A 72,089-nucleotide genomic window follows, 5' to 3' on the forward strand; every position below is an offset into this window, starting at 1 on the left:
GTGTACTCTTTCAGATGGCTATCTTTCTGGGCGGTATTATTCTCGATGCGTATAGGGTAATGCTGACATTATTACTCTGAGATCAGGTTTGGGACTAATGCTGACAGTGTTACTCTGAGATGGGGATGGGAGTTATACCGACAGTGTTACACTGAGATGGGAATGGGAGTAATACTGACATTGTTACTCTGAGATGGGGATGGGAGTAAGGCTAACATTGTGCTCTTTGTTAAGACGGTTAGCATGCTGGCAGTATTATTCTTTACATGTTTAATCCTGACATTCTTACTCTGAGATGGCGTTTGGGTGTAATGATGACATTGTTACTCTGAGGTGGGGATTGGGAGTAATGCTCCTAGTGTTACTCTGAGATGGGATAATGCTCTCAGTGTTACTCAGAAATGGGGATGGGGTCGTATGCTGTTCTTATCTACAAGTAATGTTACTTGTAGATAAGGAACAATGACTGTTACTCAGATGGAGTTTGGGGTTAATGCTGACAGTGTTATTCTGAAATGGGCTTTGCGGAGTAACGCTGACAATGTTACTCTGGGATTGGTTTGGGGAGTACTGCTGGCAATGTTACTCTGAAATGGGGATGGGAAGTCGTGCTGACAGTGTCACTCAGATGGGGTTTAGGGTAATGCTAACAGAGTTACTCTGAGATTGGTTTGGGTGATAACACTGACAGCACTACTCTGAGATGGGAGTTAAGGAATAATGCTGACAGCGTTACTCTGAGATGGGGGTTAAGGAATAATGCTGACAGCGTTACTCTGAGATGGGTTTTTGGGGGCAATGCTGACAGTATTAGTTTGAGATGGGAATGAGGAAGTAATGCTGACAGTGTTAGTCTGATATAGAAATGGGGAAATAATGGTGACAGTGTTACTCTGAGATGGATTTGGGGAGTAATGGTGACAGTGTTACTCTGAGATGGGGATGGAGGGGGCTAATGATGACAGTATTACTCTAAAATGTGATTAGAGGAGTGATGCTGACACTATTACTCTGAGATGGGAGTTTGGGGATAATACTGACAATATTACTCTGAGATGGATTTGGGGGATAATGCTGACAGTGTTTCGTTTAAGTTTATTTATTAGTGTTACAAGTAGGCTTACATTAACACTGCAATGAAGTTACTGTGAAAATTCCCCAGTCGCCACACTCCAGCACCTGTTCGGATACACTGAGAGAGAATTTAGCACGGCCTATGTATCTAAGCTGCACACCTTTTGGACTGTGGGAGGAAACTGGAGCACCCAGAGGAAACCCATGCAGAGATGGGTTTTGGGAGTGATGCTGACAGTGTTCCTCTCAGATGGGGAGTAATGCTGACAGTGTTACTCTGAGATGGGGAGTAATGCTGACAGTGTTGCTTTGAGGTGGGGTTGGGGGAGTAATGCTGACAGTGTCACTCTGAGATGGGGAGTAATACTGACAGTGTTACTTTGAGATGGGGAGTAATGCATACACTGTTACTGTGAGATGGGGAGTAATGCTTACACTGTTAATCTGAGATGGGGAGTAATGCTGACAGCGTTACTCTGAGATGGGGAGTAATGCCGACAGTGTTGCTCTGAGATGGGGGGTAATGCTGACAGTGTTACTCTGAGATTGGGAGTAATGCTGACAGTGTTACTCTGAGATGGGGAGTAATGCCGACAGTGTTGCTCTGAGATGGAGGGTAATGCTGACAGTGTTACTCTGAAATGGGGTGTAATGCTGACACTGTTACTCTGAGAAGGGGTGTAATGCCGACAGTGTTCCTCTGAGATGGGGAGTAACGGTGACACTGTTACTCTGAGAAGGGGTGTAATGCCGACAGTGTTACCCTGAGATGGGGAGTAACGGTGACAGTGTTGCTAGGAGATAGGGAGTAATGCTGACACTGTTACTCTGAGATGGGGTGTAATGCTGACACTGTTACTCTGGATCACTCTGAAGGGTTTCTGAGATGGCTTTGGGGAAGGGTGTACAGTCTCTGCGCTCTGTGGGCTGTGCCTGCGCCTTTAAAAGTTTTCCCGTTGCGTAGAGCTTCATGAATGAAGCCACATGACAAAACATCATCTGACGTCTGGCCTCGGCACAAGCGCAAACAACGAGTGGGGGGGGAAAATTCCTTCAATTGTCAAAAAGGGGGGAAAACGGGCCGTCTCGCTGCCTCGTACTGGCCCGGAGGAGCTGTTTTGGGGGGGTTGGGGTTGGGGGGGGGGTGGGTGGGGGGGGGGGGGGGGGGGGGGGGGGTGGGTGATGCTGGGTATGAGCTGTTTTGCTGAGTGTGCAAACGCAATGAGAGAGAGAGTGAGTGTGTGTGTATCTGTGAGAGGGAGGGAGGGAGAGAGAGCTGCTGACTCATCAGCAGGGTCACAGCAGCCTGAGTCAGGGAGCCTGGACACTGGGCTTCGCAATGGAGGGGCGATAGAGGGGAAGGAGACTGCTTCAGAATGAGAGCAATGCCCCAACTTCACACGAGCACCTTCTATATTTAAATCGCACTGTGTCTGGATGTTTTATTTATGTGTGTTAATAAGGGAGCTGCTGACTCAGGGTCTCTTCCCCCCCCCCCCCCCCAAACCCCAACACACTGTGCAATCATCACCACCCTTGAGCTTAAATGGAGAAAATTGGACAGATTCATAATAAGGCAGTGTATAAACATGATGGCTCTTGACTGGGAATATGCACATTTAATGTGTGTGTGTATATCAGAGCTGCTGACTCAGGGTACACCATCTGGTAGCAGCCTGGTGTCTTGTGTTGGATAAAAAGAGGACTGGTGTATTAAAGGACAGTAATGGGAATATGATTGCTCTGGAGACCTTGTGTGTCTGACTAGGCTTGTTATATCTGTATTGGGTGATTCCGGGATGAGGGACCGCTCAGAGTAAGTCAGCAATAATTGTTGTTTTTTTAAGAATGAACAGAGGCTTGTTTTCTGTTTTGAACAATACAAATGTCTATTTTAAGGAATCGTGACAGACTGACCAATGGGTGGGCTTTAACGGGACAAGGCTCGTCATCGTACAAATGTGTACAAATCAAACCCGCTGACTCGGCTCCTTTTTTAGTGAGTGTACAAAAGTGGTATTCCATCGTGGATACAGTAAAGCTGGTGATTCATAAGCACGTCATGGCTGCCATAAATAACGTGTGGATATTGGGAGTGGTGGGGTTGATAATTGATGATTCATTTCTGGGGTCTTGCGCTGATCATCAGGAATGGGAACAGAGAGAAGTGCAAGTATGCGAACCAATTGTTGAATTATCAGCCTGGCTCCAAAGTCTTGGCATGAGGGTGCACGGTGAGATAGGAATTCTCTTTTAAATGGCCTTGCCAAAAAGCCACGTATAAGAAATGCACTTGCAGATGTACAGAAGAGCGGCTTTTTATTTGGGGATTTGTTTCTAAAGGTGAGCAGTGATGTTCTGCAGTGTGAAAGAAGTGGGAGAATGGAGTAGCAAGGAAACTGTTAAGTGAACCCAAGAGGCTTAAATCACCATGGTGTTCCATTTTAGCAGAGAAGGTAGCTTATTATAATCCATGATAAAAGGTTATATTTGTACCTGTTTCATAATGGATTCATGCAGTGTTTTGATTTCTTTTAGTGATATTTTATTATATGATTTTATTTACAAGAGTTCTGAAGCGATTTCACAGAAGATTACCCTTCCTTTCTGATGTTGGTCAGTGTTATATTAGCTGCAGGAGAAAGTGCTCCGTAACAAGTTATTTAAACATATGTAGCACCTTTCGCTAATTAATTCTTTGAGTAATTTTGGCAATTAAGTTGCATTTACAAGCTAGAAGAGAGGTGCAATTTAACATATATATTTATATACTTAAACTACCTAACCCTGACAGAGGGAGTTAATAGCTGTAATTTGATCTCTGGATTTTGCTTGCAGTGGCAAATTAGGTGAGTGTCACTTCATCGGTTTGATATGATCTCGTTCACTGAGTGAATTACACCCTTGTTACATTTCCCAAATATCTGTTCTCTCTGCGCCAGTATTTTACAGTGCTGTGTATGTCCACCAGAAGGAATCCAACTGGTTCATCTGTATTCGGCACAAAGCTTTAACTTTAGCAAAGTGGGAAAAAAACCTTTTTTAAAGCATTGATCAACTATGGTAGCAACAGATCAAATTTCATCTTGTAATGTAATCTTCCATACAGCCATTTTAAAACTCTCCACGCAAAGTAAACTTTTATGCTGAGACTTGACCATCAATGCCCTATAATTCTTTTTGATTTCAAAGTGCAGAATTGCTGAATTGTACAAGTTGTTTCAGAAATCAATAGTGGCCATGCTGGCCTCATCTGAAGTTACTGGCATGAACTTGTACAGTGTGTTTTTATAGGCTTTGATTGCATTGCTAACCAGAACTTGTTCCATCTTTAATCATTCACTTAAGAGTTTTGGGGTGGGATAGACTGCTGGGAGATGGGCAGTGTGGTGAGGAAACTGCTGCATTTTGGCTCTTGATCCTCCGCTCCATATTCATGTCAAAAGCTCAATCCTTCCTTCAGTAACACACTGGCATTCTGATTGTGCTGTCGACATATGTATTACTGCAACAGGCATAGTTGCCAAATGCCTGGAACTAATTTCCATGAGGTTACGGGGCAAGGTGATTGAACTCCAGGTTTTAATCGCACCCTGACTACTTCACCACACAAAAATGTTCTGCCTATTACTCAAATTAGTATTTCCAACATTTTGTTGGAGGTTTTTTAAAATTTGGAAATTGCTGCATTTTATTTACTGTGTCTGCAGTGAACCAGACTGAAACACACAAGCGTCTTAAAATTCAGTAAAACATGATATGATGGTACAGTACAGGTCAGAACAACTGATTCGCAGTCTAACTTGAGTACAGGTTTTTATTGGAAGGTGGCGGGCAGAGGGGGGGTGAATGCTTGAGTGTGGAGAACATTGCACAGAATACCAACAAATATTAAATGGAGCAAACCAGGAAATGATGCCTGATTTAGTTTTTAAAAGCCTCAACTCCAGGTGCAAAGAAAGAGTTCAGAATTTTCACTATTTGAGGTCCTGTATGGGAAAGGATAGATTAGAGTAGAAACTGGTACAGTGAGCCTTGGTTTCAAATTCTAGGGAAGAGAAAAAAATGTAAGGACAAGGGAGACAGTTTCAGTGGAGGACTAATGGTAATTGCAGTGATGAAATCTGGTGACTGAGATGCTGGCGGTTGTAGTGAGGGAAGCTTTTTCTTGTGGTATGATATGGTAGGAGAGCCTTCATTCATACTGGAGTGTTTGTGACTTGAATGGATTTTGTTTTCTTTTAAATAGAGCTACAAGTTGCTGAGCAGAAAAGCAGAATCTCCAGGAGACAATTTAAGCAATGGGGAGATGTTAGAGTTCTGTTTAAAGTCTAAAAAAGAGTTGATGGTTTAGGGATTGTACTGTATGAGCTACACCATTTACCCTCTCGTCTTTACCATTTCAACGTAGCTGGTTAAAAGACTGGACAGTGGTTTTTAAATGTTGCATTTGAACACTGATCCTGGTGAGCCAGGTTTGTATTCGAGCGAAGCCTTTGCGAAATTGTTACAATGAAAGCTATTTTAATACCAGCTCTACTGAAAATGGGGAAACAGGGATACAACCATTGAGTAGGATTTTAAAAATACACTCTGCGCATCATGAATTGCATCTTTAAAGATTAACAGTCTTGGAGAAGTTGTTAGAAATAACTCTCCTTATTAACATCAGATGCTTTGATCTGAGAAGTAAATATTCAAAATTCCATGTGTTGCATGAATATATATGCTTTCACAAATCTACTGCCTCTGTCAAAAATATTGTTTTGGAGGTTACCTTGTAATGAAGTTGTGTTCTGTAATGCTGACCCTGAGTGTAGAAGAGGAGGGTAGGCAGTTTTTAAGAAGGTGAAATGATCAACAGGTCAGTCAGGACCTGTGACACAAACAGAGCGGATATTTCAGCTGTAGATGCTTTGCCAGAACTGGCGAGTCTAAACATGAAAGGTTAATGCCTCTATTCTCTCGAAAGATGCTGACTTGACCTGCGGAGAATTTCTAGCATTTTTATTTCTGATTTCTAACGCATGGGGCTGCTTTTAAAAAATTTTGTTGGTTACGTAGGGTTGTTTACAGAAGAGGATAAGCCCTTTGCTTGATTCCTTTTGTACAGTAGGTCTCCACATTAGAATAAGCATTTGTATATTTTTTAAAATCCACTTGTTGCTGCTGACATTCACGATGCAAGACTTTGACTTGTGTATGTAGCTGATAACTGCCTCTTTGCCATTCCTTCGTGGGCAGCAGCGGTAGATAGCAATTTCTGTTCTGAGGTTTTGCACACTTGTGCTACGGATACAACTACATGTGCTGTTGCTGGGGCTGCATATCTTCAGTTTTGCTGCTTGCTTTTTTTGTCAGGGGGTGGGGGGTGGTGGTGGGTGGTGGGGGGAGTTGAATTTCTACTTCCCCTTTCAGGGCGCTCATTTATTTTCTGGATTTCCCCAGCCTGCAAGTTCTCTCTTTCTGGTTCCTGTTACCCTCCAGCTTTTTAAAAAGCTGCCGTTACTATTTATTTTACCTGCATTTGAAATGCAGATGCTGTGTGTCTGGAATCCCAAAAATGTGCATTTCACTTTCTGGCTGCATTCTAATTATGCTGAGTCCTAATGCAACACTTTAGTATTCACTGTGTGTGTGAGTGGCTAATGACTGGGACATGCTTTATGGGAATCTTTCCTCTGAAACTTTTGATGCTCTCTCTCTCTGTTTTTATTTGCTTAAAAACTGCGTCTGAAAGGTCCACCGTGAACCTGGGAACTAACTTCACAAATTTAAAAACTGCAAATGGAGAGTTGTAGCTGCTGAATAATGTCTGCGTGGCTTTATTCCCTAATGTTCGCTGGCTCAGGCAAGTGCATTCGGCACCCATCTTCTCTTCCCACTCTGGAGCCCACTGGTGTCTTTCTGTCCAGGCGTCAGACAGACCTTTTCTCTTGAACCTTTGTAGCTGCCATCCTTTCTCACTGGGGACCTGGTGCTGAAGGTGCCAACTGCCCCACTTGGTTGCAGCTGTTGAACATTCTGTGCCACGGGTTCAGATGCAATGATTGGCACACATGTTGGGAAGCTGTGGTGCACTGGCAAAACCCAGGGTTGAAAAATGGGTACCAAAGTAAAATGGGAGTGTGTTGGAGCGTGTATTGTATTATTTTTCTATAGGTGGCGAATGTTGGTTGAGTAGATTTGAATTGAAGTATGCTTTCAAGTAATGTTTTCTAACGTTAACCCCTAAGGTTTTATGTATCAGTGTCTGAGTTGTATAATTTTGTCTCTACAACATAGCCCACACGATCTCAGCTGAAAATGGGGCATGCAGAGGGCAGAGAGGCAAATGTGTGCCTACAGCAGAAAGAGGAGGCATTATGGGCTGTATTTGCTTGCTTGTGGTTGGATGAAGAACCACAGAGGCCAGATTCCTTGCCTTCTCGGAAGCTTTGTGTGGGAGGAAGGAAGTGAAATATTTTTAAACCCTTGCTATGAGGGCACATTGTTTTTTTTTGCATTTGTGCTGGGACTATAACCTCAACCGTACTTTCAAGTCGCTGTTGCAAGGGAGGAAAATGGGTTCTGTTTGTGTGGCATTGGACCAATAAATGGCAAATATAATCATTTTCATGAGGCAAAGTTGCTGATTCACCAGGATTGCACAATTGAACAAATACCATCCCCACCCCCTCAATTGGCAGCATACTGTAATCTACACTAAAAGAATGAATGATGTTTGACATGCGATAGTGTTGGTGTATGTACAGTGCCTACCAAAATGCCTTGGCCCTCACCATGAATGTGCAGCTCTACCCTGTCCCACCTATCTCTTTGGCCCATGCACTATGGTACCTCCTGGATCATGCAGTTTTCCAGGGAACCGGCCTGTCTGGTGTAGGTACAGCCCACCTGCTGTTTGGTACTTTCACAAGAGGTCATTTGGTGTGGATTGAACCTGTCCTAAAGAAGCAAGGCAAGGAAAAGGGCAGCATCATTTTGAGGATGAATGCATGTAGTGCTCACAGGAGCAGTGGTTTAAGGCATGCAGGAAACTGGTTTCCTGTGATGCGTGTTGCTGGTATTCGGATCTAGATTACTGAGTACGACTGTTTATTTTTCATTGGCTGGTTAAAATTGAATTGTTGCAATTTTGTTGGTGATGCAGGACGTTTTTTCAATGTGACTTAATTATAGCTAATTTCTAAATTTTTTTGCATTACATGATGGGAAGTGATAAGGTCAATGATTTGCCATGATCTCATTGAATGGTGACACAGGGGCTCTATGGCCTACTCCTTCTCTTGTACTTGGTCCCCATGCAAATCCACGTCAACTTGTGTTTGCTTGCAAAGCTGAAGGAAGATGACCAAATCTTAAATGGCAGATGATTTTACGTTCCACACACAAAGGACTGTCAGGCTGAGAATCTAGACATTATTTGAAGCTGATCTGAAGTTTTACTTCTCATATTTGTGCCGGAACCTTAATAGGGCCACATCCTTTGCTTTGTAACAAGTATGGGGTGGCACAGTGGTTAACACTGCGGCCTCTCAGCGCCAGGGACCTGGGTTCATTTTGGCCTTGGATGACAGTTTGCACCTTTCCCCGTGTCGGCATGGGTTTCCTCCAGGTGTTCTGGTTTCCTCCCACAGAACAAAGATGTGCGGGTTAGGTTGATTGGCCATGCTAAATTGACCCTTAGTGTCAGGGGGACCAGCAGGATAAATATTTGATTCGAGGGAAAGGGCCTGTGTGGGACTGTTGTCAGTGCAGGTTCGATGGGCCGAATGGCCTCCTTTTGAATTATGGGCATCTATGATTCTATGAAATCTTTTTGACTTAAAAATGATGGTACAAAACCAGATCATTGCTGATCGTCCAACTTGGGCTATTGAGTTGGACGATCAGCCATGATTGTAATGAATGGTGGAGCAGGCTTGAAGGGCCAAATGGCCTCCTCATGCTGCTATCTCCTATGTTAGGTGCATTGGCCATGGTAAGCTGCCCCTTTGTGTTCCAGGATGTGTAGGTTAGAAGGATTAGCGAGTCAAATATGTGGGGTTACGGGGATAGGGTCTGGCTAAGATGCACTGTTGGAGTGTTGGTGCAGACTCGATGGACTGAGTCCTACACTTTAGGGATTCTGAGGTATGTTTTGTCATGCAGCAGCCTTAGAAATTTCTTTATATTGTAAGGTGTGCCATCTACTCTTAATTAAAAATTAATGATCCCAGTTTCAGGCAAAAGTACTTGTTCCCAAGCTGAGTCAGTGGATTATGGTTTCAAGTCTCAGTCCGTGGTTTGAGCATTAAAAACTAGGCTGACCTTTCTGTGCTGTGCTGAGACGGGGCTGCAGACGGCGGTGACGACTTTCAAAAGCATTCTGCCAGGGTTCTTACCTGCTCTCTCTGGTGGGTATAAAAGCTGCCATGGTACCATTCAAAGAAATGGGGAAGAACTTGGATTTATGTAGCGCCTTCTGCAACCCTGGGACGTGCAGGATCACTTCACAGCCAATGAAGTACTTTAAAATACATCTGTGGTGGGTAATTTGTTGGAAGGTATTTTTGAGAGACAGGATCTACAGGCATTTAGAAACACAAGGACTGATTGGGGACAGTCAGCATGGCTTTGTGAGTGGAAAATCATGTCTTACAAATTTAATTGAGTTTTTTGAAGGGGTAACCAAGAAGGTAGATGAGGGCAGTGCAGTTGATGTTGTCTACATGGACTTTAGCAAGGCCTTTGACAAGGTACCGCATGATAGGTTGTTGCATAAGGTTAAATCTCACGGGATCCAGGGTAAGGTATCTAAATGGATACAAAATTGGCTTCTTGACAGAATAAATGGCCGGCATCTCCACTTCTTGACAGAAGCCAGAGGGTGGTGTAGAGTAGTGGTTCCCAAAGGGTGCGGCGCGCCACACTGGTGCAGCGAGAGAGGGTGGCAGGAAGATTCAAGGACAATCAAAGAAACATTTAAACATGGATAGATGTTTTTATGGAGCTGCATTGTTTTATACTTTCTGGATGTCCCATGATATAAAGTAGTCGTGTTCTATGTTATGAATCAAGCACTGTTAGGAGTTGTTTTTTTTTGTTTTTGAATGTATTTCTTATCAATAAAAAATTCGGTGTGGCGCGAGCAAATTTTTATTACGAAAGTGCGGCCCAGTGAAAAACGTTTGGGAATCACGGTTGTAGAGGGTTGTTTTTCAAACTGGAGGCCGGTGACCAGCGGTGTGCCTCAGGGATCAGTGCTGGGCCCACTGTTATTTGTCATTTATATTAATGATTTGGATGAGAATATAGGAGGCATGGTTAGTAAGTTTGCAGATGACACTAAGATTGGTGGCATAGTGGACAGTGAAGAAAGTTATCTCCAATTGCAACGGGATCTTGATCAATTGGGCTGATGAATGGCAGATGGAGTTTAATTTAGACAAATGCGAGATGATGCATTTTGGTAGATTGAACCAGGACAGGACTTACTCAGTTAATGGTAGGGCGTTGGGGAGAGTTACAGAACAGAGATCTAGGGGTACATGTTCATATCTCCTTGAAAGTGGAGTCACAGGTGGACAGAGTGGTGAAGAAGGCATTCGGCATGCTTGGTTTCATCGGTCAGAACGTTGAATACAGGAGTTGGGATGTCTTGTTGAAGCTGTACAAGACATTGGTAAGGCCTCAATTGGAATACTGTTTGCAATTCTGGTCACCCTATTATAGAAAGGATATTATTAAACTAGAAAGAGTGCAGAAAAGATTTACTAGGATGCTGCCGGGACTTGATGGATTGAGTTATAAGGGGAGGCTGGATAGACTGGGACTTTTTTCTCTGCAGCGCAAGAGGCTGAGGGGTGATCTTATAGAGATCTATAAAATAATGAGGGGCACAGATCAGCTAGATAGTCAATATCTTTTCCCAAAGGTAGGGGAGTCTAAAACTAGAGGGCATAGGTTTAAGGGAAGAGATACAAAAGTGTCCAGAGGGGCAATTTTTTCACAGAGGGTGATGAGTGTCTGGAACAAGCTGCCAGAGGTAGTAGTAGAGGTGGGTACAATTTTGTCTTTTAAAAAGCATTTAGATAGTTACATGGGTATGATGGGTATAGAGGGACGTGGGCCAAGTGCAGGCAATTGCAATTTAGTTTGGGGGTTTAAAAAAAGGGCGGCATGGACAAGTTGGGCCAAAGGGCTTGTTTCCATGCTGTAAACCTCTATGACTCTAAGTGTGCTCACAATTGTAATGTAGAAGATGTGGCAATCCAATTTGTGCACAGCAAGCACCCACCAAGAGTGTTATGATTATGATCAAATCAGCTGTTGATGTAACATGGGTCGAGGGATAAATATCGGCCAGGAGACTAGGAAACCGAGTCGTGAGAAGGGAATTTCCAATATTTATCCCTCGGTCCATGTCACTAATGTTAAGCACCCATGATAGTCTCATTGTAACTTGATACAAAGCAAGGTCAATGCAATTACATGTCAATATTCTTATCACAAGCAACTTGATTCTGACAATTTTTTGGTTTGAACAGTTGAGATGCAGTGAAGATAGCGGTGCTCTTCGAAAGCACAAAAGGCTTGAATTTCTCTGTGAGCTACAATTGTAAACTGCAACAGGACCACACACACAAGTGTTTGGAGATCTTGCTATTTTGAAAATTCCATTTGGAGAAATGTTTTTCTTCTGAATGTGACTTGATAAAAATTGACACCAATCCATGGTATGTTACATTGCTTTCAGCCAGTTTCTTGATCTACATCTGTCGGTTTCATGGAGCCCTGTGCAGCTGCAAGTGTGTTTCAGACCCTCGTGTCTGAAGAAAGATTATTTCTTCTCGCCCCCACCTATATTAATGCCGAGGATGTCCCTTTCACGCACGTTTTTGGTGTGATCTACAGTGCCTTTTCAAGTGAGCTTGTGCAGTCTATCGTCAGTGTTGGCGTGTAGAAAATAAACCTACTCGTGTGATCAGTTATCTAATTCTCAATAAATGAAACCTAATGCGTTTCAGTTTTTGTTCACAATGTTACAATCCATTCATGAAAATTAGCACAATCTTTGCACTGGTGGTCAGGGTTTGTTACCATAGTGTTCTCGTGGTGTGATCGCTGCACTTGAGCTGGCAAACTATTTCACGTATTGATAGTTGCACGAGACGGTTAAAGGAGCATTAAGGAGTAAGGGCCTTATCCTCAGGTATTCATGTGAAAGAATATACCCCTCCCTGCGATTGAAAATGTTAACTTTGAAACTCTCAAAGGGAGCCACCATGTTTGCTCTACTTCAAAGGGGAGGTATGATCGAGCTGCATGTACCTATGTATCTATGGTTTCCAGCACAGTGGTTAGCACTGCTGCCTCACAGCGCCAGGGACCCGGGTTCAATTCCCGGCTTGGGTCACTGTCTGTGTGATGTCTGCACGCTCTCCGCGTGTTTGCATGGGTCTCCTCCGGGTGCTCCGGTTTCCTCCCACAGTCTGAAAGACGTGCTGGTGTTAGGTGCACTGGCCATGCTAAATTCTCCCTCGGTGTACCCAAACAGGTGCCGGAGTGTGGCGACAAGGGGATTTTCACAGTAACTTCATTGCAGTGTTAATATAAGCCTACTTGTGACACTAATAAACTTGGGGGGGGGGGACTTTTCAGTAACCTGTTTTGCACACCGGTGACTGAACCATGCAGCGAGTTCCTGGAATTCTCCAGCACTGAAAGGGGGGGCAGTTTGGTCCATCGTTCCTGTGTCACTCTTTCCAAGATGTATCTATTTAATCCAGCCCCCCCCCCCCCGGCCTCCCAATTACTGTACAAATGTTTTTCTCTTAGTATACGCCAATTCACTTTCGTAAGTTACTATTCAATCTGCTTCCACCATCTTTTCGGTCGATATATTCCAGATCACCATAATTCACATTGTGTATAAACAAAATGTTTCTCCTACCTGAGAACACAGGAACATGGGAAAAAGCCCCTTGAGCCTGCTTCCGCCATTTAACTGGATCACAGCTAAACTTCCACCTCAAAGCCATCTCCTCGACCCGCACTATCGCCACACCACCAGTGTCATTGATATCCAGAAATTATCAACCTTTGCTTTAAACACACTCAATGACTGAACCTCCACGGCCTCTGGGGTAGAGAATTCCAAACATTCACCAATCTCTGACTGAAAGTTTTTCTCCCCACCTTGTTCCTCTTATTCTGAGACTGTGTTCTCCTAGATGCACAACCCCCCCCCCCCCCCCCCCCCCGCGTCTCCCGCTCCTTACCTCAAGCGGGGGAACCATCCTTCCTGCATCCAAGCTCTTAAGAATTTGTTCACTTCAAATGAGATCATCTTTCACTCTTTTAAATTCTGGAGAAAACAAGCTGTCTCCTCAATCATGAGACAATCCCACCATCCCAGAAATTAGTCCAGTGAATCTTTGCTGCACTCTCTCTATGGCCAGTATGTCCTTCCTAGGGTAAGGTGACAAAAACTGAACACTATACACCAGGCATGGTCTCGCCAAGGTTTCATACAACTAGTTCTTTTTGCCAAAGTTTGAAAGAAAATGTCAAACTTTTCTTCAGTCTGTGCATGAGATGGTAATTATATGAAGTCATTAGGACCTTATCCTGGGTGTCTGCTTTAGTTTGATGTCATTCAAAATCTTGCTCAAATCATTAATTTTTTTCACCCAAGTTTCAAGTTGCTTGGGAAAATGCCTTTATGCAGTTTTGTTGATTACAAGCATGCAAAAGTAGACCATTCAGCCCCTCGAGCCTGTTCCACCATTCAATAAGATCATAGTTGATCTGTCTGCGTTTTGAATTCTGCATTTCCATCTACCCCAATAATCTTTGATTCCCTTGCCTACCAAGAATCTATCTATCTCCGCCTTTAAAAAAATATTCAGTGACCCCCCCCCACCTCAACCGCCTTCTGAGGGGCAGAGTTCCAAGGTCGCACAACCCTCTTGAGAAAATAATTCTCCTCTTTGTCTGAAAAGGGCAATCCCCAATTTTAAAACACTGTCCCCTAGTCCTGGAGTCACCCACAAGAGGAAACATCCTTTCTATGTCCACCTTATCATGAACATTCAGGATCTTATGTACTTCAATCAAGTCACACTTCAGTCTTCCAAACTCGAGTAGAAACAAGCCCGGCCTGCCTATTCATGCACTAGAACACCCAGATCCCTCTGCACTTCAGAATTCTGCAGTCGTTCTCCGTTCCAGGTAATTCTTCCAGCCAGAGTGAACAATTTCACATTTTCCCACGTTATACTCCATCTGGCAGATTTTTGTCCACTCAATCTGTCAAATTCTCCTATTTGTTGTTTTAATGGCTTATTGTTCGAATTTAATTAAGATCTTATTTAAACAAATGTGTTGGAAGTCTGAGCAAAAGTTAGTACTGCAGCCTGAGATATGAATATATTTTATTTCCTCTACATTCACCCAAACGTACCCCATTTGCTTTTTTTTCCAATTAGAAACGTATTTAGAAGCTGCCTGTGCTCTTTTGATATTCAAAAGTAGAACCACCTTGACCCACTTCTCAAACCTGCAATGTCCTATTTTTACAGATGTCTAGGCATCCTAGTCAGTATGTACTTGACTTTGCTGGTGTCCTGTTTCAGACATGGAAATCTTTAATTTTCACACAGTGAAGGCATCCTCTACCCTTGTACCAGATTCTGAACATGACTAGCTTTAAGTTTAAAGTTTATTTATTACCGTCACAATTATATTCTATATTGTGGGATTATATTAACACTGCAATGAAGTTACTGTGAAAATCCCCTAGTCGCCTCACTCCGGCGCCTGTTTGGGTACACTGAGGAAGAATTTAGCATGGCCAGTGCACCTAACCACGTCTTTCGGACTGTGGGAGGAAAACCCGGAGTGCTCGGAGGAAAGCCACTCAGACATGGGGAGAACATGCAGACTCCACACACAGTGACCTAAGCCGGGAGTCGAACCCATGCCCCTGGCGCTGTGAGGCAGCAATGCTAACCACTTTGCTGCTTTAGTCTGCTGACTTAATTTTGTGTCTGTTGATGTAGTGTGTTGCACTGACATACTCTGGAGTTGGTGCTAGGTTGCTTTTTGTGACTGCCATCTTTTTCTTATTGATACACCTATGGATCTTTGAGCTTGGCTCTGATTTGTGCTCGGTTTATGGCATGAGCACTGCCAACTCTCCCCACACATGAGCTACTATGCTAGTCGACAATCCCTCTGTTGATCTTTTTTGTCACGTAAGAGATTGTAGAATCTTGACGACGAAATATGGTTTGCAACACAAATACTTCAATTGTGTTTGGCTCAGTCTTTGTATGCAATATTTCGAAGTGGTAGATATCCAGAAAAATATAACAAATACTCAATTACCCCTCTGGATGAAAGATGTTGGCTCCCAGTCCTTTTGATCCTAACTCTACAAGTTAAGGAAAGTTCCAGATCCTTAGGCCTCTTGTCATGCATTTTGTCCTGGTTGGTTGGCATGACCATTGTTATTTTCATAGTATCACAGAATCCTACAGTGCAGAAGGAGGCCATTCGGCCCATCGAGTCTGCACCGACCACAATCCCACCCAGGCCCTATCCCCATAACCCCATGCATTTACCCTAGCTAATCCCCCTGACACTAAGGGGAAATTTAGCATGGCCAATCCACCTAACCCGCACATCTTTGGACTGTGGGAGGAAACTGGAGCACCCGGGAAAAACCCACAGAGACATGGGGAGAATGTGCAGACTCCACACAGACAGTAACCCAAGCCGGGAATCGAACCCAGGTCCCTGGCGCTGTGAGGCAACTGTGCTAACCACTGTGACACCATGCTGCCCAGAAAAAGACCTGCAGAACCGTGGTAGTTCCTACAAAACTTGCTGCTTGGTAATCTATTTACCAATTTAGGAATAACAAGTTGCATTTTTACAGCTCCTTTTAACATAGCAAAATGTCCAAAAGCACTTCATCTGAGCACTCTCATCTAAATTTAACACCAAATCCATGTAAGGATAGAGATTGTGGTTACAGGACATAGAGTATGTGGCAGAGCCCGCGGACAATATTTTTAGTCTTCCCAATACTTAACTGGAGGAAATTTCTGCTCAATCAGTACTGGATGTCGAACAAGCCACCTGACGATCAAGGAGGGAGCTAGTGGTGAGGTAGAGCTAGGTGCCGTCTGCTTGGGTGTGGAACCTGAAGCGTTTCAGATGATGTCCCTTGAGGGGCAAAAAGTAGATGAGCAATCGGAATGGGCCAAGGATCGATCCTAGTGGTATCCTCCAATGGGGGAGGCAGGAAGAGGAGCCACTGGAGGCAGTTCTCTGGCTATGACTGGCTAACTGAGAATGGAACCGGGTGAGTGCAGTCCTACCCGGTTAGATGATGGAGAGGATGGCATGGTCAAAGGCTGCAGGCAGCTTGGGCAGGACGGGGAGGGAAAGTTTGCTCTTGTCGCAGTCAGCTAAGACGTAAATTCTGACTTCAATAAGAGCTGTTTTGGTACTGTGGCAGGCTAGAAGCCTGGTTGGAGGAATTGAAGGGTGGTCTTCTAGGGAAAATGGGCAGGAATTCTGGAGGTAACAAGTGCACTCAAGGAGATTGAAGAGTGAAACAAGATTGGAGAGAGGGGATGGTAATTTGCAAGGGCTTACTAGATCTGGGGATGAGCAGAGATGAGGGCCATGCCCCAGGAAAATGCCCAAGGTGGGAGATTAATGGAAACCAAAGCATCCAGTAAGGCATTCAAGGTGGAGATGAGGGTGTGCTTGAAACATTAGCAGCTGCTGAAATGCCATAGTTAATGGGAGGGCCACAGGCTAGATGGTTTGATGTGCTGTTGTAAGCCAATTGGGAGAATTTCCTTACCCAGGGGAGGGCACAGAGGGAGGTAGGATTAAACACGTGACTACCCAACCTGGGCAAATTGTCTTGTCTCCATCTTGGCTCGCTTTGTTCACAATGGGGCAACAAAAGAAAAGTCAACGGGCTTGAATTTCACGTCCTGCACTTTCAGCAGAACCTGAACAGCACAGTCAGCTAAACTGTACCCAAAGCATCCTGAGAATGAACAACTTTAACCATTGCATTATTTCCCGCTGCAGTACCAATCTAAAACCTACAAGGAAAAATCAAGCAAAAGCTATGATTCTGTATGTGAAATTAAACTATATCCTGATTCTATGTATATGAATAGAAGAATCGGTCATTTTCCAGTTTGGAATGAAACTCTTTGTGCGCTTTTAAGGGAAGCTGGCTTTAGTGATATTCCAAACAGCTACCTATCTGGGGAGGAAGACTGACATTGATGCTTTGTACCACAGAACAGGAACAGGTTTGTGGATAATGTGGGTCGTCCTCCCATGAACTCGAGAACAACTTCTTCTCTGCTGCCATCGGACTTTCGAATGGACCTACCTCACACTAAGTTGATCTTTCCCTACACCCTGGCTATGACTGTAACATTACATTCTGCACTCTCTCGTTTCCTTCTCTATGAACGGTATGCTTTGTATCGCGTGCAAGAAACAATACTTTTCACTGTATGCTAATACATGTGACAAATCACGTTCTTGGCAAGGGGTATTTATGGTGGTCTCCGAGCAAACCATCATCTCGGCTGCAAGCCCCAATCCGGGTGGTTTGGGGGGGAAAGAAAATCGAGTATAAGGAAAAGGTGATGGTTGATAAGCCTCTGCTCTGAATTTAAAATACATGTGATTGATGCTCTAAGTGGATTGACGGACACAATATTTCCTGTTGTATGTGTATTATTTTAATGTGAATTCCTTTTTATTGCAATTTGCATCAATTAAAATCATAGAATCCCTACAGGCACAAGGTGGCCATGCGACCCATCAAGCCTGCACCGACAACAATACCACCCTATCCCCATAACCCCACGGATTTACCCTGCTAGTCCCCTTGACACTAAGGGGCAATTTAGCATCGCCAATCAACCTAACCGGCACATCTTTGGGCTGAGAGGAAGCTAGAGCACCCAGAGGGCAACCCACCCAGCCACAGAGAGAACGTGCAAACTCCACACAGACCTGAGGCCGGAATTGAACCTGGGTACCTGGCGCTGTGAGGCAGCAGTGCTAACCACTGTGCCACCGCGTCTACTGAAAGGCAACTGCACAAAATTTGTTTTCAAGTTTGAACCGTTTTGCAATACGAATTTGATGCCAGTCTTCGAGCAACTGTTGGCAGTGAATGGGTGGCATAAACCTTTAGCACCAGTTGTGTGTGTCTCCTGCATGAGAAAACAGCAGTTAGTCAGATTGTCTGCCAATCTGTCCTGCAATTTCTCATTATTCTTCCTGACTGTTTTAACACTTGTATCCAAGCTGAAAAACCGTTACTACTTCCTCTTCTTCTTCCTTTTTTTTGCTCTTCCTTCCCCCTCCCCTGTCAACCGTATGAACATGAATCTTGATAAAAGTAGATGGTTCAGTCGAGAATTTTTGATGCTATTGATTGAAAATTCCTTGGGAGTGAGAAGTGCTGGGTTCGATCGGGATGGGGGCTGGAGTTGGCAGCATTTTTATGCAAAACTAAGCAACATCCCTTTTTTTTTGACACACATTTTTGGACGTAGATAAATAGGCACACTTTGCATTTTTTTCCCCTCCTCCCCCAGCCTTTTCCCTGTATTTTGAGATGTACCTTTTTTTCCAAACAATTTTTATAAAAATGAATCAGTAGTCTAACTTTAGGATGTAGGATCTAGTTGATATGCAGAGTGGATCGAAATCGAGAGGGCTGACTTCAGAAAGGGGAACCAGAGGGCTTTGCTGGACTCCCCTACTCCCCACTCACCGATATGAATGGAGAGAAAGCAGTTGTGCCAATTAATTTCTCCTTGGCCCAGATAGAACAGAGCCGCTGTCAGATACCGAGATACTGTATAGGAAATATTTTCAGGGCAGGTTTTAGCCTCCACAGAATGAATCTGTAACACTGTAGTCTAGATTGCAATCTGTGAGCTTGTATTAAATTTACTGAGGACTAATTGATCTTGCTGCCTCTTCTGATTTGATAGATATTGTGGGTGGGACAGGGGAAAGAAGAAAGTTGCAATGGTTGAGATTAATTTTGGTGGATGTACCAAAGACTTTGCTTCAAACGTTCTGTAATTTTTGAACCATTTAATTTGAATGAGAATCTGATCCTACTCTTTCGCACGTGTACCAGTGGTGCTAGCCTGTGTCAGATAATCGGTGTGGATATGATGGACCAAATGGCCTCCTCCTGCACTGTAACCGTTCTGTGAAGACAAGCCAGGTCTGGTTTAACAATAGTAGGAGAAAGTGACATTTAAAATTTGCTCTTGTGCCAGCTTATTTCTGTTTCCTAAAGCGTTGAGTGAGAATGTTCACCTCTTGGGTGCAAAGAAATCTTTGGCGAGACCTGATTCTCACATTCTGAGCTCCGTCCCCCTATCAATAACATCTTAATTGAAAGTGATGCTGTGCCTGTGGCAGAGACCGCGGGCGCATTCGCACAATTTTCAACCACCGATACAAGCCCACCACCCTATACTTAAACCGGCCATCAGTCTTTTTTTTCGGAAAACTTTCCTGAGCCAGCACTAAAACTGTGTTTGTCTGGTAATATTTCTAGTACCTGACTTAAATGTTCAGTATAAAATGCAACATAACCACACATTAATCACGGATGGCAAAACAATGTGCTATAGACTTTGGTAACCATGATTCCCCTTTCCGCTTGAAAAACTGGTCTACGTTGGTCTTGAATCAGAAAATGATCTATCACTGTAAGAAGTGACTCTCTTTATAAGTGGTGATAAACGTATTAAATAAGACCAATTCTTCTAGTTGTACTAAGGCTATGTCAGATCCAAAATGAGATCTGTATGAGCGTTCTCTATTCCCAATGGGTGGGTGAGGTTATGATGCAAATTGGCATGAAGCAAGAGGAAACTTTGGGTTTAAAGTTCATGGTTGGGTTTGTTTAGTTAGAGAAAACTTGATCAGTAATAAATGTGATATGGGAGAACAATACTTTAGCTGGCTGAATGCTTTGACGCCCAATCAGCCTTTTGTGACTAGGTGTGCATTACATTGCAAGTCTAGGCAATGGTGCAAAAAGTGTCAAAATACTGTTTTCTTTCTTCGTTCCACCCCCCTCCCCCCCCCCCCCCCCCCCCCAACTAATTTGTCTCCTTCAAGGAGTGAGGCAAGATGTTTCTGAACTAACATCAATGCTGTGTTTCTGCTTGTAGGATTCAAAAATGAACAGCCCAGCTTGCGTATGTTCTTCATGTACTCTTTTAACACTGAATTAAAAGGGTGACAGCCCCTAAACTAAAACAAAATGTCAACAGGAACTGAATTAATCAAACTAAAATATCATTACTGGGGTGATGATGATGCCCCCCCCAGTACCCACTGGTCATGGAAGGCCTGAAACGTGCCAGTGGATATCCTGTGTTCCCCTTCCAGGACCACCTGGCTGTGAGCATAGACTAGACAATTTGGTCAAATGACCACCCACGGCCTGGACCTGTTAATGGCCACATTGCCCAAGCCCAGGAACAGGCTGACGAGGCTGTCCTCCCTCCCTGCACCAGGTGACCAAAGATCAGGAGCATGGGGCTGAAGTGCTACCAAAAATATATAGGGAAAATTGATGCAGGTCTTTCATCCCTTTGCTCTCTCATGCATCTTGTTAATAAAACCAAAAGCTTTGGCCGATACCTGTGAATAGGTCACCCATCAGCATTTCCTGCCAAGGAATACAATATCAAGTGCAGAGACGAGAAGAGAGACACAGAAAAAGAACAAAAACACTTCAAATATAGCAAAGGATAATGTTTATTGCACCATGTAATAAATGGAAAGATGTGGCTTGCATCTACAGAATAATGGAAAAAATTAACCGATTGTCTTGCCACGCTAATGGATTTTAAAAATTGATATTTAAAATTGAAAAGCATTACATTGGGCTTGCAAACATGCACTTGTTCCCTGCAGTAGGGATACTCTGGTTGTGGAGTATTTGTAATGCAGAAACCGGCCACCCAGATCCGTGCCAGTGTTACACTCCACATGAGCTTCTCTCCATCCTCCTTCATCCAACCCCAGCAACAAACCCTTCTATTCATTTGCACGTCTTGATTTTCTAGCCCCTCTTCAAATGCATCTTTGTCTCAACTGCTCCATATGCCAACAAATGTCACACTCTCATTGTTCTCTGGGTAATGCAGTTTCTCCTGAATTGTTTAAAGTTTATTTATTAGTGTCACAAGTAGGCTTACATTAACAAGGCAAGGAAGTTGCTGTGAAAATCCCCCAGTCGCCACATTCCAGCGCCTGTTCGGGTATACTGAGGGAGAATTTAGCATGACCAATGCACCTAACCAGCGCGTCTTTCAGACTGTGGGAGGAAACTGGAGCGCCCAGAGGAAACCCACGCAGACACGGGGAGAACGTGCAGACTATGCACAGACAGTGACCCAAGCCGGTGATTGAAGCCAGGTCTCTGGTGCTGTGAGGCAGCAGTGCTAGCCACTGTATCGCCCCATTGGGATTTATTCGTGACCTCTCCCTTTCATTTATGGCCCTCCACTTCTGACCTTGCCTGCAATTGGAAACATCTTGTCCATATCTGCCCCATCCAATATAATTTTAAAGATTTTTTTTTTCCCTAGAGAAAGGTCACCCAACCTTTTCAATCATGCGTGATGGGTATAACCTCTTAGTTCTGGTATCCCATTCTAATAAATCTTACTCCAGCGCCTCTGTCTGTTTTTTCTTTGAATACAAGTATGAAGAAGCAAAGTTCTGTGCAAGTTTAGTGTAACTTCTCAGCTTTTCAGTTCAATCCTGCTGGAATTAATTCCTCATGTATGCTATGCTATGCAAACACAGCAGTAGGGCTTCAATAATGCAAGAAGAGTCAAAATTAGTATCAAATCTGAAAGTGTGTTAAAATTACCAATGACGTGTGACTCTGTATAATCTCTTTACTCTGCGAGACTAAACTGGTTATAATATTTTAATAATTAAACCACATCGTGCTCATACCTGAATCGTTGTAAAAGTATGAAACAATGTAATTTAAGATCTTGTCCTTCCAAATTTGCAAGTGTTTTTGACTGAAATAAAGTGTGATTCTAGTGGTTACAGATCTGACACTGATGGTAGGAGCAGTTGAAGATAATGAATTGAGATTGGGACACAACATTAAAGCACATTGGCTGATAATTTATTAATGTTATCGGTAGATTAAGTCAGGCAACCATTTTGTGTTGGGCTGCAGAAGTCCGTACCATGGAGCGTCAAGGGTTATACACACAGTTCAAATCGATGTCCCTTTAAATTGCATTCCTGACGTTCATTACACAAACTGATCTTGGTGTACTAATTCATCCTCCAATGAAGGCAGCAGCTCTTAAAGCCAGCCCTTGCCAAAACTCTCAGTCCTTGAAATTTAAACAGGGCAAGCCAGTATGTTGGAAGCAAGAAAGCCTAGATTGTTTGGGCTTTGAGGGCTGGATTTCTAATGCTTGAAGGTCAGGGGTTACATTGTTATCATCTAACCAAAAGAAATCAGCCACAACTTGCATTCATATAGCGCCTTTTAACGCAAGGTAGGTTTGTAGGTGCAATTAAAACCTGGGATGCTCAAGGAGATGGGGCTTGGGGGGGAAGGTGCGGGAAGGTGCTGGAGGAGATTGTGGTTAGGGAAGGGAAAGAAAACGGGAAATCTTGGTTTATTTGCTCAGGAATCCTAGTTTATGGTTTGGTTTGGGGTTTTTTTTTTGTTGAACTACCCAGGTTGAGAAACAAACTTGTTTTGTATGCTGACCAGATTACTCACCATGGCAGATGTAATTTTAAACTCCTTTTAATAGAAGAATCAAAGTCTAAAGGGCCCAAAAACTCAGATTTCTGCAGTTGGCTGTCAAGTTTTGATGGATTTTTGACATTGAGTTAGGAACTCATCTCCTTCAAACAGATGAACCCAATGGAATAAGTAAAAATAGTGCTGGCTGCTCTGGTTTGTGCTCTTGTGCTGGCTGTTCCACACACTGACAATTGGATGTAGGAGGCCACCATTTATACTGGAAAAGTTGTTCTGGTGCAAGTGTGTCAATAGCACCTGGGGTGGGTGGGGTCCGCCAGAGATGGACCAGATTAGAAGCAGGTGAGCAGATCAACTGGAATGGGACCTCCTTTACCTGGTACCAACTTGACCATTTGAAAACTGAGCCACTTCTCTTCCCTGCCTCTGCAAAGCAATGGAGCCACGTTGGGGCATAGGTCTGCAGGATTTAACAACCTCTGTTATCTGGCCATGGGTTTTCTATGAGACCAGAGACCATGGACCTGCGGGTTCTTTGATCCATTGCAGAGGCATCTCGGATAAATCCAACACAGTGCTCCCACTGCCTTCATCCAGTGTCCCAGTAACATGCACATTCCAGCAGGAGTTATTGGATGACAATCAAATTGGAGCCCTAGATATTTTTTACCCGCTGTCTTGTGGGCACTGACATCAGGTGCTAGATTTCAGTTCCCGCCTGCTGAAATCGGCAACATCAACGCACCCCAGAATCAAAACTGGGATGTTTCTTTCAGCACTGCAGCAGACATTGCCTTTACCCACTCGGCTAGAGCGAAGTTTAAACTCCAGACACTTGTAACGCACTTCATTTATGAATGCGTTATTTCTGAGATGAGACTGCACATTCACGCTGACCTGAACATAGATTTCTCATTTCAAGAATTATTTTTTTAAATCCTCCTTTACAACGCTGGAAGTTGAAAATGCTACGGATTGGGCGTACAGAAATTCAAGGCAAAGCTGAGGTGTCTAGTTTTGGGGAACTGCTTCCAGGTTTTTGGACCATGCCTGAGAAGGCAGAATAATGGTTTACTGCACAGATCCATGGTGGTGGCCTGGGTGTAGTCAGCCTGTCAGTATTGTATTCAGACTTGCTGACTCATCGTGAATCTCACATTTATAATTAGCTTATGAACAGCGTTTGGTGCAGGAGTTGTGATGAGGCTTACACTATTAGGAAGTTCCCACTGCTGTAGACGTTTGAGTGATTCTGGCTAAATAGTAAATTTAAGAGTCTTGTCCAGAATTCTTGTTCACCGCTCTGCTTTTTGGTATTCCCCTGGACATGTTCCAAAAGACTGTCTGTGGGTACTTTGTTTAATTGCATCTACTGTGTGCTTTATTTATAGGTAAGACTATGCCTTTCTTAAAATGTTCTTACAGTCGAGGACAAGTAAAATATTTTGGTGACTTACTGTGTCGGAGTTGGGGGAGGGAGGGGGAATTATCATCGTCTCTTCAATTCCTGTGGAGTTTACAGTATGTGATGTAATATGAAAATGCATTGTTCATAATGTAAGAATAACTTGCGAAGAGTACCACATGCTGCTTCCATCTTTGCTGATGTTCTCTACAGGTGGCAATGGATAGACAACCCCCACCATCTTAAGTCTTTCAGCTCCATTGGGGGGTAGAACTTTACAGACCTAGTCAACCTCTGGTAATTTGCCCAAAGCATTAGCAGTCAGTTCAAGCATGTGGGAGTATCAAGGCTAAGCCCTTGCCTGGCGTTCAGGTCATCTGTAGTTATCCTGACTGCTCAGCACAGATCAGCAGTCAGAGGTCAGATCGCTATAGACTTCATGGCTCAGCTATTTTTTGAATAAGCTAATTGAGCATGTGCTAACAGCCTCTTGCGAGGCTGGCCCATTGCACTTGGGGTGTGCTGACACCTGTGATCGTGGTTTGCCTAAGCTAGAGTAGAGTAAAGGATCAGGATGGCCAATGAGATTAAACCGAGTCTTTACCTGATGCAACTTTTCAAAGCCATCTCGGCCTTTTGGTTAAGATGGAGCATCCGATCAAGCCCAGGAAGGGGTGCAATGCCTCATCCTGTCAGCTTGGATCTTGTTTGATCCAGCCCAAGATGGGATGCAAAGACTTGTCATGTTGCCTTGGATCTTGTTTGCCCCTCATGTGGGGACCATGATTGGGTTTAATTTGAATTGGCTTTTTTTGATTAGAGTTGAAGTACCGAAGATATCAGAAAAACGGAAGCTTCACCTGGATGCAAAGTATTTAATATCTTGACTATTCACAAAAAAAAAGATTGCTCCAAAGAAATGTTCACTTTCTTTTTCTTTTCCCCCAGGTTTGTGTGATTTGAACGGGTGCCGTGGTATGACGACTACTAACAAGGGAAACAAGGCCTTAAAGGTACAGCTGACGTCCCTTTAAACTTTAAATGCACAGGCTGCTGAGGTCCAGTGAAACTGGCGCTGACCCTGCTCGTCAGTTTCACGTGGAGTTAATGGCACTGCTTGGAATCCATCAGGAGTTCACTTCTGAATTTCTCTCCATGTTTTGTTACGTCTGCAAGTTGGGCATAAGAAATAATCAAGTTGTTTAACACTTAAAAAGATTGGCAAATATTTCACTGAGATTTTCTTGTTCTCTCTCTTACCCCCACCCCCCTGCCATTGTTTTTCCATTTGCACCCCCTCCTCCAAGCAGGTTTCACTTGCTTTGTTAACTTTTTGGTTTCAAGGTGCCCTTCAGTCCCTCCCTTATGGTCAAATTATTAGAAATATCACAATCGAATGTGTACTTTGCAGGATAGAAGCCAAATGTGGACAACTTTTCTTTTCTCCCCATGCATTATAGGTCCTATGCAACGGATTATGTGGGATATCGCAGTGAATGTTGTAAAAGTTTGCCTTTTTGATACCTGGCTTCTGGTGCTATTTGGCTGAATATATATACTAGCCCTATTTATATGTCCAGACATGACTGACCACAAATATGTAGTCTGAACAGTAAGGCTGAAATATTCTAGTTGCAAGGCAATTTGAGCTCCAGTTCTTGTTAATAGCGGGTGATGCTATGTAATTCAAAGCAAACCTGGCTGAATTTGCTATTGTGTTAATAAGGAAAGAAATGTCACTTGTATCATCTCCGTGGAGTTCTGTGCAGTATGACATTGCAAAGAACAGAAACCAGTGAGAATTAATAAATTTGCTACTACTTTGGATTGTGATGTACTGGCATTGTTTTATTACAGTAAGAAGTTTAACAACACCAGGTTAAAGTCCAACAGGTTTATTTGGTAGCAAAAGCCACGTGTTGGTTGGCTTTTGCTACCAAATAAACCTGTTGGACTTTAACCTGGTGTTGTTAAACTTCTTACTGTGTTTACCCCAGTCCAAAGCCGGCATCTCCACATCATTGTTTTATTAGCCAAGCTGTTTGGGTACAGCCGCAACACTAGCATGTACCCGACACTATGGAAAATGCCTGGGAATGTCCGAACCACAAAGCAGGACAAATCCAACCTGGCCAATTGCCAAACCATCAGCCTCCTCTCGATCATCAGCAATTGATGGAAGGTGTCGTCAACGGCCCTATCAAGCAGCACTTGCACAGCAGTACCCTGCTCATTGCTCACTTTGGGTCCCCGCGCTATGTCGACTCAGCACTTGATCCTCCAGTCGTGCCCTAGGCCCAGCCACCTTCAGCCGCTTTACAAATGACCTTCCCTCCATCATGGGTCAGAGGTTTTTTTTATTCGTTAGTAGGACATGGGCGTTGTTGGTTGGCCAGCATTTATTGCCCATCCCTAGTTGCTTGAGTATTTGAGAGTCAACCACATTGCTGTGGCTCTGGAGTCACTTGTGGGGATGCAATGCCCACTACCATTCACAGCTCCTCAGCAACTATCTGTGCCAATGTACAGCAAGACCTGGATGATCAGGCTTGGCTTGAAAAGTGGCAAGTAGCGTTCATGCTCCACAAGTACCAGGCCGTCTGCAACAACACTGAATCTAATCGCCTCCTCTTGACATTCAATGGCATTGCCATTGTTGAATCTCCCACCTTCAATGTCCCAGTGGTTACCATTAACCAGAAACTGGGCTGGACCAACCATATAAATACTGTCTACAAGAGCACATCAGCTGGAAATTCTGTGGAAAGTAAGTCACTTCCTGACCCCCCCAAAGCCTGTCCACTATTCACAAAGCACAAGTTGCGAGTAAGGATTTGAGTATAAGGATAGGGATGTTTTGCTGCAATTGTATAGGGCATTGGCGAGGCCACAACTGAAGTATTGTGTGCAGTTTTGGTGTCCTTATCTGAGGAAGGATGTCCTTGCTATAGAGGGAATGCAGCAAAGGTTTACCAGGCTGATTCTTGGGATGGCAGGTCTGTCATATGGGGAGAGACTAAGTCGATTAGGATTATATTCACTAGAGTTTAAAAGAGTGGGAGGGGATCTCATAGAAACTTATAAAATTCTAACAGGTTTGGACAAGGTAGATTCAGAAAGAATGTTTCCAATGGTGGGGGAGTCCAGAACTAGGGGTCATTAATTGAGGATAAGGGGTAAACCTTTTAGAACTGAGATGAGGAGAAATTTCTTCACCCAGAGGGTGATGAATGTGTGGAATTCACTACCACAAAGTAGTTGAGGCCAAAACGTTGTCTAATTTCAAGAAGCAATTAGATATAGCTCTTGGGGCTAAAGGGATCAAGGGATTTGGAAGGAAGGGGGATCAAGAGATTGAATTCGATCACCAAGATGAATGGCAGAGCAGGCTCAAAGGGCTGAATGGCCTATTCCTGCTTCTCATTTCTGTGTGATGGAATACTCTCGACTTGCCTGGATGAGTATAACTCCAACAAAACTCGAGGACCTTGACAGTATCCAGGGCAAGGCAGTCTGCTTGATTGGCACCCCAGTCACCACCTTCAAAATCCACTCCCTCCACCACTGGTGCGCAGAGGCAACAGTGTGTGCTGTGTACTCAATGCAGTGCAGCAATTCCAGGCTCCTTTCACAGCATCTTCCAAACCCAAAACCTCTACCACAAGAGCAGCAGATGCAGGGCACATATTCCCATCAAAGCCACATACTGTCCTGCCTGGGAACTAGATCACCGTTCCTTCATTGTCACAGAATCAAAATTGTGGAACTCTCTTCCCACCAGCACTGTGGGTGAGTCTGCTGGCTGGCTCTGCGCCATCATCTTGAGGGCAATTAGGGATGGGCAACAAATGATGCTGGCCTAGCCAGTGGTGCCCACATCCCATGGAAGAATTTGGTTACCCATGAGTTGCTTTAATGCTGTGGCAGTGTATTCCTAATGAGGGAACCCTAGAAATGAATGTCACAGTAACAGCAGATAAACCCTGAATGTGGCCATGTGTTCTTGTGTCAGCTGCTTTTAACCAATGGTAGTCATGAGGTGGAGATGCCGGCGTTGGACTGGGGTAAACACAGTAAGAGTTTTAACAACACCAGGTTAAAGTTGACCAACCTGTTGGACTTTAACCTGGTGTTGTTAAAACTCTTACTGCTTTTAACCGAGGCATGTAAAATAAATTTGGTGGACACCGGCTTTAAAATAGAAAATAGAACGTTACAGCGCAGTACAGGCCCTTCCGCCCACGATGTTGGGCCGACCAGTGGTACCAATCTAAAGCTCCTCTAATCTACACTATTCCAATATCATCCATATGTTTATCCAATAACCATTTGAATGCTCTTAATGTTGACGAGTCCACTACTACTGCAGGCAGGGCATTCCACGCCCTTACTACTCTCCGAGTAAAGAACCTACCTCTAACATCTGTCCCATATCTCTCACCCCTCAATTTAAAGCTATGTCCCCTCGTGTTAGCCATCACCATCTGAGGAAAAAGGCTCTCACTATCCACCCTATCTAATCCTCTGATCATCTTGTATGCCTCTATTAAGTCACCTCTTAACCTTCTTCTCTCTAACGAAAACAACCTCAAGCCCCTCAGCCTTTCCTCATACGATTTTCCCACCATACCAGGCAACATTCTGGTAAATCTCCTCTGCACCCTTTCCAACACTTCCACATCTTTCCTATAATACGGCGACCAGAACTGTACGCAATACTCCAAATGCGGCCGCACCAGAGTTTTGTACAGTTGCAGCATGACCTCCTGGCTCCGAAACTCAATCCCTCTACCAATAAAAGCTAACACACCGTACGTCGCCTTAACCCTATCAACCTGGCTGCCAACTTTCAGGGATCTATGCACATGGACACCCAGATCCCTCTGTTCATCCACACTACCAAGTATCTTACCATTAGCCTAGTACTCTGTATTCCTGTTACTCCTTCCAAAGTGAATCACCTCACATTTTTCTGCATTAAACTCCATTTGCCACCTCTCAGCCCAGCTCTGCAGCTTATCTATGTCCCTCCGTAACCTGCAACTTCCCTCCACACTGTCTACAACTCCACCGACTTTAGTGTCATCCGCAAATTTACTAATCCATCCTTCCACGCCCTCTTCCAGGTCATTAATAAAAATGACAAACAGCAGTGGCCCCAAAACACATCCTTGCGGTACACCACTAGTAACTGAACTCCAGGATGAATCTTTCCCATCAACCACCACCCTTTGTTTTCTTACAGCTAGCCAATTCCTGATCCAAACCACTAAATCGCCCTCAATCCCATGTGTCCGTATTTTCTGCAAAATCTTACCATGGGGAACCTTATCAAACGCTTTGCTGAAATCTATATACACCACAAAAATAGCAGCTAAAGGAACACTGGACAAAGACTTGAGCAGGTTGGTCCATTAGTACAACCAACAGTAGTGTGTGCCATTCAGTACTTAAAGTACATTGAAAAAGTACCATTTCAAACACACAATCCATCATCTCACTGAAAAATGAACTGTAAAGAAAACACTTTTTTATTTCAAAAATTGCCTCTTTTAAAACAAAAATGAAATGCTGTAATTAATCATCTGGGTTTTTTTTGGCCAGTTGTAGCATATGCTTACTAATAAGCAGAAAATGGTTTGTGCATTGTCATTCAGAGGAAGTTGACTCAATACTGAGCAATGCAACAGCAGAAAGCCAGTCGAGCTTATGTGGTCAGAAACTGGAGCTGGAATTCTCCCATCCCACCTGCCACTGGAGTTTAAGTGGGCGGATTGCGGAGAAAGTGGAACCCCATTGACAGTCGGGCGGGAATTTCCGGCTAAGAGCGGTGTGGCTGGAGAATTCCGCCCAGGACCTGAGTTTGCAATGTGAGGCAAACATTATAGTACTTGCTCTCACACCCAGTGAAAAGCTTAGAAGAGGTGTTCTACTGCTGGGGGCATTCACCATTGAGTTTCACCGTTGTGGTTCTGTCTGCTTTAATGGGCTTAATGGTTCAAAAGTATTTCCCAAATTACTCATCATAACAGGCAGAAGTCATTCTTGAGTCCTGACAATACTCCCATCCCTTCCAAGGGGAGAACCTAATCGTAATTCCCAACTGGGAATTTCAGGATTAAATCAGGGGTGATTCTTACAAGAAATACTCAAGATCCTCCAGGGTATAAGAAAAGAGTAATGCTGGTATATTTAACACATAGTCACAGGTTCTGCAATGATAAATTTGAAGTGTGAAATTTAACTACGTTTTGTGTAGAATGGTCTGTTGGAGGAGGCAGGATGAGGCTATTGATGTGGGAATGGATTATTGTCCGGAAAAAAATTTGTTAGTAGAGATGTTGGGATATGATATTTCTTAGAAGTTGAGCTCTGTGTTATGGACTGTGGTTGTCCTTTCTGATCCTCCTGCTGTTACTGATGCTGTTAATCACATCCAGGACTGAACCATGTTCTGTCTGTCAGTGTTTCTGCTGATAATTCCCCTATCACTAAATTTTCATTTATCACCCGTTCAGAATCTCAACCAGCTTTGTGTCAAATACAGTGTTGAATCCTTGATGTTGCCTAAGATAAAGCAAGAGCTGATCAGTGACTTATACAGGCTTTTGGTGAGACCACACTTGGAGCACTGTGCGGTTTTGATCTCCACGTTTTAAGGAAGGATTTACTTGCATTGGAGGAGATACTATTCACTAAATTGGTACCCGGGATGCAAGGGTTGTCCTGATGATGGAGGGAATAAATTGGGCTTGCACTGTCTGGAGTTTGGAAGAATGAGAGGTAATCTCATTGAAACCTGCAAAATTCTGAAGGGCTTTGATAGGGAGATTGTTTCTGCTGGTCAGGGAGTCTAAAACACAGGAGCAGAGGCTCAGGATTGATCATTTTAAGACTGAGGGGAGGAGAAATTACTCCACTCAAATCCTCTTCCTAAGAGGGTTGTGGATGTTCCATTGTTGAATACGTTTAAGCCTGGGTTGGACAGGTTTTTGGTGTCTCTGGGGAGTGAGCGGGAGCATGGAGTTGAAGCCATGGTTGTATTGAATGGCAGAGCAGGCTCAATGAGCCATGTGGTCTGATCCTAAATCTTGTACATTTTCCTGTGCTTGTTCGTTCCTAAATCTATTGTATATTGTTTTTTTTCACTTGCTGTTGCAGTCAAAACAAAGTTGTTTTTTTAATGCTAATGGTGAAGGAAGTTTGCAGTCTGACCTGCAGCTGGAAGTTTACAAGCATCTGACGATCTGCAAACTGCTCCACCAACTGCAATTCAACTCTCTGACCTTTAAACTAGTGGAACATAGAGTCATAGAGATTTACAGCATGGAAACGGGCCCTTTGGCCCAACTTGTCCATGCCACCCAGTTTTTAACCACTAAGCTAGTCCCAATTGCCCACATTTGGCCCATATCCCTGTATACCCAACTTACCCATGTAACTGTCTAAATGCTTTTTAAAATACAAAATTGTACCCGCCTCTACTACTACCTCTGGCAGCTTGTTCCAGACACTCATCACCCTCTGTGTGGAAAAAGCTGCCATTCTCGTCCCTTTTGTATCTCTCCCTTCTCACCTTAAACCTATGCCCTTTTAGTTTTAGACTCTCCTACCTTTGGGGAAAATATGTTGACTATCTACCTTCTCTATGCCCCTCATTATTTGATAGACCTCTATAAGATCACTCCTAAGCCTCCTACACTCCAGGGGAAAAAGTCCCAGTCTATCCAGCCTCTCCTTATCACTCAAACCATCAAGTCCTGGTAGCATCCTAGTAAATCTTTTCTGCACTCTTTCTAGTTTAATAATATCCTTTCTATAATAGGGTGACCAGAACTGTACACAGTATTCCAAGTGTGGCCTTACTAATGTCTTGTGCAAATTCAACAAGACGTCCCAACTCCTGTATTCAATGTTCTGCCTAATGAAACCAAGCATGCCGAATGCCTTCTTCACCACTCTGTCCATCTGTGACTCCACTTTCAAGGAGCTATGAACCTGTACTCCTAAATCATGACCATCTTGAACAAAGCTTCACTTTTAGCAGCAGAATAATACATTTGTGTTTTTAATGTTATAATATTTCTGTAATTAGAAATCAGTCTCACATCAGCTTAATCTTCAGCAGTGCCATAAGATGTAAACTAAATCTAAATGCTACACGGAGCACAACTAAGTACTGCCAGCTGATGCTTGCTTAGGCTTTGGAGAATTTCTTAGTTAACAACCCTTTCACGAATGTATTTCTAAACTCTGGGGACCTAAGAGCTGGGACAGCTAAAGTTTTCTTTAACAAGTAAAGTGAGAGGTGCGGACAAATTTCAAGGCACTAACAAAGTGTAATCCTTGATCTATTTAGCTTATTTCATTGGTTGAACCGGGGTTGTTAATAAGGCTGCGAGGAATGTTTACCAGCTTGTTTTTATTATTTTATGATGTGTTTTCAGCCGCACGGGGAAATTGGATTTCTGATTCAATTCGGAGTTGCTTCAGTCGTCAGTCTATGGCACAATCCAAGTATTTGGCTACCTGTAATTTTGCCTGGCGGTCATTAGCATGGTGCAGCACCTACAGATATGGACTACAGAGGGCATTTGATCTACTTAAGGGGTTATTAGCAAAAGTAAAGTTAATGGAAATGGAGGTAGCCTTGTGCTCTGTGTTGGGAAGTAGGAAACAGACAGTACGAAGAAAAGGGACATTCTCTGGTGTGATATGACAAGTGGTATTCCCCACACTTCTACCTCAACCTTGCTTTATATATCACTGACTTGGGTATTTGAAAGCACAGTAAATTTTGATGCGAGGAGTGTAATGGAATTTGAATCTGGCACACCTGACTCCAAACTGTGTTCAGCCAAATCTTTAGAGGCTAAGTAGTTGTGAAACAGACGTAAACACTATTACTATGCTTCCTCTGGGCAGTCATAACCTTTGTTGACCCTATTGTTTTTGTGTGTCTCCACAAATTGTGAATGACAGCTCCCAAGATCTTTATAGGCCTCTACTTTCACACACTGTTCGTGATGATTAATTACGACATGATAGCTCAATGTGAAGAGGACTTCCAGAATTGCAAGTATTCCTCACAAACCAGGTGGCCAATCTGGTTTACCATTAACCATGTAACTAATCTTTGTGGTCCCATTGTCCCATTTCCTACCATGAGGCCCCCACTTCACAATGAGTTGTCAAAATTTAGTCAACTGACATGAATTGGCAGGTCAGAAAATAAACAGCCCAGTTGAGCACTGGAACACTAAACCCCAACATAGCCTGGAAAAAAACAACTGATTCATTTTAATAACTTGCAGTACAGGTTTATGAGATGTTTACATCAAAGGAAAACAAATTTAATCATGTGAGATTTGGCCAAACTGTAATCCAATGTGTTGTGTAAGTAAGAACAGGGTATCTTGCAGAAGGAAGTTACAATGGGACAATAACCGACTGCGTGAGTTGGCAGAATGAGCTCAATATGTGGCCATGTACTTTGGAACTGAGAAAGGCAGATCAGAATATTTTGTACCTGGCAAGGGACTGGGAGTAAATGGATTGGATGTCCAAGCATGCAAATAATAAAGGAATCAAAATGGCTAACTCAAAGGAGTCACTGAAGCTCTCGTTATATTTCTTTTCTATCTATTCGGGGCTTTTAGAATAATAGGTTAGACAGTGAACTATTTCCTTTGGGCAATCGAGGACAATGAGGTATCATAAATATTGAACAAGGTCAATAGGAATGAAAATAGGAAGCATTCCCATAGAATCCCTACTGTGCAAAGGGAGGCTATTTGGCCCATCGAGACTACACCAAAATGATCCCACCCAGGTCCTATCCCCGTAACCCCACACATTTACCCTGCTAATCCCCCTGACACTAAGGGGCAATTTCATAGAATCCTACGGTGCAGAAGGAGGCCATTCAGCCCATCAAGTCTACACTGACCACAATCCCACCCAAGCCATAACCCCATGCATTTACCCTAGCTAGTCCCCCTGACACTAAGGGGCAATTTTAGCATAGCCAATCCACTTAACCTGCACATCTTTGGACTGTGAAGAAACCAGAGCACCCAGAGGAAATACCATATAGAGAACGTGCAGACTCCACATCGAAAGCTACCTGAGGCCGGAATTGAACCCGGGTCCTTGGCGCTATGAGACAGCAGTGCCTCCTACTGTGCTGCCCTCAAAACATCTTTAGACATAAAAATAGTGAGATCTGGAATTCTTCACCTGCCCCAATTGTTGAGGATGGGAAACTTCCAAAGTTGATGGATTTTTGTTAGGTAAATAAATGTATTAAAACAAAGAAATAGAGTTGTGGTGCAGATTCTTCATGATCTAATCGAATGGGCTCCAGGGATTGAATGGCCTGGTCCTGTTGCTATATTAATCGGGCAGCTGTAGAGTACTCGCAAGGAGTGCCTCAGAATGAAATGAACAGATCTGTTCTGGCATGTGCGCAGTGCTTCTCTGCATCCGATGTTCCTGCGGCATCTTGTAAATAGAGTGAAGCTCTAAAATGGTGGGCCTTCAAGAAGTTCAAAATGAATTGCTAAAATGTGGATTTCTACGAGCAACTATCTTTTTATTTGCTGCCATTGGAGAAACTTTCTTCCCCCACAAATAATGCAGTTTAGAAACTAGTCTAAATTTCAGCCCAGTGTGATGGAATGAAAGCAACTTCTGCTTGATGCCTGTAAATTTGCCCAACCTCATTCCAATTGTAAAGGAGCTAGTAGTTCCCTTTCAATTGTACTAAATTTACAATTTCACTAAGAGGTTGGCTTATGCGGGAAATGGGAACATGACATAGAGTTTGGCCTGGGGTTGGGAGATTCAGACAGCTGCAATTTATAGAGGAGGCGGCTTTACTATACTTGACCAGTGATTGCATTCTCACATTGAGCGACTGGGAATGTTCCCGTTTCCCAGCGCTAATATTCTTTATGAACTGCGTACTAATCAGCGCAAAAAAAAACCTATTGGAAAAATGAGGACTCTGTGTAATAGTGGCAATCTTTGGAGCGCAGTGCAAGTACACACAAGATCAGATCCCTAAAGACAAATGATAATGTTCCAACAGAGTAGGAACAAAGGTTTCTCTTCACTAAATCTACTCTGAGCAGCCATTCACTGTTCCTCTATTGCTGTAACTAATTCAAAAATTACTCAACATTTCCCTATAAAAATGCATAATTCGAGAAGCAGAGTAAACAATGAGAAACCTGTTTGGTAAATTGACGTACAACACTCGGGGAAAATCCGAAACCCTATTTTTAGACTGATTCCTGGACCTCCTCCAGTGCAATTTGCTTCATGTACCAGACGGACTCATTTGGAGCCGTCCTGTTTACACTGCAGTTCACAGTCGGGAACGTCGGAACATTTCCACGGGTTTGATTTGTGCTCCACGTGTGTATCCACCCCCTGGGGAAAAAAAGGTACGCGCACACTTAAATTGCAGCAAAGCAAGCTCACTCGTTTATTCAAAATGTGTAGGGACAGGAGTAGGTCATATGGCTCCTTGAGCCTGCTCTGCCATTCAGTAAGATTATAACTGATCTTCCGCATTAAGTCCATTTACCCACCCTATCCCCATAGCCAAAAATCTATCAATCTCCGCCTTGAGGTATTCTCAACAACTGAGCATTCGATGACCACTGGAGTAGAGAATTCTAAAGATCATGTTGCGTCTTTTGTTTAAAATTACTCCATCTTTCGCTGTTGTTGTTTTATCTTATTTGGGCTGGTCTATTGAGAGTTTCATTTCAAGAATGCACATGAGAGGATGCTTTTGATCCGTCTATCCGTAATTAGCCATAGCCTGCAAGGAACTGAGGGAGAGGGAAAAGTGGTTGTAACTTGCGGCGCACTTATTCTGCACCAAGCATAGCTGATCAGGAATCTCTCCTGCTCTTGCCACTTTCCACGGGTGTGTTGGAAGGATTAGTAGGTTGATTAGCATTCTGTTTGGCTGCGTCATGAGTGTTCCTTTCATGACCATCCAAGGCCAGGAGCAGACTTCAACCTGGATCTGCTGGCCCAGGGGTAAGGATGCTACCTACTGAGCCTGAAGACATCCTGTTTTCATGTGCAAGACAAATGGAATAGAAACTATTGTACTAGCATTGCATGCTATCCCAAATTTGTATTTTATGTACGCAAAATTATTTTGATCTTTTTTTCATTCATTCTTGGGTCATGGGTGTCGCTGGCTGGCCAGCATTTATTGCCCATTCCTAGTTGCCCTTGTTCGGAGGGCAGTTGAGAGTCAACCACATTGCTGTGACTCGAGACACATGTAGGCCAGACCAAGTAAGGACGGCAGATTTCCTTCTCTAAAGGACTTTAGTCAACCAGATGGGTTTTTCTGACATTCGACAATGGTTTCACGGTCATCAGTAGATTCTTAATTCCAGGTATTTTTATTGAATTCAAATTCCACCATCTGCCATGGTGGGATTCGAACCCGGGTCCCCAGAACATTAGCAGAGTTTCTGGATTAAAAGTCTAGCGATAATACCACTAGACCTTCGCCTCCCCTAGATTTGGTTTAAATTTCAGGTTGCTGACCTTTCCTGTGGAAGAGGTTTTGTTTTGAGTAGAAAGCCCACGCGGTGACAAAAGTAACATGTCATGATGCATTGCATGTTGCTGTCCATAGAGGGTCTCAGTGAGCTGTGTAAATATGGCTGCTTAATGGTGCGTGCAATTTATTATTATACTAATGCTCCCACTTTTCTTCATTGCTGGAGAAGAGAGAGCTATTCGGTGCTTTTTGGCTTTGAGGTTGTAATGGCTACCCACTGTTTTTTCATCGTCTCTTCATTGCATTGTTTAAAGCAAAGCAAATTTCTGTTCTGCTGCCATCAAAATCTCTCCGTCCAGTTATTATTTGGCTAAAACGTTCAAATTGCTGATCCCTTTGTTAGACTGTCCTAATATGTGGAGTGGGCAAACTACAGTAAAATTGGGTTAGAAATTCAGTGGAAACTGTATGATGTACAGTCCAATTTTATTTTCTGAAGTTGGAGAAAACTGGCTTAAGGCAGGATTTGGTATGAAGTTAATGGCCCAATGAAGAGAATATAGAGATAAATGTTTCATGTTGGAAAATAGGAAGTATTTATCTGAGTATACTACTCTTGTGAACAAAAAGGGAGAAGTGTTAAGAATCATAGAATCCTTACAGTGCAGAAGGTGGCCATTTGGCCCATCGAGCCAGCACTGACAACACTCCCACCCAGGCCCTATTCCTGTAACCCCACATATTTACCCTACTAATCCCCCTGATAAGAAGCAATTTTCCAAGGCCAGTCAACCAAACTCGCACATCTTTGGAGTGTAGGAGGAAACCGGAGCACGCGCAGGAAACCCACGCAGACACGGGGAGAATGTGCAAACTCTACATAGACAGTCACCTAAGACTGGAATTGAATCCGGGTCCCAGGTGCTGTGTGGCAGCAGTGCTAGTCACTGTGCCACCATGCTGCCCGAGTATTTGCTTTATATCATTATAAAGATGTAAAAAGAATTGAGTATTGATAATCTGCCCAATGGCATCCAGTCCAAAGATACTCTCATTAAATAAAGCACGCTCAGATTAGTTAGTCTACTCCATTACTTATGTGATCATGCTCCAAGAGCTAAATAATAGCTGTGATGTTATTTTGCAGCACAGTGCTATTTATTTTCTTGTGCGGAGGTTGCTAAAAGTTTAATCAAACCAAAACCGATGTGATTTATTTTGTTCTGTTATTTAATGGCTTATTTCAGTGAGGTTTTATTTTTATCTGTTCTGCAGTTGCTGCGTGCAGGATTGGTTACACACTGAGCTTCAATTTTTCATGCTTTTTCTGTCTTCGGAAAATAACTTGCTTGTCAAATAATTCTTCAGCTATGATCATCTGTTTTTGTCCCTTCATGAAAGCGAAATACTCCACATAGTATAATTTTATACTTGGATTAAATTTCAATTACTTTACCTGGGATCATCAAATTTTACAGCAGAGAAGGCCATTCATTCCATCACAGACATGCCAGTCCTCGAGCTGTCCAATTTCCCCATACCCTTTTAAAGCATAAAAACAAATCCATTTAATTTTAAACGGTCATATAGATTTTTGCTTTGGTCGCCTCTTTTGGGTAGGGTAGGCATCCCATGCCATATCTTTACCTTCATTTGTTTGGTGATTATCTTAAGCTCACGGTTATTTAATTGCCAACCGATAGTAATAATACTTTCCTTGGTAAAACTTTCAGTCAGATTCTTCTCAAACTTTCTTCTCTCATGAAAAGCATCGTCTGGTCTGTTCTTACGACTAAAGTCCTCCATCTCTGGTATCACTGCACCCTCTCCAGAATCTTGATACGCTTCCTAAAGTAAAGGCATCCAAAACTTGACAATATTGTAACAGCAGCTTTAACACTTATTGAGTGGGTTTGGCTTTTGCGCTCCATTCACCTGTTTCTAAAACTTATGACCCATTGTGCTTTCTGAAAGAAGATTTATCATTGCCTTCACCGCTTTGAGCTGTCCACCTGAACCCAGTAATCTCTGCACCTCTGCTTTCAAAATATCGCCTTTCAGTCTGTATAAATGTTTATCCTGCTTTCAAGATCTACATTTTGATTTGATATCCATCTTCTAACCTGCCCATGTCCTCCTGAAGTGTTTTACAGTTTACTTGCGTTGTGTTTTAACCAAGAATTTACTTGTTGCACCTGCAATAACATTTGGCGTTTTACTTCCGAACACGAGGGTGGCACAGTGGTTGGCACTGCTGTCTCTCAGCGCCAGGGACCTGGGTTCCATTCCCAGCTTGGGTCACTGACTGTGTGGAGATTTCTCCCCGTGCCTGCATGGGTTTCCTCCAGGTGCTCTGGTTTCCTCCCACATCCCCAAAAATGTGTGGGTTAGGTTAGGTGGATTGGCCATGCTAAATTGCCCCTTCGTCCCCCTGACACTAGCTAGGGTAAATGCATGGGGTTATGGGGATAGGGCCTGGGTGGGATTGTGTTCGGTGCAGACTCGATGGGCCGAATGGCCTCCTTCTGCGCTGTAGGATTCTATGATGCTATGATCTATTGCAGTTAACTGGAATTAATTTCAACTGTGTATATAATGCTTCCTTTTCTCAGCAGCAGCCATCTATTTCTGGTTTACAAGGAGGGCTTTTAGGTTTTTCAGAAGTGTTGCGCACTGCCACCCTAAACATTGTCTCTGGGAGCTGACCAAGAGTCGGGCTTTATTAAATAACTGTAGGACTAATAATCATTTTTATTTCGAATCCACTGGAGGTTCTGTACTTGAATTGACTTGTTACCCTCAAGCCACAGATCATTCTAGTTAATGGACTGACTGGATTAAACAAATAACAGTGCTCAATGTAACTTGTACAGAAAATTAATTACTATCTAGATGTTTAATCTGTCAACATTGAGACCATTACAGTAATGAAACTATCTGACATGACTGAACCAAAAAATAAGAGGGTGACAACAAACTTCTGATTTTAATGCATTAATATTTAGATATGAATGTAGCTAAGTCCTAGCTCGTTCCAAATGTCAGCGCTGTGAATATACAATACCCAATTCTTTTACGTGAAAGTCTGATTTATTTTAGTGGAATGGTTACAGTAATAAATATATTAACTTTTCACGTATCAGTGGAGGTCACATAACTGCTCTGAATAGTTCAGTTTGGAATTTCTGGCATGCTATTATCTCGGTGAACTCTGTTCCCGGCAAGTTAACTACACAACATTAAGTCCAACAGACCGCTCCCCTTTTCACCTTGCTTCCTCCTTTATATAATTCTTCCTATTTATTTTCTCTCGTAAGTCCCCTCTTGGACTTCCGTCGTAACAAGAGCATAAGATGTAGGAGTGGAAGTCGACCATTTGGCCCATTGAGTCTGCTCTGCCATTCGATGAGATCATGACTGATCTGATTTTTAATCCTCCTCCCCACTTTCCCATCTTGTCCCCATAACCTTTGATTCCCTGACTGATTAAAAACCTACCTATCTCCGTCTTGAACATACTTAATGACTCGGCCTTTACTGCCCTCTGCGGTAAAGAATTCCACAGATTTGTTACCCTCAGAGAGGAAATTCCTCCTCCTCTCTGTCTTAAATGAGCGACTCTTTGCTCTGAGATTATGCCCTCTGGCCCTAGACACTCCCACAAGGCGAAACAACCTCTCAGCATCTACCTTGCCAAGCCCCCTGAGAATCCTATATGTCTCAATAAGATCACCCGTCATTCTTCTAAACTCCAAGTACAGATCCAACCTACTCAACCTCTCCCTGATGAGAAAATCCCTCTACACCTGTGATCAACCTAGTGAACCTTCTCTGGACTGCTTCCAATGCCAGTGTACCCTTCCTCAGTTAAAGGAACCAAACCTATTCCCAGTATTCCACGTGTACCTTGTATAGTTTTAGTTCCCTATTTTTATATTCCATTCCCTTTGAAATAAAGGCCAACATTCCAATTGCCTTCCCTATTATCTGCTGAACTTCCATGCTAGCTTCTTGTGATTTATGCACGAGGACCCCCAAATCCCTCTGCTGCAGCTTTCTGCATTTCTCTCCATGTGCACTGTGTATTTCAAAGGCCTTCATTGCTAATTTCTTCCCCATCCATACTTGGAGTGGGAAGGTTGATTTCCCAACTTCCTAACTGCCATTTGCTTGTGCCTTTATGTCCCTGAGCACATGGTGTTTAACATTTTCACCGTTTCTCCTAACCAGTTCCGCTCCTACCATTTATTTGAACCAAGGTTAAGATTAGCAGTTCAGTTATCATAGAATTATGAAATCATCATAGAACCCTTACAGTGCAAAAGGAGAGCATTCGGCCCATCGAGCCCACACCGACAACAATCCCAGCCAGGCCCTATCCCTGTTACCCCACTAAGGGACAATTTAGCATGGCCAATCCATGTAACCCACACACCTTTGGACTGTGGGAGGAAATCGGAGCACCTGGAGGAGACCCACGCAGACATGGGGAGAATGTGCAAACTCCACACATGTCACCTGAGGAGTTGAACCTGGGTCCCTGGTTGCTATGAGGCAGCAGTGCTAACCACAGTGCCACCGTGCTGCCCTAGCTAGCTTTAGTTAAATGTTGGAAATTGTGCTCAAACAGCTATTTTTGATGTATCAAAAAATGGCAGTGGAAGCAGAAACATTGCATGGGTTATAGAGAGAGAATATGTTTGTGATGTCAAAGAATCAAACCTCATTGTGAAAACAACTCTCTCAGCATTCTCTATTTATAATGAATTGTAAGCCATGTGATTCCGATTTTGTGGTTAATGTTCATATAGAAAATCCCTCCACCTGTGTTGGGTAAACATGCAGTGCACCTTTACAAATGTTTGCCATAATTTTGAATGTATTCACCATCTAACTGATCAAATGGAAACTTGCCCTACAACTAAGAGTTTATAGATGCTTGCTTTTAAGTTGGTGCCACATTTTGAAAGCTTTCTTCTTCCTTTTTTCCCCCCCTCCCACCCGCACACAGGTGAAGCGGGAGCCAGGTGAAAATGGAGCCAGTCTCACAGATCAGGAGCTTGTCTCGATGTCCGTTCGCGAACTGAACCAACATCTGCGGGGCCTAACCAAAGAGGACATCATCCGGCTGAAACAGCGGCGCAGAACACTCAAGAACCGCGGCTACGCAGCCAGCTGCCGTGTCAAGCGGGTAACTCAGAAGGAGGAGTTGGAGAAGCAGAAAGCAGAACTTCAGCAAGAGGTAGAGAAGCTGGCATCTGAGAATGCCAGCATGAAATTAGAGCTGGATGCCCTGCGTTCCAAGTATGAGGCCTTGCAGAGCTTCGCCAGGACCGTGGCCAGAGGACCCGTCATGCCGGTTAGAGGTCCTATCACCTCTGCCATTGGCCCCATTATGCCAGGCAAAGTGGCTACCACCAGTGTCATCACAATAGTCAAATCCAAAACCGATGCAAGATCTTAGTACACACTGCTGTAGATACAGGCCAGAGTCAAACTAGTTTGTAGTAAAACTGGTCAATTTATGGAGTTAAACCACAAGGTTTCAAAATAATAAATCCATCCCTTTCTGTGCCCCCCCCCCCCCCCCCCCCCCCCCCCTCCCAAAACAAACTTTTGAAATACATTTTTTTTTCCCCACAGGAAAAAAGCAATCCCGGGACTGTGGCAACTCGGTAAATAAGCAAAGTTAGAATAGTCAACTTCATTTAATCGCAGCAACTAAAACTTGGTAGCAATGTTCAGGGCCTTGATTTGTCCACCTCTATCACAATTCCTGTAAAGGTCTCCACTTTTAACTGAACCGCGTGAAAGCAAAATGAATAGAAAGTCCAATATTCATTTTGGCACCAAATTCACAATGCGTACCACATCGTAGCCACAGCTGAATAAAATGGAGACCTTCATTGACTTGGGAGATCTTGCTGTGTGACAGCATTTCACACCGACCAAACCATGGTGGCTCCAGAGCCTTCCCAAAGGACAAGCTCACTGATTTTTGCTACAACTTGAGCAAACTTTTCAAAAAAAAAAATTTCAGTATTTGGTGAAGTGGCACCATGACCTGTTTGAGCATCTTCCAACATTAAGGTCCTGTAGTGATTGAATCAATTGGGTTGTAAAATGGCCTCGCATTTTATTTCTGATTTCGAATCTTGTGGCTAACTTTGTGCACTGACCAGTTAACAGCTTCTCATATTCATGCACATCTGAACACGGTGTACCGTATCACCATGGAGTAAGGTAGTTCAAATGACCTGTTCATATGGTTAAGTATTCCTTTCTATTCATATACCACTGGGTCTTTCTTGACAAATTTAATCGCACAAATTAGAAACTTTGATTTTAATTTGTACACTTAACAAAAAGACCAATTATCATTGGAAGACAATGCACAACATTTTATTTTAGAAAAAAAGTGCAGAGATGAGAGGAGGCAGGATTAATAGCGCCCTTTGTAACACTATAAACTGTTACAGCAATCCTGCCATCTGCTTGTTACTATCCAATGCAAGCAGTGGAATGTCAGGCTGTACAATAAGCTTTTGATTATTTGAAATGTGCAGTCTTCATATATCAAAGCTTAATTCTTAGTGGCTTTAGATTCTTTGAAACGGACAGCTTCTGATAACCCAGTCTCTTTCTCTTGATTTTTAAAAAAAATTTATAGTTTATTAAATTGTGTCGTGTATCATTGTTGAATATCGTACAGATAAGAGCTCCAAAGTCTGGTGTCTGAAGTTTACAGATTTCATGGAATGTTTTCCACAACATGGTGTTTCATCACACGCATTGTGGTGGGTGAATGAATGTTCAGACTACCACTGGTATCGAGTGGTAAAAGAAAAGCAACAATCTCAGCATTGGAAGAGACAACACTATTTCAGTATGAACCCTGTTCGCTGTATGGTTTTCTTTTTCCAAGAAGAAAGTTTAACCCCCCTCTCTCGCTATAAGTTAGATGCAGAGAGTTGGCTCATTGTTCCTGCTGAATAGAACTAGCTGCTGTTCCACCTCCCACCCCCACTTCTCTCTCCTCAGCCAAAAAAACAAATGAAAATGACCGTATTGGACCTTCTACAGATGTTTGAAATTGCTTCTAAAAAAGCAAGTGTGAGTAGAAGGGGCTGATTAACCATATGAATGAAAAATTATTCAGAGAATCTTTGATAGTAAAAGTTCCTCTTTAGTGTATGTATACAAAGTATCTTTGTCAACATGTAAGGGTATTCGAGTTTAATTTTTATAAGTGCACAGATTATCATACAATATTTATATACAAAAAAATTACAAAAAAATTGTTTAATAGCTTTTACAGATGTTTCTAGAGTGGCTTATTGAGATCAATAGCTTTCTAGTGAATCAGCGTGTTAAGTGGATCCAGGGTGATGTATCTGTGATGTGTTAATATGCAGTTTAGTGTTATTTTACAGTTGTTTAGTTCTGTATTTATTTGTGTGTGAGCACAATGGGGTTTTATGTTGTGTGCATCCTTTTTTCCATACTCCCTCTTCCACACTTGCTGCACATGTGAATTCTAAAAACAATGCAACTAACTTCAAGGAGGTGTGTGAGCCTCAAGTTCAGTTTGACCTACAGTCTCTTCTGAAATACCTTTTTAGGCCCATCTTGACCGAAACAGGAATACTAAACTATTGCACAGCATCTAATGTTAACCATTTTGAGATCTGTATTCGCTCTGCAGTTTTAAAAAAAAATATGGGGGATGGATTCCTGATGAATCTTGAATTCCTTAAACTTTTGTTGGCTTGTATACACACCGCCGTCATCTCCCAAGTGTCCCTATGTTGTAACCTCTGAACTTTGTATTAATTTGTACTCATTTACTGCCAACACAAACTAAGGGATTTGTTCTTTAGTTGTATTGAAGTAGAATATATATTACAGTACAAAATTTGGAAATGCAAAATATATTCAATGTCTGATGTAATTTTATGTTGAATGTGTATTCGAAGGTGCTGTTCAATTGTTGAGCTGTTATTGGAGTTGCTAATTGTTCACTGTTAACCCAATGTTTGGTCTAAAATACAATTATATTTGGCTAAACTGCATATATGACTTGGTTTCTCGCGCACCTCTATCTAATTGTGATATTGTACTTGTCGAAAATGCTGTTCTACACACTTGTTTTCATTTAAGAAGAAACTTATTTTTTATTGTCAGAAACAATTTCTATCTGTGCCATAAAAGGGCTGTGCAAAATACACTCAGCATCTCAACACAACCTGGCTTTTGATCTATCCAACAACCCATTCAACAGTCACCAGGAATTCTTGTTAAAATCCCAATCAGTCCCATATTAAAACAAATGAAACTTGTAACTTGTCCTGCAGCAACTTGTACAATTTTGTACAAACCTTGAGGTTCACGTAGGATTTTTGAATGAGATGGTGTAACTGTATATTTTTAGTTTGTGTAACCACAGAACTTTGAGTTACGAGACTGCGCAATACATTTGCAAAACATTGCATCCACGTTGAGGCCACAACAGATGCCAGTTTGAGATGTTGAGCGTCTGGTACTGACACCATGCCTGCCTTTGGCCAGCTTTAGTGCAATGTGTAGATGTTTTGAATAATGCATAAGCTGTGTCGCGATTAAGTAATCACGTGAGGACACAGCAGCTTATCGCTAGAAATGAAGTCTAGTTTTCTGGCAATGAGCATATTGTTGAATGTGGAATCATACAGACAGGTGTTTAAGTGAGAACAAATACTTAACAGTCTTCAGTTTTAATTGCTTTTAACACTAACTGCTGTGGTCAAAATTACCTGATTCTGGAAGGCTTTTAAACTTAAAAACATGACTTCCATGCTCATGCCTATTGTTCAATCGCAGAGTAGAGTTTTAAAAGTTGAATTGAGATGAGTGGCAAAGTAACGTAATTAAATTTGTATATCTAGTGAGTTTTTTGCCCGCTTCACACAAACTTTTAGGATGTGTTTTATCCACCCTTGTAAATAACCCATTTGATTTTGAATTGTGCAAGCCTATTTCGAATCCATTTGGAAAAGTAAAATTATTTTTTTTAACGACAATATTTGATTGCACAATACCAGCAAAGATTGGTTCTAAGTTTTAAAAAAACCGTTTCTGTTTCATATATTGGTGGGGTGGGAGGAAGCAGACATGAACAATAATCCTGCAGCATCCTTATATTGTATTTGAAGCAGGAGTCTTATTTCAGAGAAAAGGAAATTGCACTAGAACTACAGTTTGCAGGGGGTGGGAGGGAGAGTTGACTTATTTCACACGTTGCTTAGAATGCATCAACTCGACATTTTTAAACAGAGGCAATGTACTCTGCTAATCACCAGGAGAAAGGGGCACCTGAGGTATAGCTTTCTAATGCCATTGGAGTTGAAGGAAAAAAAATACTATTTTGATAATCAGCACCTTTTCCAAAAAAAGGCATTTTTTATACAAATCGATCAATATTTAGCGAGTAGGTTTAAGAAGAAAAAATCCCCTCTGCTTGGAAAATTACAAGATTAATAACTGAAACCTTGTTCTGATTCCCATTCAGATGCTGTGGTGATTTGTTTTCCCTCCTCTTTAATGCTGTCGGCTTGTGATGTTTATTCTGTGAATAGTGTAAGTGCTTGTTTTAGCAAGTGCTTTGTATGTGAGGTGTGTGGCGTACATGTGTACGGCTTGGTGACTGTTGTCAAGTGAGGTTCTTCAAATATGCAAGCAGCAATTGGTGTCCAGGCCAACAGTGTTCGAATAGTGCCCCGCTGATAGCAAGGGTGACTACTTATAGTGCAAATAACGTGTTTAATATAAGGGCTAAATAGTGATTTGTGTTACAAGTGTGTGTGTGTGTGTGTGGATATGTGTGAGAGTGTCTGTTATTGTGTTCACAAAGTAATAGACTGGAGTAATTCATGACATTGGTCATTTTTAATCTATTAGCACAAACAGCAAAAAATGAACATGGCTATTGTGTCTATACCCTTGGGCTTGGGGCTCATGTGAAACGTATTCTGGGCATGTAGATGAGGAATGGTTTATTTCCTACAACGATTAAATGAGATTCAAATTAATCAGAAACAAAGTTGTCCGTTTGATTGGATGTTCACCTCTAGCCTGATGACCAAATTTTCACACTTCACTAACCAGTGATTAGTTTGCGCTTCCCAACTTTGCAAGCAAGCCTTCAGTCGTACTGCTCTCCGCATACTAATGATATTTAGGCTAAAATGGAAGTATGCTACTGGACAAGGATGTTCATCCCTCCTGGCTGCAGTTTGTTGTAGATAAGATTCTAGCGCAGGATGTATAATCCCCACTTTGCTGCAGCGCAGTAGCTCACTTGTTTGGAGTCGGTTGGGCAGGTATTCTGTTTCACTGTTGTACTGTTGCCAGAGTGCTGCATCCAGCTTTTCATTTATTACAGCCCTTTGACCAGAGGCTGGCAGATTTTCAGAAGCATTACTGACCATTATTGGCAAGCACATTATTGGATGATTGCATGTCACTGGGAAGTTAAATAGAAGGAATTAAGCTGGGCAAGGGTCAGCTCCTTTTTAGCTAATTCAAATTGAACCTGATTCTGGAGATCAGTTGGGGAGTGAACATGCATTGGAGGAAAATGCAATCATAGATTTTATTTTTGCAAAGGGGGGGGTGGGGGTGGGGTGGGGTGGGGTGCTGGAGTCTAGCTGCAGTCTCTTAGTTTTTGACAGTTTTTCTATTGCAGCTGGCTAGTTTATCACTGTACTTACAAAATATTGTGCCAGATTCAGCTAATACTTTTCTTGACACACTTTTATGCAAAGCTGGGTACTGGATTGAACTTGAAGTTTAAATAAATTTACTGCCCCTCTTGTGCAATCTGCCTGGATCTTTGGAGCCCATTTATATTTTGCAAAGGTTTTCCATGGACTCAAGTGTGTTTACGGTTTTAAAAAGAAAATAAAAATGTTGTATGCCATTGGTACAAAATAATGGGATGTTAGTCTGGGTGCTTTAAAGAACTAAATCTAAGCGCAAAGAAAGGGTTACTACTTTTCACTTCCCAGTTGTAATCACACTATTAAGGATGCAGATGTTGTGAGGAGGTTGCATCCAATCAATGTAGTGATGTGAAATTTGTGCAGTATTAGATGAATTAAAGGTAAAACTATTTTGTTGACTAATGCTCTGTATCAAATTCTGGCTCAAAGGGTGTAATGAATCACTGTTGTTGTACTTTGTATAAAGAGTCCATTTAATAAGTATTTATTACCTAAATTATTGTACTTTATGATCTGTAGATAAGTATGTATTCATAACCGCCATGAAAATTAACTGTATCAGTTTCCATTGGACACATCATTAATTTATTTCTGTATATACTGTATGTTTGTTGAGATACAGCTTACTTTATTTTGTATATGACCAATAAACACCTTTTAAAGTGATCTAGCCCAGTCGAATGCAAGATGTATCTTTTACGATGTGTAGAAGACATGTGAGATCTAATTTGGATGTAGACTTAATCTTCCGTCCCATCAACTTTACTATTTTTCATAGAATCCCTACCGTGCAGAAGCGGGCCAATTGGCCCATCGAGTCTATACTGACTCTCCAATGGAGCCTCCCATCCAGATTTCATTCACCAACCCCACTATTTGCCCTGCTAAGACCATAACGTACACATCTCGAAACGCTAAGGGGCAATTTAGCATGGCCAATACACCTAACCTTCACATCTTTGGAGTGTGGGAGGAAACCAGAGCACCCGGAAGAAATCCACACAGACATTGGGAGAACATGCAAACTCCACACAGACAGTGACCCGAGGCCAGAATAAACCTGGGTTCAGTGCTAACCACTGTGCCACCTGGGAAGGATTTTTTTTCCTTTTAGGAAAGGAATTTTTTTAATTAGCGAAATGTTGAGTGATGACTTAAATTTTTTTTTAAACTAGTGAGTTCCAAGGAAGAATTTTTAACTGTAAAATCTCCTGAATTTTACAACAACAAATTTCTTAGTCTTTTGGATCAACCTTTCAATCCAAGACACTCTGATTCTTTAATCCAAGGAGCAATGACAGCCCAATTGCTCCATTCTGCTCCAAAAGGTCAAGAGGTCAAACCCGTATTCAGTTCCAGCAACATGACTGCTGGATTTGCCTGCATGGTCACTTCACTTCAAAAGTAACGCATTATATCTGAAGTGCAAAGATGACTAAGTGCAAACTAATTTGCCACTGGATTCAGTCAAGTCTGCATTTTGTTCACACGGTGCTTTACTACATTGTGTACTCGATTTAACTCCCAAGCTGGTGGAAGCCAGGCAGGATGGGGGCAATTAAAATGAAGCACCGGGCTCTTGCCACTTTTTTCTATCCATTTCTGGCCAACAACTGCAATTTTAAATTATACCGATCGAGCTCCAACAATATCATCGAGGCCTGAGTGGGGAGCAGTGCTGGCTTCCCTGCTGGGCAGAGAGAGACTAAATAAATCTTAAAAGCTTTTTTTTATATAAAAAGGTTTGCCCACATTAAAAGGAACAGGAGTGCTGCTGCTGCAATGTGCTGTGAAACCTATTAAGTGTAGGTCTTGTGGAAATTGGTGTTATAACAGCAATGACAGGGTTGAGGAAGCAGATTAACCAAGGAACTCTGGACAAATGTAAGGAGAACAAATAAAAGCTTAAAATTGGGGGAGATGTGTGAAGTAAAAGGTCACCGTATCTTGCGAGCTTTCAAAAGTATTTCAAAAGTCTCAACGTTCGCAATGCGTTGCACCCATTTTTGAATTGGTTGAAAGAATTATGGTAATCCATGCAAGTGAAAACATTCTATTCAATGGGCGAATCACGCACCTTTTAAATGATTTCTGTTTAGTAAATGAACCATTAAGTAATAATTAAGGAGTATGAATTCCTACATTGCTAGGCAGTTCAGCTGGTATCAACATTCATGGCGTGAAATGTCCTTTGTTTACAATGCCCCATTGTGTTTTGGAACCAGTTTCAGGTTTTTGTTTTTTGAAAAAAAAGCAGCTCTTTTCATTATAGAATTGTGTTAGCATTAAAATGTACTGATTGAATAACCCTGCACACATGTCCCAAAGATAATTGGACATGTGGCAGGGACTTTAATATGATTTTAGGCACATACTCACCATCCCTTTCATACTTTTCAGATCCCTTGGGCTTAAACTTTTCTAACTCGTACCCAAATTATCTGAGCTGGAATATGTCGGGCGTGTTCTTTCGACAAAGGACATTTTTTTTTTGTCCATGGATATCAAAACTTGTATGTAGTGTCGTGGATTTTCTTGCATGTCAGAAATCCAGCTGAACTTAAATGATAATGAGGGATAGAGGGCAGCACAGTGGTTAGTGCCTCACAGTGCCAGGGACCCAGGTTCGATTCCTGCCTTGGGTCTCTGTCTGTGCGCAGTCCGCACATTCTCCCCGTGTCCGTGAGAGTTTCCTCCGGGTGCTTCAGTTTCCTCCCACAGTCTGAAAGACGTGCTGGTTAGGTGCATTGGCCATGTTAAATTCCCCTCTGTGTACCCGAACAGGTGCCGGAATGTGGTGACTAGGGGATTTTCAGTGTTAATGTAAGCCTACTTGTGGCACTAACAAACTTTGGATACATGTGTAAAACTAATTTCATTCACCCAAATTTCTGCAACTGTCACCAAAACTCCCTTCATTGGAATGTCCTCCAGTATCAATAAGTGCTGTAAAATCTCAGCATGACTGGCAGCATCTGTGGAGAGGGAAACAGAGTTAACGTTTTGAGTCCAATATGACCTCTGAAGAAGGAATTTCCCAACGCCTTCTGTTTTTATTTCTGATCTCCAGCATCCAAGGTATTTTGTCTTCATCCTCAAAATATTAACTTCCATTGATATCCTTGTTCAGGCTAATTGGTGCTGAATGTCCTGAAATCAAGTTGTAATGAAGCCAAATTAATTTCCACAAGCATGCCACTCGTGGACCCTTACATGCAGTAAAGGCAAGAGGTGAGGTTACATGCTCTCCTTGTGGGTTCTGAACATGCAGAAATCCATCTGTTTTTAACTCGCTGACATGACACGAATGTAAATTTAACTTTAATATTAATATTTTAATACCCTTCCTACACTGGGCATGTTGGGTATGGAGTTGCTAATGGTTAAATTCTAACGCTAACAATGCAATTTTTAAAAATATACATATTTCTTTCTGTTCAGTTTCTCATAAAAGGAGTATTTCAGTTGTCCAAAATGGTCACGCAGAACATAGACAATAGAAGCAGAGGCCATTCGGCCCTTCGAGCCTGCTCTGCCATTCGTTATGATTCATGCCCGATCAGGTTCAATATCCTGATCCTGCCTTCCCCTCCATATCCCTCGATCGCTTTAGCCCCAAGAGCTATATCTAATTTCTTCTTGAAATCTCTCAACGTTTTGGCCTCAACTTCTTTCCATGGTAGTGAATTCCACACTCTCTGGATGAAGACATTTCTCCTCCCCTCAGTCCTAAAAAGGTTTACTCTTCATCCTCAAACTACGAACAGAGATAGATGTGCATTTCCAATCACTAGCAGCCTGGATCTGTTTCACGGCTATAACTGAATGAAATACTGGGGTTCTGACTTCACATAATTGGGAAGGAGAGAACACCAGCAACCTTCAGGTTGTAATACAGCAATTCCAATGAGACTGAGGCACAAATTGATTTTATTAATTGACTTTTTTTAAATTTTGAATCTTGTTTTCTTAGGAACAGTGGAAGCAGAGGGCAAGGCCTAAATTTATTGGGGTGGTAGGTTGGTGAATACATTTTAAAATTAATTTTCAGAAGCTATATTTTAGCAAATGGTCAATTTTATAGAACAAATTCCCCTGAGAACTGGTGGAAGCAGAACTGATTTATTCAAATGTTAATGGTTTTCTTTCAGTGAACAACATTGTGAGAAATAGTATGTCGGGAATTTACCTCATGAGGTGGCAATATGGCAGGAGAGTTAGCGATAATCTTCCAATTGTCCCTGGATACAGAGGGTGGGTAGGGGAAAGTCCTAGAAGATTGTAGAGTAGTAAATGTGACATTCTTATTCAATAAAGGATATAAGGACAGTCTTGGTAACCACAAATCAGTTAGTTTAACATCAATGATGGGTATGGTCTTAGAGACAATATTTAAGGCAACAAAAACCAATGGACACTTGGAGAGGTTTGAGTTAGTTAAGGATAGTCAGCAAGAGTTTGTAAAAGGCAAATTATGCTTGACTACTAAGTAACAGAGAAAGCTGATAAAAGGAATGTAGTGGATGTTATGTATGTATAGATTCGAAGCAAGTATCTGACATAGTACCACATAAGAGGTAGCTTAACTCTGAACATAGAGACCCTACCTAATTCAGGAGCCTCAATCATTTAAGATTAAAAAATTGGTTGAAGGACCAACAACAGCGAGTTGTGATAAATGTTTATTTTTAGGATGGGAGGCAGGGTGAATCTACAAAACAGTTGTGTCCAGGCTGCAAAGTGCAGAAACCTAGGCAATGTCAGGAAGAGAGGAACAACGACCGGATACTAATGAGACGCAGATGCTGAGATGGATGTGCTGAGTTACCAAAAAGAACTGGAACCTGCAAATCAGCAGTCAGTGAAGATGGGGAGAGAAGTGAAAAAAGCAGCCAAGAGGAGATGGAAATAGTATGGTCACCTTTTGCAGAGAGAGGAAATGTGGTGAGGTGATGAAGTTTGGATTGCCAGGAAGTGGGTGAAGAGAAAGACCTAGAAAGAGTTGGAAAGATGTGGTGGAAAGTTACTTAAACACAGTAGGATTAGAAGAGGAATGGATGACTGACGAGGAGATGGAGACGGGTGATCATCCAGCACAATGACCAGCTCAAGTAAAATGGGAGAAGTCAAAAGGAAGAGGATGATGGGTAGTGGTGTTCCCCAAGGGTCAGTGCTGGGATCTGCTTTTTTGATGACTTGGATATTGGGATGTAGAGTAAATTTTCAAAATTTGCTGATGAAGCCAATCTTGGAAGTGTGGGCAATACAATTCAATAGGCAATAAAGTCAAAGATGTGCGGGTTAGGTGGATTGGCCCCTTAGTGTCCCAAGATGTGTAGGTTAGATGGATTATAGATAATGTGTGTGTGGTTACAGTCAAGGGCGGGGGAAAGGGCCTGGGTAAGAGAGTTGGTGCAGGCTTGATGGGCCGAACGACCTCTTCTGCACTGTAGGGATTCTATAAATTTGGCTGCAACAGCACATTGGCTAGTACGGTAACAGCGCAAGATTTCCCAAGCCCATTCGCAATGCTTGCCGATCCCTTTACGGTCACAAAACCTCATGAGAGAGCCATAATGGGACATTTCCAAGCACTGTGTTCCCAGGCCCTCGTCAATAATGCAATCAGGTTCATGCCCAGGAAGGGAGGGGAGGGGGAGGGGGGGACCTGATTTCCATGAATTAGAATGGATTAAAATGGCTTTACGCCACATTTTCAGGCAATGTCAAAAACTAGGAGGCAGTGCCGGGGCAGGACCTCTAGGGAATCCCATTTTGGGGAGGGGGGGTGTGATGGAGGGAAGGGGTTGTGCCTGCATGGTGGTGGAGGGTGAGCAGACACTGAGAATGGGGGGGTACCCCAATGCCAGTGAAGATGAGGGGGGTGGATGGGGGTGTTTGGATCAACCTGATGTCTGAGTGGGGACAATGGGGGCATAGTTGATACTCTGTGTTCGAGGGTTGGAGTGTTCCCATTGTCTGCCAAGGATCCCTATGCCCGGAGAGGGGGGTGGAATGAAGGGTGGTCTTTAACTTCACTTTGAGATGGGGCACCCTTTTTAAAACAAGGTCCTGATCCCAGAATCCCAGCCTTCTTGGTGAGTTTAGTCCACCCCACCCCCCCACCAAGATGTCTGTGTGATCCTTACCAGCTGTGAAACCAGTGCGTTTCACATTGTTTTCGCACCTGATCCAAATCCAGCACTCTGGGTGGCCTTAATGTTTCTTTCTATCCCTGCTTGAGCCCTGGATGAGCATCAGGAGCCACGTCCTCTGAAGAGATGACTCTTATCCTCCTGTGTGGCCAACCATGGAGTCGTGATCCTGGTCTGAAGAGGTATGGCACCTGGGACCATCTCAGGATGAAGTGATGATGACCGCTGCCCTGCAGGATGAGCTTCCTGTGGTCACCAGGCAGCTTGACATTCAGTGAGTGGAAGCTTTTTTTTTTCTGTCGTGGACTTTGACCGGTTAGTCTGTTGTTGTTCTTGGGTCCCCCTCGAGAGTCATACTACCCCCTGCTCATGAATGTAAGTCTCAGCTCCAGCAAGGGCAACTGCGTGCCACTGATTAGAGCAGCTGGGCACTGCTCTCCGCTACTGTGGTATGTTGACCAGTGCATCCATCAGCCCACATGGCTCCCCGCAGTATTCTGGCTGCAGCACCCTGATATATCCCAGACGCTGTATTCCCCTTGCCTTAAAATTACAACTCCTCTAAATCCTCGTACTGAGCTCAAGATCCACCACTTTAGAGGCCCAAGGATCTCTCGCTCCCCCAGGACATGATGGCATCATGGTATGGCTGTTGTGTTCGTGATTCAGAAGCCTGGAGACCTCGTGCTGATGTGAGTTCAAATCTGAAGAAGGCTGGTAATGGTTTGAAAATCATTTGTCTTAATAAAGATAGGCCTCTTGCTTCCCTCTCCATGCCACCTCCCCAACTCCTTTATAAAAATCTATGTACACCACATCAAAGATGTTACCCTCATTAACAATCATTACTTTTCTCTTTCCTCATGCATGAGTTAGGCATTATATATCTTTAACAAATCTGTGCTGGCTTTCCTTTAATTAACTTGCTTTTGTCCAAAGATCTGCTATGTTTGTTCCGAAGGTGAGGGAACGTGGTCCTCTCCATATTTGCTTTCACTTGCTTGGATAGCCAAAGTTACAATAGCTGGCCGGGGGGGGCATATTCAGATTGCAATGTATGTTTAAGGTCACCACCAGCTTTGGGAGGATGTAATTGCCTATCCAATTGGCGATGTAAAAAATAAAAGTGATTAGCAGGATTTGATCAGGGAAGTAAACCGGATCTTTGTAATTGTAAAAGGCAGCTGTTATAACGTACAGTTGATTAGGCCAGAGTCATGGTGACAGACTACCACATACGTTGTGGAACCGTATCAAAAATAATTTCTTTGTGTAGTGTTGCATTCAACCTCCTTTGTTTCTGACTTTTACAGCAACACGTTTTGAGATGGTGGAGTATACAGGACAAACTTCATTGATGCAAAATACTGCAGCTGCTGGAGATCTGAGGAAGAGTTGTACTCGACTTCAAACATTAGCTGTTTCTCTTCCCACAGATGCTGCCAGAGTGTCTGAATTCATTTTGTTGATGTCGGCTTTGAGTGATTGGTTCAAGAAAACACAGTTTGGCTTTTGTCTTCCATTTCTAGCTTAAGTCCTATGCAAATCTGTTGATGATCACGTACCTTTGCATGTTACATTTTGCCTGTATGAGATAAGATCTCATGATGTATCTATTCCCAAATCCAATGGAAACAGTCCATTCCTGTTAACAGTTGTAATAGTTGAGTCTAAAGCAATTTTCCTTAAACAACAATTCCTGAAATTATGTCTTAAATTCTTTGAGACACAGGCTTTATTACCTGTCACAGAAATCCTATGGCCCATCGAGTCTGCACTGACAACAATCCCACCCCAGACCCTATCCCCACACATTTGCCCTGCTAATCCTTCTAATCCTGGGACACTATGGCAATTTAGCATGACCAATCAGCCTAACCCACACATCTTTGGACTGTGGGAGGAAACTGGAGCACTTGGAGGAAACCCATGCAGACATGGAGAGAACATGCAGACTCCACACAGACAGTGACCCAAGCCCGGCATCGAACCCAGGCCCCTGGAGCTGTGAGGCAACAGTGCTAACACCCATGCTGCCCTATCTTTTCATCTTTTTATCTTTTCATATAAACTATGTTTATTAGCCTAGCCACCTAACCTTTGAGACTCATGGCATTACTGTCCCTTAGTGTGTAAGAGTTAATCATGCATATCACTTGGACACACAAGTTGTAAAACAAGTCTGGCTTTCCTCTCATGACTCTTTGAAGCCTCCTTGTTTATATTGGATAGCCTGTTTCTCTAAGTTTGAAAGATGCTCAATTATTAACTCTGAACTCCCTAAGATGTTCAACGCATAACTCTCCCGCACTTCAAACATGCAATAACCTACAACAAGAGTAAAGGGACAGAACAAAGAAGAGCTAACTGGAGGAAGTTAATATAATTTAATATTCAACAGCCGATGGTGGCTGAAGATTTTTTGCTTCACCAGAGGGCCCCTACCATGTCAAGATAAACTCATTCCAATTTAATTGAGCAATATAGCAAAATTGGATGGATTTTGCTAAAATCTTATGATTATTAATTGCTTCTTATCCTTTCACGTTTTTATTTATTTGTTAGTGTCACGAGTAGGCTTACATTAACACTGCAATGAAGTTACTGTGAAAATCCCCTAGTCGCCACACTCCCTTCGCCTGTTCGGGTACACTGAGGGAGAATTTAGAATGGCCAATGCACCCAACCAATGCCTTTCGGACGGTGGGGGGAAACTGGAGCACCCGGAGGAAACCCACGCAGACATGGAGAGAACATGCAGACTCCACACAGACAGTGACCCATGCTGGGAATCAAACCCAGGTCCCTGGCATTGTGAGGCAGCTGTGCTAACCATTGTGCACCGTGCTGCCCATGTGTAAGGCTTTGTTTATTTTAATCACAAAATGCAGTGAAAGGTGCGGAATTAACTTTAGGGAAGGAATAGTGAAACTAGCTACTATTCATGGGGTTCATAATATTGATAATATACCTTTAAGGGATAGCAGCATGCCATCACCAGAAGGGAAATGTGTCACACGCTCCAGTCTCAGTTTCACTTTAGCCTATGAGCAGAACAGAGTACACACAGCTCTGCTGCTGATGACTTCAAGTTTTCTATTCATGTCCATAATGTGCCGAGTTTAAATAAATGAACCCGCAGTGTGTTTATACAATCCCTTACAAGTGATTGTTGCCTTTATATCATTGTAAAACACAACACATAGCAATGTAGAAAACATCATCATATTAGTGTAATAGGGTAGAACATAAGTGCATATTTGAAAAGTCTCGGCACATTCTATGGAGCAGCTGTGTTTACATGAAACAAGTTGGTTAGTGACAAATGGTTTCCAAATTTGTAGTTGGTTCATAGAACAGATCTTCAGATCAGCTCTGCATGAACTGATCCAAGCCACCAGAAAATTAATTCACTGCTCAAACTATGACTCACTTCTTGATGTCTGTTCAGATTCTGGTCTGGTTTCAATGTGATTTCTAATTCCACATTGGATCTGATATTTCAGAAGCCTCTTTATTTGCTCTTCTCTTTCTTCTTAACTGGCAGCTCTCCCTGTCTAGGACTCTTCTCTGATTATGCTGCTTTGTTACCCAGCCACACAGATCCTATTTTTGTGCTATTTTCTTTTTATGTAGCTGCTCTAGACCTGTCTTCAGGCCAACAGAACTACAAAATGTCAGATTGCTACCAGGTCACACGTGTATGAAATCCCTGAGGCCAGTCTGGACACAAAATCCAAACATGAAATGTGGAAATTGATAGACTGGAGTTCCACATCAGAATCTGGATATCTTTGATGCGACTCGAACTGGGATCCCAAAGATCTTCCACTTCCAGTGTGATGCCACCACCAAACGTATCTTCCCCTCACCTCCCTTGTTAGAATCCTGAAGGGGCTGTTCCGTTCGTGACACCCTGGCCCACTTCTCAATCACAGGTAGACTGGACGTGGATTTGGATTTCCAACAGATCCAAATTTTGCCAGCATGGAAAAAGGGGGTAGGACAAGACTCAAACATGAGAGAAACCTGAACTCAACAGGGACATCCCCCTTTTTGCTGTAGCAATGGTGGGAGTCACAATTTTTTAGTGACATAAATGCTCCTGAAGGTGGATAAGATCTGTAGAATGGTGTAGCTGTGAAGTTATTTAAATCCCCAGCCCTTTAAAAATAGAAGATGGGCTGCCTGTTTCAGTGAGAGTTGAAAAAAAGATTCACAATAACTGTTTATGGACATTTCCACAAGGACTAGCATCATGTCATTGTTAATGCTTCTACAAATATCTCAACAAAAGATCCTACATTCACAGTTTGACTGACAGCTTAAAGCGGTTATTAAAGGATTGGCTTTCTTTGAATTCTTCTTCTTCAGTTCTCTACCTGAAGGCAGGTCAGACCCACAACACCACAACCTCCACCAGGGGTAGGGCAAGGAGGAGGACCTGAATCCACTTCAGCCACAATGGAGATTGAATACCATGCTGTTGGCACCAATCAGATCCATACCAGCTCTCCAGCCAACTGAGCCAATCAGCCCTCACAGTGTCCAGCTTGCTGTATCTGGCTCATTAGAAGTCAATGTTACAACATATGACAGCAAAATTAACTGCGTACAATGAGTCACCCATTCATAGCACGGGTGCATTGACATTGAAATGCAGCTACTGCATATCTGCCTGGAAACTACAAATATCCTACCTGAGGGAAACCTGAATGGACTAGCAGTTGCTGGATTACTGGTACATATAGAACTCAACGCTGTAACCGTACAGAGATCACTAATATATCAATCATGGCAGAAGAGACCAAGATAATGCATTGAGTTAGTCCTCGACTTACAACAAACAGACTGATTCAATGCTATACGACGCTTCAGAGGTAATTTTGGACCACAGCTCAGGGAGGATCCAATTCCATCGATCGACCCTTCTAGCAAATGCAGTGTGCACATACAGGAGAAGCTTAAGAGCAAGTTGGATGGCTTTGAGCTAGCAAGGCACCAGGAAAGGGAAACTGTGTATTGGCCATTGGATCAACAACAACATTGAGAAGAAAGTGAGGATGTGTGAAGCATGTCAGAGTCACAAACCATATCAACACAAAGAACTGCGATACCCTCATCAGATTCCATCATATCCTTGGTCAAAAATCGCAACTGTTCACGGCGGTGACCAATCCTAGACACCGACTACTTTTCCAAGTTTCCAATCAACAGGCACTTGAAGGATATCTCAAGTGCATCCACGGCAGACACAATGAGTGCAATGTTCTCGTTTTTGGTACACCTGAAGAGACCCTGTCGGACCATGGGCCACTGTACTCTGATATTTATGCTAAATGGGGCATAGACAAAGTGACAGCCTTCCCACACTACCACAGATCTAATGGTCTAACCAAGCAAATGGAATGCACCATTAAGGCATTAATCACATAGTGCACAGAAAACATTCATATATAATACACACACTTAAACTCTTAAACAGAGATTGATCTATTTTTATGTAAATAGTTTTCACAGTCGCCCGTCTGTGAATGTATTTTGACTTTTAATGCATGTAATATTATCTTGGAGCAAAGGAGATGTTGTGATATCACTTTAAGGGCGCAACGTGTGATCAGCAGCTAGTGTGTGTCGGGGTCAGAGCTGTCTTCCTGAGTAGTGGTTGCTGAATCCGTTGAGTAGGTTTGTCCGCTGAGCCACCCTGTGCTGTATCTTCAAATAAATTGAGCCTTTTTTCTAGTTTACCAGTCCTGTGTGTGAGATTGGTAAGATTGTGTAAAGCAAACCTAGAAACACAACACACAGTGACTATAAGGGGCCATTGGGGTGAGTGGGTGACATGAGTTGGCACATGTTGGCATGGGGGCATGGAGGTTGCATGGGGAGTGAGTGTGGGGGGTGGGGTGATGCAATGTAAGGGGTGAGGGCTAGAGGGGCCAAAGTTTAAGGGGACAACTGGGACGAAATCCCAGCGAACCATGGTGGGCCATTTTAGCAGCCTGCCTTTACATCCAGCAAAACCTGTCCAGACGTCTGATCCATGTCTGGGACTCCAACCCTCACCCGCCTCCCTGAAGTGAAAATTGAGCCTGATGGGGCACCATTACCCCCACGGTGGGTGTGGCAAGCCAAGATATTTCCTGACTTGTGCTACCCATCTCGGGAGCAGAATTCCGGCCTGTTAGAGATGCTGCCAGGCCTGCTGAATATTTCTAACACATTGGCCGGAACTCTACTACCTTGCCCACCACAGAATCAGCGCAGGCGAGGGTCCAACAATGGAAATCTCCATTGACCTCGGGCGGGAATTTCCAGTCTCGCCCAAGCGAGCCCGTAAAATCTCGCCCATTCTCTTTTTATCCCAGTGATGCAGTCTGGAATCGAGATGTTACATACACAATATACTCAGGGAAGACTGAGTTCCAGTTTTTGATAATTTTGCACTGGAGGTTTGGGCTTGAGAATTAGAATGCACGCTCACTGTGGACCAAGGTTCACGTGTTGGACTTCCAACATCGAGACTCAAAAAATATCTTTCTCATTGAAGTTTGTTCTTGTAATCTGCCCTTATTTTTCTATTGCCAATAAGATTGTAAACTTTGAGTGCTATCAAAGGCCTTTTTTTTTAGTAAAAATTCCTTTCATAGTGCTTTCTCTCAAAAAATGATTTCAAAAACCTTGTGAACAATTGTGAAATTCCAATAATAAATGAGAGCTATTCATCAAGTTGAACACGCTTCTTATACAAAACAGATTAGGAGGGACCACAATGAAACCTGTAATGACACTTCAACGCCATTACTCATCCATCCACCTGAAGATCCTTTGGGCAATTTACATTGCATTCCATGAATACCTATCCCAGGTTAACCTGAAATTACATGGTGTAACCTGTCAATGGCATGCTGTTTCTTTGTTTGCACATGTGATGACTGGTCTCATTACTTCAAAATGCATTATTTTATATTGTGAGGTAGAAATGTTTTTTTTAATTCATTCGTGGGACATGGGCGTCGCTGGCTGGCCAGCATTTTTATTGCCCATCCCTAGTTGCCCTTGAGAAGGCAATGGTGAACTGTCTTTTTGAATCGCTACAGTCCACGTGCTGTGGGTTGACCCCCAATGCCATTTAGGGAAGAAATTCCAGGATTTTGACCCAGCGACTGCAGAGGAATGGCGATATATTTCCAGAAATCATGACAGATAACATATTACATCACACAGTAGATATGTTGTTGTGCTACGAAAAAGAACACAGCAAAGAAACAAATATAACCAATAAACTTTACAACTATTCACACTCAATAAAATGATATACAGCAATCAATAATTACGGTTGCATGCAAGAATAATATTGCAAATGACACCTTGACATTATCACTGAAAAATATAGATTTTTTATTTATTTATTGATATAAGCCGGTTGATTGGAAAACGGCTAATGTTACGCCGCTGTTTAAAAAAGGAAGGAGACAAAAGGCGGGTAACTATAGGCCGGTCAGCTTAACGTCTGTAGTAGGGAAAATGCTGGAATCCATTATTAAAGAGGAGATAGCAGGGCATCTGGATAGAAATGGTTCGATCAATCAGACGCAGCATGGATTCATGAGGGGAAAGTCGTGCTTGACGAACATGTTGGATTTTTATGAAGATGTGACTAGGGCGGTTGATGGAGGAGAACCGGTGGATGCGGTGTTTTGGATTTCCAAAAGGCGTTTGATAAGGTGCCCCATAAAAGGCTACTGAAGAAGATTAGGGCACACGGAGTTGGGGGTAGTGTGTTAAAGTGGATTGGGGACTGGCTATCCGACAGGAAGCAAAGAGTCGGAATAAATGGGTGTTTTTCCGGTTGGAGGAAGGTAACTAGTGGCGTGCCGCAGGGATCGGTACTCGGGCCGCAACTATTTACCATTTATATAGATGATCTGGAGGAGGGGACGGAGTGTAGGGTAACGAAGTTTGCAGACGACACAAAGATAAGTGGAAAAGTGAATCGTGTGGAGGACGGAGAAGATCTGCAGAGAGATTTGGACAGGCTGAGTGAGTGGGCGAGGATATGGCAAATGGAGTATAACGTTGAGAAATGCGAGGTTATACACTTTGGAGGAAATAATAACAAATGGGATTACTATCTCAATGGAAACAAATTAAAACATGCTACCGTGCAAAGGGACCTGGGGGTCCTTGTGCATGAGACGCAAAAGCCCAGTCTGCAGGTACAACAGGTGATCAAGAAGGCAAATGGGATGTTGGCCTATATTGCGAAGGGGATAGAATATAAAAGCAGGGATGTCTTGATGCACCTGTACAGGGCATTGGTGAGGCCGCAGCTGGAATACTGTGTGCAGTATTGGTCCCCTTATATGAGGAAGGATATATTGGCGTTGGAGGGAGTGCAGAGAAGGTTCACCAGGTTGATACCGGAGATGAGGGGTTTGGATTATGAGGAGAGGCTGAGGAGATTGGGTTTGTACTCGGAGTTTAGAAGGATGAGGGGGGATCTTATGGAGACTTATAAGATAATGCGGGGGCTGGATAGGGTGGAGGCGGAGAGATTCTTTCCACTTAGTAAGGAAGTTAAAACTAGAGGACACAGCCTCAAAATAAAGGGGGGTCGGTTTAAGACAGAGTTGAGGAGGAACTTCTTCTCCCAGAGGGTGGTGAATCTCTGGAATTCTCTGCCCACTGAGGTGGTGGAGGCTACCTCGCTGAATATGTTTAAAGCGCGGATGGATGGATTCCTGATCGGTAAGGGAATTAAGGGTTATGGGGATCAGGCGGGTAAGTGGTACTGATCCACGTCAGATCAGCCATGATCTTATTGAATGGCGGGGCAGGCTCGAGGGGCTAGATGGCCTACTCCTGCTCCTATTTCTTATGTTCTTATGTTCTTATTCGTTCATGGGATGTGGGCGTCGCTGGCTGGGCTAGCATTTGTTGCCCATCTCTGAGGGCATTTCAGAGTCAACCGCGTTGCTGTGGCTCTGGAGTCACATGTAGACCAGACCAGGTAAGGACAGATTTCCTTCCCTAAAGGGCATTAGTGGGTTTTTAAAATTTATTTATTAGTGTCACATGTCATAGGGGCGGCACGGTAGCACAGTGGTTAGCACTGCTGCTTCACAGCTCCAGGGACCTGGGTTCGATTCCCGGCTTGGGTCACTGTCTGTGTGGAGTTTGCACATTCTCCTCGTGTCTGCGTGGGTTTCCTCCGGGTGCTCCGGTTTCCTCCCACAGTCCAAAGATGTGCAGGTTAGGTTGATTGGCCAGGTTAAAAATTGCCCCTTAGAGTCCTGAGATGCGTAGGTTAGAGGGATTAGCGGGTAAAATATGTGGGGGTAGGTCCTGGGTGGGATTGTGGTCGGTGCAGACTCGATGGGCCGAATGGCCTCCTTCTGCACTGTAGGGTTTCTATGATTTCTATGATGTAAGGCTTACATTAACGTTGCAATGAAGTTGAAAAAATTCCCCTATTTGCCCCACTCCGGCACCTGTTTGGGTCAATGCACCTAACCAGCACATCTTTCAGACTATGGGAGGAAACCAGAGCACCCTGAGGAAACCCATGAAGACACAGGGAGAATGTGCAAACTCCACACAGTGATCTTAGTTGGGAATCGAACCCAGGTCCCTGGTGCTGTGAGGCAGCAGTGCTAGCCACTCTGCCATTTTACAACAATCAGTAATGGTTTCATGGTTATCATTGGACTTTTAATTCCAAATTGTAACTTAATTTTAATTTCACCACCTGCCATGGTGGGATTCAAACCCAGATCCCCAGAGTTTTACCCTGGGTTTCTGGATTACTAGTCCAGCAACAATACCACAACGCCACTGCCTCCCCACTGTCATTGCTCACATGCCCTTTACACTACTGGCTTTGTATCAATGCATAGGAGTTCCATATTCTCTTTGATTGACAATGGATAATATAATTTTGGAGGTAGATTGATGATGGTCCAAACGATGTGAGAGGACATCCACAAAGTAGTTTCACATCATTTGGATTTTGCATTGAGTGCAGTAAGACCACAGTCTGGCACAAATAAAAGTTTCAAAATTCCCACATGGAACTAAGAAGCTAGAGAGAAAATAGTTGTTTGTTTAATCTACATTAAAATACCACATGGAAGATCCCAACTTTACAAACCATTAGCAGCAGCTAATCTTTTATTGGTACCTTTGGGCTGCTTTGATCGTCTTGGGGAATGAATGAATTAGTATCTTTGAATGCATTAGTGGCCCTTTACCTAATTTTCAACCAATGGTTCAGATGACATATAATGATCAGCTAGAAAATATAATAATTATAGGGCCACACTATAAATAGTGACACCTTTTTCGTTGCTTTTGTTCAAAAACAAGCCTCAGCTGCATTGTGTTTTCCATTGCCTGTCCCCTGGGTTACCGGTGATAATCCTGTCTAAACAGAAAATTACCATCTTGTTTAGCGGTTCAAGTGCTTGATAGCCTGGTAGCGAGTGATTGTATTACTTTTCAAGGAGTTACTCATTCTATTTTTTTGAAAATTAATTTGAAGGCAGCTACAGGAGCTGCCAGTATTCTTCAGAATCAGCTCTTAGTCACAGCGAATACATTCCAAATGGCGTTCAATGGAAAGTACGAATTGGAGAGTCAGGAAAACTTCGAAAAACTCATGAAATCTCTGGGTAAGTTTAACTTGCACCTTATGTAATTTCGCGTTTAAAAATCTTTGTGCTTGCCGTAAATTAATCGATACTATAAGCTTCTGAAAAGTGGTTCCCATTTACGGTAAAGCAGCAAGGCTGAACAGGAGCTCAATCATCTGATGTAAAGATTTGTGTCAGATCTAACGTTCCGCTGATCTTTATTGAGGTGATTTTTATTGTATTAGGATGTACTGGAGTTGAAGCAAGGACACAAGCTTATCCTGATTCTGGAAGACAACACCTACTTTGAAAGTTTGTCTTCAGATTGGCATAGTCACTCATGTTACGAAGCATATGTACAAATACAATTCATGGAATTCTACAATTACACAAAGGTGCCGCACTGCACGATGCAGGGAGCTGAAAAAATGTGTGATTTTTGACCAGGATACTGCAAGACTTGAACAAAAGGGTACCTGCCATAAAACCAAAATGAAAGGGGATTTGGACTGAAACATCACTTTCTTTGAAACATTGTAATGCAACAAGGTTTTTCACTAAATAGTCTATCAAAGGATGCAAAATGAATTACAGCCCAGTATGCTTTTTGTTCCTCGCCATTTAACATCGATGATTCAATGTCAAAAGGAGGAAATGCGTGATCAGAACCCTGATACTTTGGCTCAATTCTTGAATCCCTTCTTATCAATTTTTAAGCGATTTCTCTTTTGTGGTTTAATCCCTTCCAACTACATCTACTTAGTTGCTTTGTCTTTGATTGTTTGAGTGTTTAGGTAGATTATCATCCAATTTCACATTCTTTGTGCAAATCTGACTTAATGCTAGGTTTGTCTGTCAGGTTATTTACTATAATAGCACCATACCTACCATATTGCCATTTATTTGATTTTTCACATTTCTGTTTTCTAATTTTCCATAAAATTAATGGAATTTTATGGAATGATTCCTAGTTCCAAGCTTTTTGTCCTGATCGGAATTACAGCAGATTTCCTTTGTTTCTCAGTGGTTTGAAGGTGGGTAACACCTTTAATAGTATCCCACTGTTTACTCACAAAAAAAAATTAACATCATAAAAATACTTACCAACACAAAAATGTCATCATTACCAATGGGTACAGCATGCTGCAAGCACAAAGGCCTGGCCAGACACAAGATTAATTCCCTCTGTACTGAGGTACCGCACTCAGTGACATCACTAGAAAGAAATGCTGAATGGTGGCTTTCTGAATAGGGGGAAGCAAGAGGGAGATGGAATTCCCAGGAGCAGGTACAGAGCAGCATCACCTTTGGGTGATGTGTACACCAGGGGGCTAAAAATAGCGAGAATGTTGGAGGGAGATTAAACTGAATTTTTTTTTAAGTGAGACAATTGTTGCAACAATATTTCGTTACTTTATAGTTGATCACATTGAACAACGTGTGTATGTGGGAGAGACAAGGAATTATGGAAAATGTTGCAGCTAATAAATTAAACAGTGCTGGTGCACCTGCCCCATCTCTCTTCCTTTCCAATGACAACAAACTGTTTACTTCCTCATTACAAAACCTTGTAATGGAAGTGATTTAAATAATTGCAATGAAGATGATGGCGTCGATCCTGATAATGGGCTGAAGTAAACACTTCTGACTTTGTGTTTTGTAGCATCTACAATAGTTATATATTGTAGCAATTAAAATTTGATCCAATCACAGTGCTAAACACAGTCTTTTTTTTTATCTGAAGCATTATACCGTGTTGAAGCAAATTAAGTTTCAACTTCCCCAATACAATTTATGGTCGATTTCAGCAAGGCCACGTGTGTGCACAGAATCTACCCTCCACTCTAAAATCTTCTTTACAAAAGCAAATCACTGCGGATGCTGGAATCTGAAACCAAAAGAGAAAACGCTGGAAAATCTCAGCAGGTCTGGCAGCATCTGTAAGGAGAGAAAAGAGCTGACGCTTCAAGTCCAGATGAGTCATCTGGATTCGAAACGTCAGCTCTTTTCTCCAAAATCATCTTTCTTGCCTTCTTTTCCATTATTCTGGGGTGATGCACAAGGGCTGTCAACATCACAGAAATGTTAGGATTGTCAACTGTGGGATAACGAGTGATAGAAATTTCAAACCCATTTAAGCATTAGGAGCTGTGTTCCTTTTTAATGCACAGTAAGAAGTCTCACAACACCAGGTTAAAATCCAACAGGTTTATTTGGTAGCAAATACCATAAGCTTTCGGAGCTTGCTGCTCCTTCGTCAGATGGAGTGGATGGAGACCACTCCATCTGACGAAGGAGCAGCAAGCTCCGAAAGCTTATGGTATTTGCTACCAAATAAACCTGTTGGACTTTAACCTGGTGTTGTGAGACTTCTTACTGTGCTTACCCCAGTCCAACGCCGGCATCTCCACATCATTCCTTTTTAATGACTAACCTGCCTCATACTATTCTGCATTTGTAAAGCACATTAAGTGATTAATGTTCCTTTGATATTCAATGGTATTATCATTGATGAATCCCCGACTATCAACATCCTGGTGGTTACCGTTGAGCAGGAACCGAACAGCCATATGAATACAATGACTGCAAGAGCAAGTCAGAGGCTGGGAATTCTGTAGTGAATAACCCACCTCCTGACTCCCTGTCAACCATCTGCAAGACACAAATCAAGGGTATGATACTCTCTCCTTGCCTGGATGAGTGCGGCTCCAACAACACCCAAGAAGCTCAACATCATCCAGGACAAAGCAGTCCACTTGATTAGAACCCCATCCACCGCTGATCCACAAGTGGCAGCCATGTGTACCATCTACAAGATGCACTGCAGAAACTCACCAAGGCTCCTTTGGCGGCACCTTTCAAACCCGTGACCTCTACTCCCTAGACGAACCATGACAGAAGATTCATGGGAACACCACCACCAGCAAGTTCCTCTCCAGATCACTTACCACCCTGACTTGGAAACACATCGCTGTCCCTTCACTGTCACTGGGCCAAAATCCTGGGATTCCCTTCCTACTTGTGGCTATTCTTACACCACATGGACTGCTGTAGTTTGGAAAGGCAGCTCATCACCACCCGCTCAAGAACAACTCGGGAAGGGCAATAAATGCTGGTCCAGCCAACCATACCCCATTTTCCATGAAAAATGCTTTTTAAAAAATCACTTCCACTGGCCCATAGCCTGCAATCATTCCTTTGCTAATATGATTTTCAATTCAGCCTGTGGAATTTTCCAGCCCCTCCCGCCGGCAGGATTTTCCTGTCCTGCCAAAGTCACCAGATATTTGAATGGCTCTCCGCATCCGCCAAGGGGAGGGGGGATGGAAAATCCTGGCCTGTGTTAGAACATGTAGAGCAACACAATGCCTCTCTGTTTTGAAGTATTTAACTTCCTGCAATGAAACAGAAATTTGTCTTGTGTTTGCGGTGAGTCACAGAGCAAAATATTCACATTCCTTTCATGTTGCATATGTTTGATTTGGATCTTTACTTGAGCACTAACAATTAGGAGATCTGAAAAGACTTTCCTTTCTCCCTGGATAAATATTGAAATATTTGTTCATTTGTTTTTATTTGCTAGGACTCTCAGATGAAGTAATTGAGAAATATAAAGACCTAGGCAAAATTATTGAAATTGTGCAAAATGGGAATACATTTCAAACCAGTTACAATTATGGTAGCAAAGTGATTACCAATGAATTGACCATTGGACAAGAGAGTGAGTTTGTGTCATTCACTGGCCACAGAGTCAAGGTAAGATTACTCAATTTTTGTAGAAGTGCAAGAACATTATTAAGCGAGCTTTCAGTCTATCAGGCCAACTCCCTCCAATGGTCCGTGTGCAAATCTCAGTGTCTGAGGGTCTGTGAAAGGCATAAAACCACTGTCATGAACCCGGCTGATGTTATCTCCGAGGGTATCCCAACTCAGAACACCAGTTTGTGATTGTGAATAATTTTGTTTACGGGAATGGTGTGAGGAGTCACATGGAAGACCCAGTGAGAACAGGAATCAGCCCAGTCATATTGTTAAACGTTGTTTATTACAATAAAGACACATATGAACAGAACTATAATCATAGAATCCCTACAGTAGAGAAGGAGGCCATTTGGCCCATTGAGCCAGCACCGACAACAATCCCACCCAGGCCCTGTCCCCGTAACCCCACATATTTACCCTCTTAATCCCCCTGACATCCATCTAACACTAAAGGACAATTTAGAATGGCCAACCAACATAACCCTCACATTTTTGGACTGTGGGAGGAAACCGGAGCACCCGGAGGAAACTCACGCAGACATAGGGAGAAAGTGCAAACTCCACACAGACGGTGACCCAAGCTGGGAATTGAACCCGGGTCCCTGGTGCTGTGAGGCAGCAGTGCTAACCACTGTGCCATCGTGCTGCCCCACTGATCTAAGACAGTTACAGTTACATATAGGAATTACTCAACATACCCACACAGTTTATGTAGAAATGACCCTTTTTGATCCAAAGTATATTTAAGAGATCTGAACTCTTTCAGGACTTCCTTCTCCCCAAACAACATCCACTTGATTAAGTCCATAAGTAAAGGCCAGCTTATAGTTACCACACTGACACAACTGGGGAGTTATTCTGGGAAACATCTCTTCTTGATTCAGCGAAGATATGGATTTAACTGCCTGCACAAAGGTTTCTGCACTTATGCTTCTTGCCTGCTCGCTAGGACTGGCTTCCAGGCTGCTAGATGGAATCTGCCTTCCACTGTTTCTCCGTGTCCTGGCAATTATACTATTTTTCCCTTTGATGGTTCTCCTCTGTGTATTTTCTGTCTGTCCCCTCCGCTTCTGTGGTTCTCAAAGAATAACATATGTGTGCCTCCCCTCGATGGTTCAATCATCTAACTAAGCTGTTTCCTATTAGCAGGGCAATGTATTCATCCTTCTGCTCTTTCCAAAGCCTGCTAATCTCATTACTGGGAGACTCACATCCTGTGAAATGCCTTTTGAAGTACTGATGGCTTCTACCTGTTGGTTTTGTTACATTTTTGGAATTGCTTGTTGCGAAGCACATTCAGGCCACCACTGATAACATTTCAGATTTATTTCCATGGAGCCCAATAATAATTGAGTGAATTCCTTTTTTGGCGGAATCTTACCAGAATTTGTCCAAGTGTCGGTTCTGAAAACCGGCGTGAATCCCATCTATGCCAGGGGTGGAAAACCTCACGGAATATTGAGCAAAATGTTTTTTTTCCACATGATGCACACTGCACCCATGGCTGCCTAATCCGCTTACTCCAGGACAACCTAACTCTGCAATCAATGGGGGGCTCCATTTAAACACCTCCCCAGCACTTGTTCCACATCCAGTCATAGGGATGGCAGCCCAGAAGACAGCACCAGGATTCTCGGGGGGAGCCCTGACCAAACTCCAGGATGGTGTGCAGCAGAGGCGGGATGTCCTCTATGCATGGTGGCACAGATGTTCGTCCAGCAAGTTGACCACCCCCCATCTGAGAGGCAGTGGCAGCTTTAGTAAGTGCCAGCTCACTGCAGGAGAGGATGGGGCAGCAGTGCCGCAAGATGAATGATCTTTTTTGTACGACCAGGGTAAGTCTGCCTCCTCAAATCTTCCCCCGTACTCAATCACATATCCTTCACACCTCCAAGCTGATCTCTCATCCAGCCACCTCACGGGTTGCCAACACCCATCACGCGGAGCTCTCTCCACCAACACCCACCGCCTCCCCCACGCCCCCCCCCCCCACCCCCGTCACCGCAGGTCCCCCCCAGTAACTTCACTGCTCCTCACATCCCTGTTCCCACTCAATGCCCACACATGCCACACACCCCATCACCATCTTAAGTGGCAGGGCTCCCGGCAACACTTTCCCTTTCTGTCTCATTGTACCATAAACCCGAGCATACCCGCTGTGAGTGGGCACAACCAGCCGGAGTCATGCCCAAGCTCAGGTGCCTCATGCCCTTTGAGGAGGGAGCCTTTGAGTTGGCCGGTGAGGAGTCGGACTGCAGCTGTGCAGAGGGCAAAGTGGAGGCAGCAGACTAAAGTGAGAACCCTCAGGACGCGCCGTCATGGATCAAGCCTCGCGTGAATAACATTTCTCCCATCAGTCACCCCCATCTCCCTTCCCTTGCCGGACAATCAGTGGGGCAGCTCCAAGCGGGACTTCTCGGACATCACCATATAAGAGGCGTCACATTTGTCACCTGCACCCTCCACCAGTGCGGATACTCAGTGAATTAACTAGTAGACAGGCTTCTGGATCATTCACTGGTGAGCACCTCAGAATCCCAGGGACCTGACATAAGGATGCCAGAGCCCAGGACTCTGCTGAGCCCCTAGCTGATGACATGCCTCTGGGCCCAGTTGTCCTGGAGCTGCAAAGGCAGAGCCGTGAGCATCAGGTAGGGATGAGAGCAGCCCTCCTCAGACTGCAAGGCCAACTGGAGGAGTCACATTGTTTTCAGTCCGTGGAGGTGGTGACTTCACTTCAACGCAGCGAGGCTAAACCGTGAGGGTGGCGTCTGCAGTGAGGACATTGGTGCAGGAGGCGCACTCCATGGCAGGAGATGTCCGCACCATGGCTCAGCTCATGACCTCCGTGGCTGTGGGCGTGAGCTCCAAGTTGCAGGGTTTCAACTGCATGGTGCGGACACAGGGTCAGGGCCAGAGGATGGCAGGGCTTCTGGATCTCACCCCAGCCACCCCTCTATCCCAATGAAGAGCCCAGGGGCCCCCCGGCACCCAAAGGGAAGAGGATCAGCAGGAGGACAGCGTGGGAACATGCACCAAGGAGACCCTGGAGGCATCCAGCCTATCTGACACCCCCTTCCCTGTGAGCAACACACCTCCGGCCCTGCATACCGAAGAGGACAACACTGTAACATCTGCGCTGCCCAAAATTAGGCTCAGACCCTCAATGTCCAGGACCTCAGGGGACGCCTGCCAAGGTCACCGTTGTAATATGGTTCTAGCATTAAACATTGCTTTGTTCACCGACAGATCCTCCACCCTGTCATTTCACGGCACCAGGCTCCATGTACAGTCGCCGCTCCATCCCTGTGGAGTCTGAGAATGATGTGGAGATGCCGGCGTTGGACTGGGGTAAACACAGTAAGAAGTTTAACAACACCAGGTTAAAGTCCAACAGGTTTATTTGGTAGCAAAAGCCACACAAGCTTTCGAGGCTCTGAGCCCCTTCTTCAGGTGAGTGGGAATTCTGTTCACAAACAGAACTTATAAGTCACAGACTCAATTTACATGAATAATGGTTGGAATGCGAATACTTACAACTAATCCAGTCTTTAAGAAACAAAACAATGGGAGTGGAGAGAGCATCAAGACAGGCTAAAAAGATGTGTATTGTCTCCAGACAAGACAGCCAGTGAAACTCACCGCACGGGACCTTCAACCGGTGCTATACACTAGATACATCGATGACATTTTCTTCCTTTGGACTCATGGTGAACAATCACTGAAACAACTCTATGATGACATCAACAAGTTCCATCCCACCATCAGGCTCACCATAGACTACTCTCCGGAATCGGTTGCATTCTTGGACACGCGCATCTCCATTAAGGACGGTCACCTCAGCACCTCACTGTACCGCAAGCCCACGGATAACCTCACGATGCTCCACTTCTCCAGCTTCCACCCTAAACACGTTAAAGAAGCCATCC

General features: G+C 43.2%; 2 protein-coding genes across 4 annotated transcripts in view; both read left to right on the forward strand.

The window, feature by feature from the left end:
• Window positions 1-1,941: 1,941 nt before the first annotated feature.
• On the forward strand, window positions 1,942-42,441 carry mafga (v-maf avian musculoaponeurotic fibrosarcoma oncogene homolog Ga). 3 transcript variants are annotated; one of them, XM_078225629.1, is made up of 3 exons: window positions 1,942-2,206; window positions 25,260-25,324; window positions 41,861-42,441. In XM_078225629.1, the coding sequence occupies exons 1-3, from the start codon at window positions 2,059-2,061 to the stop codon at window positions 42,311-42,313; spliced, it is 666 nt and encodes a 221-aa protein (XP_078081755.1). In that variant the 5' UTR covers window positions 1,942-2,058; the 3' UTR covers window positions 42,314-42,441. The 3 variants fall into 3 exon arrangements, with proteins under 3 accessions (XP_078081755.1, XP_078081756.1, XP_078081757.1); XM_078225630.1 differs by lacking the exon at window positions 1,942-2,206 and adding an exon at window positions 17,537-17,576; XM_078225631.1 differs by lacking the exon at window positions 1,942-2,206 and adding an exon at window positions 24,277-24,297.
• A 21,929-nt stretch (window positions 42,442-64,370) lies between these two features.
• LOC144502053 (fatty acid-binding protein 1, liver-like) overlaps window positions 64,371-72,089 on the forward strand; it is a 17,781-nt gene continuing 10,062 nt past the window's right edge. Inside the window, exons 1-2 of the mRNA XM_078226062.1 lie at window positions 64,371-64,437; window positions 67,982-68,154. Of these exons, the coding sequence (XP_078082188.1) occupies window positions 64,371-64,437; window positions 67,982-68,154 (240 nt within the window). The remainder of the gene's footprint in view (window positions 64,438-67,981; window positions 68,155-72,089) is intronic.

Source organism: Mustelus asterias, chromosome 12 (assembly GCF_964213995.1).
Source record: "Mustelus asterias chromosome 12, sMusAst1.hap1.1, whole genome shotgun sequence".
NCBI classification, from domain to species: Eukaryota; Metazoa; Chordata; class Chondrichthyes; order Carcharhiniformes; family Triakidae; genus Mustelus; species Mustelus asterias.

What these genes read in the sequence shown, in the direction of transcription:
- mafga (XM_078225629.1), top strand. Translation starts at nt 2,059, where the DNA reads ATGACAAAACATCATCTGACGTCTGGCCTCGGCACAAGCGCAAACAAC. An exon ending in GCTGTTTTGGGGGGGTTGGG is followed by an intron (nt 2,207 to 25,259) that starts GTTGGGGGGGGG and finishes CTTTTCCCCCAG; the next exon opens with GTTTGTGTGATTTGAACGGG. An exon ending in AGGGAAACAAGGCCTTAAAG is followed by an intron (nt 25,325 to 41,860) that starts GTACAGCTGACG and finishes ACCCGCACACAG; the next exon opens with GTGAAGCGGGAGCCAGGTGA.